The sequence below is a fragment of the Enoplosus armatus genome, chromosome 19 (genome assembly GCF_043641665.1).
Source record: "Enoplosus armatus isolate fEnoArm2 chromosome 19, fEnoArm2.hap1, whole genome shotgun sequence".
NCBI lineage: Eukaryota > Metazoa > Chordata > Actinopteri > Centrarchiformes > Enoplosidae > Enoplosus > Enoplosus armatus.
In genome coordinates, this window is record NC_092198.1 from 15,721,516 (window position 1) to 15,793,604 (window position 72,089).

The following is a 72,089-nucleotide window of genomic DNA, read 5'->3' on the forward strand; positions in this document are numbered from 1 at the left end:
TTCTCACTTGTAGGTTTTGAAAAGCCTAAAATTGACCTCATACGTGCTAAGGGACAGCATCTTCATGGAAAGTGGAGTGCATGTTCTAATTTTAAGCACTGTGAGGCCACAGAGGGGATACTGTACTGTGGTCCCACTTTCAAATCCAAGATGGTCTATGTGGTCTTTAACTCCCCCTGCTGTTTTTCCATGATGCATACATCGTAAACTCCCAGTTTATTTATCTGCAGACATAAAAACAACTTGATGACAAAACAAACAATGTACCACTGAGTATTTTAATTGCAACAACACTGACAGAACTACTGCCAGTATGATGAGACTGCAGACGTAACTATTGCATTTTTCCACATTAGTTATACACTTAAATTCTCCGAGCAGCAGTTTTAGGTTAAGATCTGGTAGGGTCTGAGTCCTGATCGAAGACAGTCATACTAGAGATTTTTGCCTGCATAATAAAATCATTTACTGCATAAAACTAATTAAATTTCAATTGTACACTAATAATATTTAGATGAGTGAAAATAAATGACCATAATGTCCATTTAGTAGCTATTCTGGACCTGTTGATCATGATCTTGGTCAACAGATGCAGTTTGTCATGGAATTGTCTTCAAATTTCAATTTTCTTTTAGCACTGTCAGAAATTAGTGGAAATGTGAACATCTACAATTCCATGACAAGTGGACAAAGGTCGTCTACTGATGAAGATCACGTGATATGATCAAAAGCACCAGAACATCTACTGAATGGACAGCTTTCTTCTGAACTACTGCTTCTAAGGTCAAGAATGAACTTTATACCTCGATCAGCTTAAAAGTAGGGCAGTAGTAGTAGTAGTTACTTATTTTCATATACATTGAACTCACAAACACAATGTAACATTGCTTTTATTAAACTGGCAATGATGACAAGTACAGTTGTTCTACTTGGATAACACCATCATTTATTTCTTTCACTGAGTTTTGCTCTTTTTTTCTATCTAATAAACTTTATTAAACATTGTACATTTTACAAAACTATGTGCACCTTAGCCAGGAGGTACAGGCTGGCACTACAGAAGAGCAAATGGAGCATAACATATACAGGATTTCCACAAAGGTTGTAAATAAAAGCGCAGTTTTCATATCCATTCATTCATTTTTGGAGAATTTCGTTGCATCATACCCTTTTCAAATACAGGGAATAAGCCTGGATTTGATGAATTTACATCTTTGTGTGTTGAATTTGGCCATTAGAAAAATAATAATTCTAAAATATTACTTTGATCGTACTTCTTGTAAACAAATATTTGGTGCCTTCATTGATTTTCACTTGTACCCTCATCCTGCATGGTCTGTTCCGTCATTTCCGACAGGTCATGAATGCAGCGTGTAGTTTGCGCAGCGGTCAGCTGACTGCGCTGTCATGTGGCGTTTACAGGCAGAGCAGAGCGCACGGAGAGAGAGAGAGAATAACAACCTGGGTCTCTTTGAACAGAAAACAACTTGGCTGTCGTCTGTGCCTGGTTTTGTTGGTCCCATTCACACGTCCAAACATGGCTTGGACAAAATACCAGCTGTTCCTTGCGGGACTTATGCTCACAACTGGCTCCATCAACACATTATCGGCAAAGTGAGTAGATTGAATTATGTTTTTCTACTGGTGTCATGTGTTTATAGTTAAAGAGGGTTTCACTGTAGGAGCTAAAACAGAGTTGGACCAATGTTTCAACACAAAATGTGAATGGCCGTTAACTGTAGTGCTTATTACCTGATTATTTAGCTAGCTGGTTAATTGAGCTAGTTGGTTTATTACGTTTTTGTTTCAGAGTAACGTTACTAGCATGTAGTTAATCCACTTGTAGTTGTAGCTACTGTATCTACTAGCAGGTAACGTTAGCTGCTAAATAACAAGCTAATGGCTTGTTAGCTTGTTAGCTTCACAAGCTGCTAATATAAACATCGTTATCAGGCTGTTAGTGTGATGAGATGCTGCAGTTTCCGTCTTTGTCAGGGAGCTGATGTGTGTGTGAGGACAGACATTTCTATGTTATTGACAAACCTGATAAGATTGCTGCCAGGAAGCACCCGCTGATGGGATTCAAACAGGTTTATCTAAAGTCAGATGTTACAGTGGCTAATGGTAGAGTAAAATAAATAAATAAATAAACGGAGTCAATGTCATGGGCTACCTGTGTTTGATGGGACATGACTCAGGTTAAGTGACAGACTGATTGTAGGTCACATGTAAACACAGAAGCTGGCATTAAATGTTAGTCATCTTATATGTTAGGGCTGCATCTAATAATCATTTTCATCATCATTTGGCCTCAAAAACATCCATCCACAATCCATTTATCAACCTTTTAGTCCTGAAATGACTCCTCATATATTTCAGGGCTGCGACAAACAACTATTTTCATTAACAATTATTGTTCTTCTTAATTTGATTAATCCGTTGGTCTTTGAAACATCCAAAAATAGTGGAAAATACCCTTTTACATCTTCCCAGACCTCAAAAAACCTATTCAAATTGCAATTTACAGATATATACAACTGTACAAATCCTCACATTTGAGAAGCTGGAATTTTGTATTTTTTATTGATAAATAACTTAAATGATTTATTTGGGATGTCTTAATTGTTTCAATATATTTGAGTCCTCTTCCATTTTTTGTCTCAATAGGAAGAGTTTTCAGAAATTCAGCTATTTTTACTTCCCCAATAATCTGTGATGTCAGCTCTGCTGTCTGACACGCACTTCTCTGTCCTTTTTGTGGGTCTAGTCAGCTGAGCGAAAATCAAAGGTGCATGCTTTGTGTCGACATAGTGTGTCAGATAAAACAAGCCAATACAGCAACTAACAGGTAAAGTTTCACTGCAGTCACCTGAAACCTCCTCGCTGGTTTAAAGCCCTGCAGCTCAGATCAGTTACAGTATGAAGGTTGATAGTTTTGGTGCAAGTTCCCTCTGTCATTTCATGCAAACATGTACCATATGAAGATATTTAACACAAAACACAGTGACTACTAATAAACAGGACAGATTTGAACCAGTCAACAGGCCCAGTCTAGTTTACGTCTCGTATTGATGAGCTCAGATGTGGTTGCATTTGAGGGAAGTGCTGCATCATCACCTTTCAGGCCCATATTCCCTTGTCTTGCATTTTGAAGCAGACAGGACGCTCACATGCTGATCACGCTGCCTCTGACTCTCTGACTATAAAAGTTATACTCAACTATTCATTAACTTCAACTTTGTCAAATCATATTGTCTCACTGTACAATGTTTTTATGTGCAGGCGCAGCGAAACAAATTCAATGAGAGCAGCAGAAATCCTCTTCACACTGCTGTTTGTCAGTTGGTTGCTCGTCAAACGCAGGAAAAATGTGAATTAATCCAAAAAGAGAAAAGTGAAAACTAGCATATATTATTATTATTATTATTTATTATTTTCATTATCAATGAATCTGCTGATTTTTTTTACTACATCACTTGTTTGGTTATGGGAAAAAGTCTAAATAATTGCCCATTAATTTTCTGCCACTTCACTGCTGTGTGGGAAACCCCTCTCTCATTTTTATGTTTTCTATGTTGTAGTTAAGTTGTAATCAACTTGCCTTCTTGTCTGACAGATGGGCTGACTTGTTCTCAGCAAAGGGTTGCCATGATGACCCTAAACACACCTTCTCCCACCCATTTGTACAGGTAAAGTCATAAACTGCGAGTGACAGGAAAGGGAAGCTTTCTTGGTTCTGACCAAAATGTGTCTGTGCCACAATTATTAAATACTGTCAAAAAACTGGCATCAAACTCCTGGTTTGAGATCAGATAGTTTCTGATTTAAATAAACATTTTGGTTTATTTTAGTTTAGCTTAGTTCTGACACAGCTGCTTGTGTTTAGACAACATTGGACTTTGAGAAGCTTAGCTTCTTTTATTAAATGGAAAACTTGTTTATATATTCCTAATACTTAATATAATTATCAGTAAAACAAATTGTTCTGTTGTAAAATCCAGTCAGTGATCGTCTTGTCAACTGCTGTTTCCAGTCAGAAAAGTAAATTAGAGTGTGTGTCCGTGTCTCTGTGTCCAGGCGGTGGGCATGTTTCTGGGCGAGTTCAGCTGTCTCGCTGTCTTCTACATCTTACTTTGCCATGACAGACGTAGCCCAGAGCCCAAGATGAACCCGGGCCAGACCTTCAACCCCCTCCTCTTCTTCCCACCCGCCATGTGTGACATGACGGCCACCTCCATCATGTATGTTGGTGAGTGACCTTTACCCTTTACCTTCAGCCTTTATCTGCTAAATGTTCACAAAACTGATGCTTGTTTAAAGAGCTCATTTGTTGTTTTAATGATGTTTTTGGTCAAACATGAGCTTTTGAAAGCTTTTGTCTGGATCTATTCTGCCCCTCAAAGGTCAAATGTAATGACAGTGAGACAAGTCTCTGTGGTTCAGCCAAACAGAATAGATTATCTACTTCTGTTTAAAGAATCCTTCCATCAGGAAAGGAGATAATTAAGTCAAAGATGATATTGTTTTTCTTAGTGGTATGCAGCCACTTTGTTGGGCTGCATGGATTGTTTGTTTATGTGTCCTGGAAAAGAAAGCATGTATTCAAAGATGTATAAAATTAAATTGTGTCCGTCCTGTGTTTTTTCCGGTGTCCAGCTCTCAACATGACCAGCGCCTCCAGCTTCCAGATGCTGCGCGGAGCCGTCATCATCTTTACTGGTCTGCTTTCTGTGGCGTTCCTGGGGCGACGCCTGGCACCCAGCCAGTGGTTCGGCATCCTCACCACCATCCTGGGCCTGGTGATCGTGGGCCTCGCCGACTTCTTCAGCGGGCACAGAGACGACACACACAAACTCAGTGACATCATCACAGGTAAGGTGGATTTGACTTATTTTGTGTTTTAGTTTTTGCAGTAATCAACTCTGTATTTGATCCATGGTGTTGCAGGACAACAACATGATGATACAGTAGAGGAGGAAACGTGTCTGCTTATCAAATCTATAAAATTAACCCTAACCTCTGTACAACATGAAACTACAGTACACTGAAAAAGCTGTAAATAAAACATGACTTTCTCGCTTCTGTCCTGCAGGAGACCTTCTGATCATCATAGCTCAGGTCATTGTTTCCGTACAGATGGTCCTGGAGGAAAAGTTTGTCTACAAACATGATGTCCATCCTCTTCGGGCTGTTGGTATTGAAGGTACAGCAGTTGTTCATCTGCAGTTACATGTAATGTGTGTTGGAGGCATTTGGTTTGTGCTCTTGCAAGAAACTTTTGACCTAAACCTTTTGATATTGCAGCCCCTCAACACACAAACACACAAAAAGGACACAGAAGTACACAAGTAGCCAAATTCCTGAACTGCCAATGTTAACAAGTAAATAATGAGGAAGGCAAAGGTCAAACGTCAAAGAATGACGGCAGATAGACTCGTATTATCATCGTTTTCCAGCAGGTAAAGATAGAAATATCTATAATAGATATTATATAGATATTTCTATATATCTAATGTGTAGAGTATTAGATATCCTTTAACATAATTAGATTCACACTATATGCAAAAGAAGAAAGTAGGACCTTCTCACACTTTCTCCACAGTGTACAAAGAGCCATTTGTATCAAGTTATTGCCTTTAATAATAGGTCAATAGTCAGGATCCCAACAAGGAGCCACGAGAGAAATCTGAGGGTTTGCAAGATTAATAACAAGCGAACAAAGCAGCAAGACCAAACCAAAGTTATTCTTACTTTTTCAGACTTTCCTCTCGTCTTTTTCTTGTCCTCTCTGTCTTTTGAATAACTGAACAATAATAATAATAATATTAAACTTTATTCATGTAGCACTTTTCAAAACAAAGTTAGAAATTTGTATAGTAGAATTAGTATAGTATTTTTTTAGTCAAAATAATTTTAGTAAAATTAGTATAGTAGAAAATAGTAACAAAGTTAGTGTTTCTGATTCTGATTCTGAAAGTGCGCCAAAAGACAAAATATAAATGGTCATTTAAACAGTTTGAAAGTTATACAACATTGAGCAAAAGGAGCTACTTACTGAACCACTGTTACAGGTCATATTGAGTTCTGCTCTCTGTGTCCAGGTTTGTTTGGGTTCTTCGTCCTGTCGCTGCTCCTCATCCCGATGTATTTCATCTACGTCGGTGACTTCAGCGACAACCCTCGGCACGTCCTGGAGGATGCTCTGGACGCCTTCTGTCAGATTGGGCACCAGCCTCTCATCCTGCTGGCTCTGCTGGGCAACACGGTCAGCATCGCCTTCTTCAACTTTGCCGGGATCAGCGTCACCAAGGAGATCAGCGCCACCACCCGCATGGTGCTGGACAGCCTGCGCACGCTCGTCATCTGGGCCGTGAGCCTGGCGCTGGGTTGGGAGCAGTTTCAGGGCCTGCAGGTGCTGGGCTTCCTGGTCCTGCTGCTCGGCACGGCGCTCTACAACGGACTGCACCGCCCCCTGCTGGCCAGGATACCGTGCTGCGCTGCACTGGTGAACAGAGAGGAGGTGAACGGCCCAGAAGAAAGAGAGAGACTGCTGGGTGACGGCAGCGTGCAGGCAGGTGACGAGAGCTAAGACTTGTTAACAGTCGACACGCTGAGCTCAGACGGCGTCCCAGCGTACTGGACTGTCTGTCAAAGACACTGCACCTCTCATGTGTGCTGCCAGGGATAGTCTCTTTTTAAATATTTGTTTTGTTCACGCCTCAGATTTTAACTGACCTCACTCAATGTTGTAACATGTGGGAGTGTGCACACTCTCTGAAAGGAATAGTTCCACATTTTGGGAATCAATCGGCTCATGTAACTCTGGGCACGAAAGCGAATGAATGTTAAACTATTACTTCACGGACGGTAGTGAGGGCAGTCTGCAGGAGCTTTTCTGTTAAAATGTGTTTTTTTAAGGGACTGGTTCAGTTTAGAAATGGACAGTTTAGTTGTGTCCTTCTGAAACAAAACAAAAAATGATGTGTAGCCAGTCTCAACATTTGCTCCTGACCCTCTTACGTATTTTTTATTTTTAAAAAAGAACCTTGAACTGACTTAGTGTTAAATCACTGAATCACAGGTTTATGAAAATGACTGTCACACAAGATGAACGCCAACATCTTTTTGAATTTTGAAGCAGATTTTCTTCTTTGTCACATTGTTTCTGAGAAGGACTTTAACATCTGCTCAGTCTTGTATGCACATTTTATGCAGGGCGATCTGTTTTAAGAATGGGTTTTTATTTTGTAAATGTTGCTGACTGTGTAGTATGATTTTGCCAAATGTGGATATTGTGCACTGAATGCCAATTTGCTACCGTGTGAAGGTACAACAGAGTATTACAGTAGCTCAACATTTCCTTTGTAATCAGACTGCAGTCATTTTTTTACATCTCAATTTAGTTGAATAATGTTTGCAGAGAAGCAGTTTTACAAGAAAATATCTGTATATTTGATCTCTAATTTGTGTTGATTTATCTGTACATGGACGTGTGTTAAGATGCAGACCTCCTACACAAAGTGATTTGCACTTGTTATTGTAAATCCTTCTCTGTTAAGTTGTCTAAGGCGTTGGCCGTAACGTACACTAAGAAAAAAGGGAACTGTCATTAAATCACAATTGCTGAATGGTGTAATGGCTCTTCACTCAGGCCTGCAGAAAACTGCAGTCTGTGGATATGATGTAATATAATGACTTAAAAATATATACACTTCTGAAACAACCCAGAAAATCTTGAAACATGTTTGTGCTGCGTGATTAGGTAGGTACAACATCGTGTTTAGAGGTGAAAGAAGTTGTCGACAGAAAGATCAAGTTATCATCACAGTTTATATGGCAAATATTCTCTGTTTCCAGCTTTTCGCCTGTGAAGAATGCTGATTTGTGATCTGTGCTTTATAGCTTTGTAAATCCCAAATATCTTTGGGTTTTGGACTGTTGGTGGCACAAAACAAGATGTTTTAAGACATCATCGTGGCTCTCAGAACTTGTGATGGTCATTTTTTTTACCATTTTATGACATTTCCTATACTAAAAAAATAATCCACAGATCAATTTAAAAGAAAATAACAATTGGTTGCTTTTAGGCCCAGGTGTGTTCTTCTTAATACAGTTTGTATAGTGTTCATTATATCAGTATATATTATTATCATCAGTCCTGTATGAGATCCATCCAAACTGTATTAAGGACAGGACTGATGATAATAATATATACTGATATAATGAACACTATAAAATTATGTGTTTTAAGTGAACATATGTTAAATATACATGACCATTAACATTGGCTCTAATAAGGTGAAACTTCAGACAAAAAAAATACCAGCCCAGTGAAGTGACCGCCCAGTAAAAGGGTCCAGTGTCACCAGTCCCACCAGTCTCAACACCAGCAGCTGACACCTGCCTTCGCTTCCTGAGTCGACCCAACATCCTCCCCGAAGACCGGCCTCACGCTTTACTGGAGGTCAAAGGTTAAACCCGGGAGTCCCCCGAGATCCACACACATGACCCCGGTCCAGCTCCGGGAGCAGGATGAAGGAAGATGTGTTAACTGACCAGATACACGCTGATTTGTATTAATTAACCACATTAACACACTGATGAAGAAGTTATTAATGTCATTGCAGATTAAGTGGAATCAGCAACTTTGGAACAAAACCATAAATTATCGGTTGTTTTTATTTACCTGTGTGAAGAGTTACGGACAGATTTATACAAGGTGAAAGTCATTTTAACGAAGAAAATGATCACCATGATCTTATCTATGTAAAGTATGTCATTAATTCATTAACTAGTGGGCCGTTGGCTGTATGGAAGAGAACCATTGTGGGTCCTTCTTTATTTTTTTTGTTTTATTTTATTGTATTTTTGATTACTTGGTTATTTTGCTTTATGTGTCAGTCCAAAATCAACGTACACACACACACACACACACACACACACACACTGCAGCCCAGTTTGGACTCTGTCACAGTAAAACACAACATGACCGCTAGATGGCGACGTTTTGCTAAAAACTGAAGCGCAGCTCGTCATTGTGTGCGTCTGGTTTTGGTTATGAGCTGCTACCTTGACGATGTACTGAGGAAAAAGGACATTACATTAAGTTGTCTACAGTAACAGTATGGCCATAAAGCACAGGGACTCTGCTGTAAATATATATTTAAATATAAATGTTTGCAAGTAAACTTGAAATATGCTGAGACAATATCTTGCAGGATTAGGTTGCTCACCACAGACCATATAGAAATATTATACAGGCTAAGGAGTGTTTTTCTTTAAGGAACAGTCTGAATTCAAAAGTTGAGCCAATTTTATTTTAAATGTTAAGCTTTTGCTTAAAGCCAGTGTGTTCATAAAGCAGATAAAAAAAAACACAGATGTGAAGCAAATTCCGTTTTATGGAAATGTGTTTATAGCGCAGCTAGAGAGTTGGATCAAGATCTGCAGCCTCCGACATAAAAAACTAAATAAAGTAAGATAAGCCAAAGGAGCGCAGAAGACGCTCCTGGGACAGCGTGGAAAAACATTTCCAGTAGCTGTTTTCTGGACAAATTTGTCCCGATGCGATCTGTCCTCCCCTGAGACAAACTGACCTGCTGTTAAAAACCCAGAGCACCAAATAAGCCTGTGAAGCCCTGAGATAGATAGATAGACAGAAATATTAACTAAAGAGCACTTCAAGGAAATCCCATTCATTTTGGTTCTATTTTACTTTTTTATTTTTCATCTAACACTCCCAGTGCAGAAATAGGCTTTTTAAAAAAAAAAAAAAAAAAAAAAAAACATTTAATACACAATCATAATGTAGTTTTGAATATAATTGTGTAACTGATGTGCGGACACAGTCTTGTGTGCAGGAGGGTGAACCTCTCTGCTCTGCACCTTCAGACCTGCGGCTGTTTGGAGTTTCTCGGCTGACGAATGGCGTTTTTCCGCCGCTGCGCAGCCGCGGATTGACTTCGGGCCGAGCTGTGAACTATTACAGCTGCGGGTTGAGATGCTCTGCTTTGCATCTCCTGAAGTCATTTTAACTCTGCAAGCACACACATGCTCATCTGTAGCTTTTTGCCACATTATTTTGTTGAATAAAGACATTTTGGAACCAGGTGCACAATGCAAAACAATTAGAAACAATTACATTTTATTTTAGGTATTGTCTGCTTTCTTTTCCCCTCGTTAAATGGCTGCACACTCCTCAACTACGCATGCTCACTTCTAGGATCACATTTTGCACTTAATTAAAAAAAGATATTTCAAACATATCTGACTTAAATGTTATGTTTTGATGTTTTTTGCAGTGGTTATGCTCCTCGGGACAGCTCGCCACCTCTCTGCAGCAGCAGGCCTAATGGTTTGTTATTATGACCTTTTGTGTTTCCATTAGTCTCTCCTCCCGCGCTGCTTACAGTACATGTGATTTAACCGTGTGTACATTTGCACACTGGAGCTGCAGAAGGGCCCCGAACCCGCCGCACAAGAGGCGACTTTAATCTGTTTTAATGTAAACAGATGGTTTTGCTCAAAGGCACCGAGTCACCATCATATTTAAAAGCTTCCATTAAAGCAGCTCCTTTAGGTTGTTTACAGCGGAGGGCAGGCTGGGGTGAGTGTGATTAGTCTAGCACTCCAATGTCCAGCTAATGACCACTTAATGTTTTAAACTCTGTGCAGAGCTGAGAGGGAAAACTGCTACCACAAAAGGAAACACAGGGCTGTGATGGGATTTATGCTCTTCCTGTGATCAGTGGAGCCATTCTCAGTGCGTCTACCTGCAATATTGTTAAGTTAATAAAGAGAAGTCCTGTCATTTGGGTTATCAGTAAGTTATTAGTGCAGAAACGCATTCATTTACCACTGAGAGTTTACAAGTCATCACCTGTAAGTCCACACTGAGCCAGTGTGACACTCATTTTAGAGGCTGGAGAAACACTTCTCCAATCAACAGGCAACTCCACATCATTTGTATAAAAATCAACACCTACGGAAAGCTGAAAACAGTAGAATTGATGTGGTTTCTCCTGTGAGAGTTTCAAGGTTGTGTTTGCTGTATGATTATTTCTCTGTCTGCAACTTGCCTTCATACAGAAACAAAAGCAGTGGTGGAATGTGGCCGAGTACTCAAGAAGTATTTCCATTTTATGCCACTTTATGCTTCTACTCATTTACATTTCAGAGGGCAATATTGTACTTATTTGTACTGTATTTGAACTCCACTGCATTTATTTGACCGATATAGTTACTTTTCACAGATTGAGATTCCATTTAAAACACATATACACTCAATCGTACTTTAACTTTTTGCCTTGTGACTTCGTAGTTGTTTGCATTTCCACCAAAGAGACATTTAAACTTCTCAGATGGTTTATTTGAAAGAAAATCAAGCAGTTTGAGGTAAAATCATCCAATATTTCACAAAAAAAACATTGGAGAAAAGTCCAGAAAACAAATACAAATGTATCAGACCCTTAGGTTGAGAACCACTGCACTAAACTACAAGTTAAAATGAGCTCCACCTCGATCAGCTATGACAGTAAAATGCAGCTGTAATGTAATCTATGTATCATTCGTCTGTAGAATGAGTACTTTTACTACTACTGCTCACTCATATTATTAGCAGCTACTTTTTTGTTTAATTGCAGATTTATTTGTAGTTTTTTCCTATCAAAATGAAAACCACATTCAGGGAAATTAAATCAGAGAAGGAGGGAGAACATTTTGTCACTGGGGGGAGCTGCTTGTACATTTAGTGCCTTCACAGGCTCATTAATGTTTCATGTAATATATGTGGGAATAATCACTGTTTAACTACATTGAACATATGGGAAAAAAATATCCATGTAATATGTATCGGCTCGAAATAAGAAATAACAAAAGATTTTAGAGCACATACTTCAGTACTATTATATTGTATAGTACTTTACTCCATTTCGGAGGGAAGTATTGCAGTATTTTACTATCTATAATTTCACAGCTTTAGTTACTTTGTATATTAAATTATACACCACTTATATAGTCCAAGGTATTGTAATGTATATATTGTATGTAGCTTTTTAATGTCACCGCTCTCATTCTTTAATCTTTTATTTATTTATTTATTTCAAATATCTGTTGTCTTACTTTGTTGCTTGTCTCTTTGCTGCTGTAACACGTGGAAACAGATTTATCTGATCTCCCTCATGTTACATACAAAAACTTTATTAAATCAGCTCCACTGCAACAGTAAAATGATATGTACATAATAATGTGACAGTAATATTGATTAAATACTAAAATGTACAATAATATAAAACTCACAGGGGCCATTTCATGCATGCATACTTATGCTTTTGATACTTAAAGTATATTTTGCTGATAATACTAAACTGTATGTACAGTTTTTAATGCAGTACTTTTTACTTGTAATAGAGTATTTTGACATGGTGGTACTGTCCAGAATGACGCTTAAGGTGAGCAAAGATGAGATAATGGAATGAAGACATTTGTATTTTACTGCTAAGAACATGAAGCCAGTCATGTTTCATAAAAAAAATACACAAAGTAGAACAAGACAGAGCCAAGCAGACGTTTAAACTCCTGCATGCAAATTAAAAACCATCTGAGTTCATCTCCACCTCAGAGAGAGTTCAGTGAAATATATTGGATGTGCTCAGGATCACATAAACGGGGACAGTCTTGTTTTGAAGTGACTTTAGACACATCCCTCACCCCCCCCACCCCCCACCCCTCCACCCCTCTCTGTGGAAATGATGGCAGCGTGCCATACAGAAGGCTGTGTACAATGGCCCAGGTCCCATTAAATCTGCGAAGGTTCCTTCCTGAGGCAAACATTGCCAGAAATAGTAATCTTGGCTTGGAGCTGGAGTCTTACAGAGGGGGAGCAATAATTCTCAGCGTAATAATGGAAATCATTTAATTCTGTCCTGCAGCCTCTGATCCAGCAGAGCTACAGTCCGAGGTGCTCATTCAGTTTTCCTGCGCCTGATAAGGCTTCCTGAAAAACACACAGCGAGCAATCAGGCAACAACAATGGGCTCCGTCAGACGCTTTAAACTTCAGGTAGTCGACAGTGCTCAGCAGCACGGCTTTCTTTTCATCCACAGTGAGCATGTGTCTTAGAAATGCTTTGACTTTTCATTTTGATGCTGTTTGTTTAAGCTGTGATTAGCTGCAGAGTCTGTAAACAGCTGCTGCCTCCTCTGAGTTGATTCGGCAACTAATCAGTCTGAACTAGTCATCATTTCTATCATGATTGAACAGGGAGGTGGCTGTTAGTTATCAGGGGAAAATGATAATCACATCTCTGTCACAACAATAATATATATTATATATATATATATATATATAATATTTAGTCTTTAATAAACACAAGATTTTCAGAGATAATAGCAGGAAGAAGATCATTTATTTAAGTCCCACATTCAAAAGTACATAAGTATTATCTGCAAAATATACTTAAAGTACTTATATATTGTAAGTATATGTTGTTGCATGTGACATTATTAGATAGTTAATACTGATTTGTCAATTCCTAAGCAGCATGTTACTGTTCCAGCGTGTTGAGGTGGAGCTACTTTTAACTACTTTACACACAGTTACTGTACGTAGTTCAGTCCCGAGGCCCCTCCAGTAGGTCTCAACATAAATCTGAGGTGTGGCAGAAAAGAAGAAAAGAAAGTACTGCTACATGGTTCGTATAAAATGTTTTGCTTCTCTGCAAAATCTTGGATAATTTTACCCATTTGGGCCTAAAAGTTATCTAAATAAAAACATACTAGAAGTTTAGCAATGCAATTTATATGCTTATGTTTTTGTGTGTAAAGTCATAATCTGAAAAGTAACTAGTTACTAAATCAAATAAATGTTGTGGAGTAAAAAGTACTTTACTTGTTTCGCTCTGACATGAAGTATAAAGAAACATCAAATAGAAAGATTCAAGTACAAATATCTTAGAATGGTACTTAAGTACAGTACATGAGTATATGTACGTAGTTACTCTCCACTACTGAATGCTTATCTATGAAGAGACAATAAAACTGGAAAAACACAGTCATGAAAGTACTAAAACTATGAGGTGACTGACATTTTATCATGTCCAAACTACTTCAGCAGAAGAGAATCAGACTCTTTTGAGGCTGGATATTGACTGTGAGATTTCTATTGTTGAAGACAGACTCGAGTCTCGAGCACTCGCAGTCCTCTAACCAGAGACAGGAGTTGCTGGCACTGGCAGTAATCCCACCTGCCATCATTTATACAGCTCCACAGAGGACCGGCTCGGAAAAGGGAAATAAAGGTGAATAATAGCATCCAGCAGGGCTCTGGCTGAAAAAGTAATATTTCAGTTTTTACGAGTGATTTGTGGATCAAACGTGTTTCTTTTTTTTTTTTTGAATATTAAAGTTTCAGACCTGAATTTTTCTACAGTAAATGGATCTGCATTGATAGGAGGCCAGAAGCAATCAGCAGCTTCAGGTTTATTCATATGTACATTATAAAACTACACTTTGTGCTGCAGGTTTTGATGCAGTGAAATGGCTCTCTCCTCTTAAGAGCACAAAAAAAATCAAAGTGCTGGGTGCATTAAAACACACACACGATATAAAAACAAGGGTCATTTCCATTGAAGGGGAATTTAACAACAATAACGGCATGAAACAATGTAATTAGATGTTTAGCTTCTGGTAAATCCTGATGTTTTCATGAGCACACTTACCTTCTGCATCCTCAGTCTGCAGTCTTCACTGCGATTCTGCCCTGAAAAAGAGATCATCTGACCGAACTGCAGAAACCCTCAGCTCGCTGTGTGTGTGTGTGAATACTCTTGGTGTTAAACTTAAGCCGCTCTGCAATTCATTTTATGTGAATGTGGATAATAAATTAGGAATAGAAGTAGAGAAAATGCACCTTTTAGAGCAGGAAACAAGGATGGAGTCTGTGTTACAGCATGTGGAGTGGCTCACACTTTATCTCACATGATGGTATATTGTTTACATCCTACTTTAAAAGTTGTTTCTTTCCTCCAACTCTTTTGTCTCTTCGGGGGACTTTTAAATCGACACTGAAGTAAATGAAGAGATGTTTTTTTCCACAAAAAGGTGAAGGGAGTGGAAGGAAATGAAGACGTGTGTGCTCCTCTGACATCTTTAAAATCTGAATTAATTTAATGAATGTTTTGTTCTCACTGCCCCATTTCTTTCTTTCCACTGTAAAACACAATTTCCTTATTTCTTTTGCATGATTAGCTGATCAAGGCAGATACACATTTCCAAAACAGCAAAAACATTTATTTTTTTTCAACTTAACCAACAAATGCTCCTCTGCACGAGGGATTGATATCATACTGTAGCTGAAAAAGAACAAACCTGAGGCTAAATTTATCCTCCCTCCCACCTCTCCCTGGTTGCAGCTTGTTATTGCAGTGCCAGCGCCTGTGCGTAAAGGCTGATCTGGGGCCTGTTTTTGAATGCTTCCCACTGAAAAGAAAAGCTCATCAGCACCTGAAATAACTCGAGGCGTGCTGCGTCTGCCACATCCTCTTCCCTGGATTGTTTTGACTGCATGATGGAGGGCAAACGTTAAATCTCATTTCTAATTTTAACCCGGAAAAGTGTCACTCGAAAACAGCATGATAGGAGGCAGTCAGGGTCATCGGCCCTTCCGCCCGCATGAATCAAGACTAAATGAATGCGGGCTTCAGAAGCCATTGTCTCAACACATGCAAGAGAAACATGCGATCGGAGAGTTATTTTTGAGGGGGGGGGGGGGGGGGGGGGACAAACAGTATCAAGGCAGGACAGTGAAAGCGGGAGAGTTCATTTTAATTGACAGTTAAAAAAAAAACTATAGAAAGTATATAAACTCACACCTGAACCCGATTCTAAAAGTTATTATTGCAGATATTAAAAACGTGTTGTTTTAGGTGAATGAAGCCAAACTCACGTTCAAGACGCCGCGGGAGAAATCGCAGAAGCATTTTCACGGTTTCAAAAATAATACTGATTATAAAAATCTCACTGGCCGGGACCCAGCGTGTGAATCTTGAGGGGCCTTGCGGATGAAGTATCGCCTCTGAAGTTAATTGTGTTTTGGTTTTAGAGGGGAATCAGTTTCCTCTGTTTATTATGAGCATGGGGACGGATTTGCGTCACCGTGCAACTTGCAGGTCGAGATAAAGTTGCACAAATATTGAAAAAGGGAAGTTCTAACAGTCATTATAAAAGTCCCCCCCTCTGCTCCGGAAGAAATAAGGATTTCTGCTGTATCCTAAAATACTGAAACAGGTTCTATTTTGGGGCCAAATCTAGCAGGAATATCCGCTCATTTAACACGAATCACAGCCCATCAACAACAGGATGAGCGGGAGCTAATAGAGGCGCTCCTGGGCGGGGGGGGGGGGGGGTGATTGCACCGCACGTCCATCTTGTACAGTTAATTATTGAACAGGTATATATTACTTTTTTTTTAAATTCTTTTACATGACCTTACTTTTTCTTTTTTTTTTTGCGGAGCAATATGGGTATTTTGTGTTGAAGACTGACAGATTAAAGACTTTCTTGAAAATATTTAGGTCCGCTGCACATGTGCTCGCCTCAGGAGAGAGATATCGTTTATATCCAAAAGGAAAAATCGAAATTAGCATGAGAGTCCACGCATGTTTTCGTTTTTAGTGCGGTGATGGGTGGCTGTTCTCTTTAAGTGATCAATCCATCATCTCAGGATCAAAATTGCTCCGAAGTGTGTGTGTGTGTGTGTGTGTGTGCGTGCGTGTGTGCGTTACACATCATCCTCATTTGCAAGGGCGTGATGTGAGCAAATGCAAAACATCCATTGGCTCAGAGAGCAACCAATCAGTGTCAGCGGAGGAACTTCAGAGTGGAGCTTCAGGGTTTGGATTTCAGAGTTGGGAGAGCGATTTTGGCACTGACACAAAGAGGACGGTCATCTATCCCCCTAAAACGCTGCCCCTGCTTTTTTTACATGCCTGTCCGTTCATTCCCTCTTCTGACAAACAATCAGACGCATTAGAGGCGGCGGGATGTACACGGCCGGGCTCAACCCGTTTTACGCGTCAAACTTTAGTCTCTGGTCTGCGTACTGCGCAGGGGGCTTCGCTGTGGATACGATGAAGAAACCCTCGTTTTGCATCGCAGACATTTTGCAGGCTGGAGATGCAGAGAACATCCCGGGGTCGTCGGCCCTCATGGTGCACATGGGACACCACCACCACCACCACCGCGCGCAGCAGCAGCAGCAGCAGCAGGGGCACTCCGGCGGCTCGCCGCTGCGCCCTTCTCCTGTCGCGCCGGAGCCGTCGGTGTACGGCGCGAGGGTGAGTCCGGCGTCTCCTTACCACAGACACGGACTACAGCTCACATCAGTCTCCAGAACTGCGTTTAACTCCCAACAAGCCCCCCCGCCTTCAAGCAAAGACCTCAAATTCGGAATTGATCGGATATTGTCGACAGACTTTGATCCAAAGGGCAAAGACAAGTCGTCATTAAGAGGTGAGGAGAGATTTTATTTCACGCTGAGTTTACAAAAAGATATGTGGCGTTTATAGAGAAGCTTCCTGTCATGTCAGCCAAGGAAAACAATAAATAGGGCTGTGTTTTATGGCCTTTTTAAGATAATATCACTGAGGAAAAACAAGACTAAATCATGTCCAAACTTTAGAAACTGAAAGCAGCAAACTAGCAGCAACTATTAACTTTTCATGTGTGTAAAGTCACCTAGCAGTTTATAACACTGACAGAGTTGTTCACAGAGCAGTAAGAGCGCACATACACTGACTCATAATATGCACTTTAAGGAGTCCTGTGGGGAAGCTCTCTCCTCTTTTGCCCCCCCCTAACCAGAGAGGTCAGAGGTCAGGATCAGCTACAAACAGCAGCCATGCAGCTGGAAGTTTCCTCAAACACACGCTTGAACCCAGGCTATGAATTTGCAGGATGGTTTCTCTAAAAAAACAAGACCATCTTGCCCCCCCAGGTTGCCTGTGTGTCATTGCGATAACCCTTTCCTGACTGAAGCCCCTCATCTCTCGCTCTGTAACAGATCTCACATCCATCGTTAGCTCGAACCGTCAGTCAGGGATCCACATCCCCGTTCAGCCTCCGGCCAGCCAGTACTTCTCCTCCATAGACCACGGGATGAGCGACGCGTCCTCCATGATGAGTTCACTAGGCAGCAGCAGCAGGCAATCAGGCCAGCATCAGTTTCAGGACACCTTCCCAGGTAGCCACCACATGTAGGACTGTGACAGACAGGAAACTGGCCCGTCCAGCTCTCTGTTTGGAGGTGTGAGACACCTGCAGTGAATCTTCCTCCGGTTTCCCCTCCTCCTTTTTGTTTGAACCGCATGTCGCTCTCGTGTCTTTCAGGTCCCTATGCTGTCCTCACAAAAGACACCATGCCACAGACGTACAAGAGGAAACGGTCGTGGTCGAGGGCCGTGTTTTCAAACCTGCAGAGGAAAGGACTGGAGAAGAGATTTGAAGTACAGAAATATGTCACCAAGCCAGACAGGAAGCAGCTGGCTGCGATGCTCGGGCTGACAGACGCTCAGGTAAGAAGCAGCTCCAGAGGAAATTTAACCTGTACGGGTTTTTATATTTGGATTACACCTTGAATGATTCAAGGTTTTACAAGGTTTATTGTCTACAAAACAATGGTTTAAGAAACAGCTGTCCTTTCAGACAGGCCTGCAAAACAAATAAGAAAAGTAAGTGAGCAAATGAACTGAGATTATATTTTCTATTACTATTATTTTGTCAGTCCATCGATTTAACTCCATTTTAATGTGATTTTATTGTTGGATGATGATGTAACTATATTGTTCACTGTATGATAGTGTGAGTGTAAACATGTGTTAATTATATGTATATGGACCCCAGGAGGAGTAGCTGTTGCCAAGGCAACATTTGGTGGGGATCCAAATAAACAATAAAACAATAGGAAACCTCAGGGCCGTAGCCAGGATGTTAGAAATACTGGATTCATGAGCCCCCTTGCCCCCCTTAGAAAAACGATTTGGATTTTGTCATATTTAATAATTTGGTTTTTATGAATTATATTTCCTGTTTATTCTCAATCCCCAACATGGCATGTCAGGTCTATATGCAGGCTTCTTTACTCTTTCAGCTTCTGAAAATACTTGAAACAGCCTATAAAATACCTACAGTGTGACAAGTCAGCCGCAGGTTGCTAAAACCCCAAATTCCCAGAAAACGTTCAGTGGACAACGACCTCAGTGTCCTCAGTGGCAGCTCTCTTTCAAACCAATGAAATGACATGAAATTAAAATGTGTGCTTCCATATTTGAGGGACAGTTGAGGTCACATTATTTAGGTTTATAATGTCGCACATAAACCTGAAGGAACTGTTTTCCTCAGAAAGATTTTTTTTATATATACAAGAAACTCACATTTGCAACCTGCATGATCGTTCAGACAGATTCAACTCAGAACTTTGTATTCAACATGAATGAATAATAATAATAATAATAATTGACAAAAGAGCCTAAGAGCTCCAGATCCAGACCTTTAATTGAAGTTGGCAAAGCAGCATCATGACTGTATGGTGCAACCTGATTGGCTGAGACACGTCCCAGTGAATGCCAAATCTCACCATATCTTGAACAACACCTCACAGTTATTGTTTACATCGCTTCAGTCTGAAACCTGCAAACGTCAGAGCCACCTAAACTCACCCAGCAACACGTCAACATTAATGAAAACTGACACAGATGATCTTATTTCATTAATATTACATGTTTTCCTGTCGTCTGATGGTTTTTAATCAACATTTCTGCACTGGATTTACACTTTTTATGCTGCTGTCTTGATCAGATCTCCTTTTGGAAAAGAGGCCGCACACCTCAAGGAGACTTATCTGGTTAAATTAAATGTTCCTGGACACTGGTTAGCTTTTGAAAAATGCCTATATTTCCTCACAACAAGGGATGGAAAGAGTAAGAAAAAGTCATGATATCCAAAAGATTTAAGAGAGTGTGAATTAGACCTAATGTGCCAAATTATTCATAAGACTCTGCTCAAATTGTACCTTTAAATTGAAAGTAAATACAGGGACTCTGCAAAAAGGCTGCAGCTGTATGTCACTGTATTAGGTACAGGAAAAGTCTAATCTAACAGTGTGTGTGTGTGTGTTTAGGTGAAGGTGTGGTTTCAGAACAGACGCATGAAGTGGAGGCACTCCAAAGAGGCCCAGGCCCAGAAGGACAAGGAGAAGGAGCAGCCGGACAAGAGTGCGCCTGAGGCCGGCAGCAGGGAGTCCAAAGAGCCGGCGGAGTCCGAGTGCGAGAGCGACGGCGGCAGCGAGTGCGAATCCGACGAGGCTCCGGAGGAAAACTCTGACGGACACTTGGACGTTTCTGAGCTCAACAAAACCAGCGTGATCATGAGCGGCAGCGGGCCGGCGAGCAGCGCGGAGGCAGCGGCCACAGACACGGACACGCCGGCCTCACAGATACTAATATGAAGGCAGCGTGTCCATTTAGTTAATGAACTATTAAAGCGTGTTTTTGTTTTCTTTTTTTTTTTTATCTTTTTGACAGAAGAACGACAGTGATGTTAAAACGCACCTGGAGAGCCAGTGTCCTTTAAGTTTCATTCCTGGGAACAAAAGTGGAGCAACAAGACTTTAATATTTGTTCATTATGACACATTTCAGCCCAGACACGAGGAACAAACGTCCCAATTAACTTGTGACTTTTATTAGGTTTTGTCTCCGTTTGTTTGTTTCCCCCCAGTCTCTTCAAGGCTAGAATGATACTTCCAATTTAAAAGCAGGACTTCCGGCCACCTCCAGTGTCTCCTTACTGTCGTTTTCCTCTCAAGAGCTTTCGCGTGCATCATGTTTCCCCTCATCTGAAGGAAATATGCGGTTGTGAATTTTATTTTTAGGTTCTGAACCACTCGTCTCACGTTATAAATGAAATCTCAGAGCATCACGGCAGTGTTCATGTATTTTTTGGTCTGGATATATAGATGTGCTATTTTGTTAATAATAATTTGCACTGAAAATATTGTAAATAAAATGTTTGTTACTATGAAAAATCGGATTACAATGTATTATTATTATTATTGTTATTATTATTATTATTGCAAGTTTCTCGCTTATCAGGAGTCAGTCATTTATTTGGAGAGGAGGATACAATTTTGTTGTGAATTGATTTTAATTTAGGAGTTAAAAATAATACATATTCTTAATTTATTTTATTTTATTATTGTTTTTGCATTTAAAGTAGGAAACAATAAAAGCCTGCAGCTGCAATAAATATAAACAGGAATTCAAGGAGAAGTTGCATTCACGTAAACATGCAACAAAATAAAAATACAAATTTAGTGGAAATGGCAAACTGAGTTTTAATCCACAAAATAAATATCACACGCAATTTGCATATATGTAGAAAAATAATTAACATAATTTTCCTACAGGAGTTTGGTGTGCCACAAACTGGTTTTACATTTTGTCTAATATCATTAAAAACAACAGAATATTGTTTTTATAATTACCTCACCAACAACATCAAAATGCATTAATTCATTCAAATTAAAACGAGGAAAAACTGAGCACAATTTCATTAACTTGGATCAATGGACAAAAAGTCTGTACAGCTGAGCGGACCAAACCTCCATGATAAATGTATACATCTTTAGGCCTCCTCCTATAAGCACATTCATGTAACTCAGTGACGTAAATTTCTCCAGAGGACGCTGCAGCTCTGGCAGCACAGAAAGCGAGAGAAGAATTAGAAGAGAGAGAAGAGAGTAATTTATAGTTTGTATACATTTAGTGGCTCCAGATAGCAGCGACGACCCGGATGAGTATATTTTATGTTTCCAGACACAGATACAATCAACATCTCCTCCATTTATAGTGCTGCTCATAACCTCCCTCTGCAGCCACTATACCAGACTCCACCTCAGATCTGCTCTTTTTTTATTATGACTAAAACAAGAACATCATGCCGCTCACTGACTAACGTAAGAGGACAGTAGAGTGTTGAAATGTCATTTCCCAATCAGCCTCTCCATGATGGTCAATGGTGACTGTTCAGAATTGATCAGATAGAAGAAATCCACATTATTGCTGCATCCAAACCCTCATGTGCACCACAATTAAACTGTATAAGAATGTTTAATGACAGGACGTAATGACACACTCCCTCCCTTTACATGTCTATTAAGTCTACCTGTGCCTGTCAGAGTAATTATATTTTATAAGAGCCCCATAAATCTGGAAAAACCCATGATGGCTTCTCCTCTAGACCACATTTTCATTGTCATTCCTCAAATTAAACCAAACTTTTAAGCTAACTGTCTGCTAACTTTAAGTGTCTTAACAAAGATCAACATGTGCAGTCATCATAACTGTCAGATTTGTTGCCTAATGTTAAATATTTGTGGTGCGAAAACATGATCATTTCCCAGAAAATTCCGACTGAATAAGTGTTTTCCAAACGCAGCTGCATGAAGGTTGTGTAAGATGAGAGGTTTCAGTCAGGCTATTGTTTATTAATGTGTGTATGCATATATGCAAGAGCTCCGATGGCTCAAACTGGATGTTATACATCATTTTTGGGTTAATCTGTAACAATCTGATACATATATATCAAGAGGTTTGTTGATGGAAAGATGAGCCTGATGGAGTTTGGTGCAGCTTTCACTCAAGTTTAATGAGGTTTATATAAAATAAACAGCTTCACAATGCATCCGAAGCACCAGTGGTGGAAGAAGTATGCAGGTTTACTCACGTAAAAGTAGCAATACCACACTGTAAAGATTATTATATCATATATTTTTACTCTAGTAAAATAAAAGCACTGGAGACAGAATTTGCATTAAAAGTAAAAGTACTCATTATGCAGAGCCGTGCGGGATTTTAGAAATACTGAGGTCATGAGTCTCCCAACGCACCCACCCAGATTATTTTAACCAGTTAATGTAATTTAGTTAACTATTAAATTATGTTTTATCTACATTTTTCCCACAACAAGAAGGTTTAAATGCTATACTGCTGTTTCAAAGCCATTGTGTTTTTTATTCCACTACATTTATTGACAACTTAACTTGCAGATTCAAATTATTAATACAAAATATGAATCAACACTAAAGTGTTTGAAATTAGCTCCACCTTTACCAGTTGCAACATTAAATTGTAGCTTACACATATTATATTTTTATGAAATGGACAATTCTGCATTTTTGGTTCTTTAAGTATATTTTGATGCTAATACTCATGTACTTTTACTTAAGTAAGATTGGATGCAGGACTCTAGTACAGGTAAACGTCCTTCATTCTCATTATGTACTCATCATGCAGAATTGGCCCCGTCATTGTTGCATTAACAATCTAAGCAGTACTTAAATGTTGTAACTGGTAAAGGTGGAGCTATTCTTTACTGTTTCATTCTATTTGGTATTTGAACCTATAACAAGTATATATATATATATATATATATATATATGTATGTATGTGTATATATATATATATATATATATATATATATATATATATATATATATATATATATAATAAAAAGGTCACGTATTTTTTATCCAAAGTAACTACTAACTACAGCTGGGAAATAAATGTAATGCAGTAAAAAAAAATATTATAATAATAATAATAATAATAATAATAATATAAACACTGAAGTATTTCAAAATTCTACTTAGGCACAGTACTTGAGTGAATGTACTTAGTTTATCTCCACCACTGCTGAACATTATTACGCTATGAAATCATGTCATTTCTTGCATTAACACGTCTGCTAAACGTAAATATAAAAGCATAATGTGATGTTGAATAAAGCACTATATCTCAGTCAGGAAACTCAAAGCCCTCTGGTATTTGTCGTCATGTTAGCAGTAACATCATAGTGAGTGACCCAAAAACCCAGACCACCGCAAACTCTCTCTACTATGGGGTCCACTTTCCTCTCCTCCGGAAAGAGGACTGACCCCCAGAGAGCTGCAGTTTTTCCGTTTTAGCTTAGCATCTTGAATTTCACTTTTCATTTTCCCCCCTCTCCTGGATGTGCAGTACAGTATACCTGCTGCCTTTTTGTTTCTTTTCCATACAGGAGACATTTTACCCCCAAACTCCAGCACAGCTTCTCATAAACTAACTCGATCTGTGGCGGTCAATGAAGTGGATGGCACTCGTCTTAATCGTCCCCTTTAATTCATGCAGCGTGAAAAGATGTCAGAGTTATGATAGCCAGTTTCCATGGAAGGTAGTAAAAGGCCCGGGCACTTTATCAACCCGATATTAACTGTTAAATGCTCACATATTAAATGTCTGGGTGGGTTGAGTCTCGAATTATGCTCGAAAAGCTATAAATTACATTAGTATTTGCAAATGTACAATAACAATAACAATCCAAACGCTTAACATAATACTGAGAGGCCTTGATTTGTGAACTGTCCTAAGAACTTTTATGAGCAGGATAGGAGAAAGTCCATCTGGCCTGTATTTAATGTCAGCCTTTCCCCCCTCCATTAAAAGCTGTCCTATACGTCCCTCTTGGCAACCCAGGACATGGCAACCCATAAAACAAACCAGCCTTTGCAGATTTCGCCAATATTTAACGCTTTGAAAAAGTAACTGTGTAAAACAAATTACCTCTGTGAGAGCAGAGGAGGGGGGTTCTGTCTGCAGGGGTTGAGGGATTAACGTGACTAAAAGCTGTGACGTCTCCGGTGCTTTGAGGCATTATCTGTGAAGTTGTTTGATAGGCTGATGGAGATTTCTCCTCCGCTGCCGTAATGCATCAGAGGAGGCCTTAGAGTCTGGGGGGGGGGGGTACTTGAGAAACTGCTGCCGACAAAGAGTGTAAAAAAAAGATGGAGGTTTGGTTTAGTAATTCTGCTTCTTCCTCATTCGGGAGATGCTGATGATAATGTCAGTAATTGTCATGATGATAGTGATGATTCATTTTCATGCAGAAGAGGAAGAAGTTGTCAGGTCCTTTACTTAAGAAATACTCCATTACAAGTACACAATCTTAAGTATTATTAGCAAGATGTGCTTTAGTATCAAAAGTAAAACATCATGCATCAGCATGATCCCTTTCAAAGATGTTATTATATAACTTCTTTATACACTGTTGGGTAGTTTAATACATAACAATGCACCATATTTTAAATGCTGATCATGTTTCAAGTCAAGTACAAATACGTCAAAATTGTGCTGAAGTACAGTACTTGAGTAATTGTACTTAGTTACTTTCCACCACTGGCAATACCACACTGTAAAAATACTCCATTACAACACACAAAATTCTACTCGAGTAAAAGTATGCAAGTATTAATGTACTTTAATCATCAAAAAGAAAAGTTGTCATTATGAAGACAGAATGGCGCCTATTGTATGTAGCCGGTGGAGGTAGAGCGAATTTGACCTACATACTAAAAATCGCTGGGTTAATATACTCTCAATGAACTGAAATATGGTTATTTTGACCCAGTGTTAGACACAACAGGTTCAGGTTTTACCTTAAAACGGTCATACATTTATTTTATACAAACGATGTGCATATGACATTCAAAATAACTAAGGATACAGATGTTATCAACAACGTTAAGTAAGTTTCCTCAGGTAGCTACCACGAAGGTTTACCTGTTTGGGTGAAACACACCCTTGTACTAAACAAAGACACTGTCAAACTTAGCAGTAGGGCTATTTACATTGACTATGCTGTATATTTAATAACTGATCCCCACTCAAAAATAAAAGTTGCGGGCCTGTGCGTGGATCGCGTGCGGTGCGGAGTCCTTATCCTCAGCAGAGAAAACACACAGAAAGCCCAACTCACAGATCTGCGTCAGTCCTGCAGATGAAAGATGAAACCAGAAGGCAGACGGGATGAAATGCTCGCCAGGAAGCGCGCAAACAGTCATTTCCGGTCAGCAATGGCGTCCTCTGGACTTGTAGCGCAAAATTCGCTCTGATCAAGTTCGATTAAGCAAGACCTGTGCGTTATGGCTACAGCTACTGTTTTCTTCTGCTTACTAAAACATTCACCGGGTTGTCTGCTGTAGCGTTTCTCAGCATTTGTCCATGTTTCTCGTCTTTCCTCACGTCCTCTCGTTGTTTTTCTTCTTCCCGCCCTCTACCGTCCTCTTCCTTACCTACGACCAATTACCACAGGTGGCACTCTGACTGATGCCTTCAGCAGCCAATCAAACTAAATAGCTGAAACTAAAGGCACAAGTTGTGTTGTTGTTTTTTGTTTACGACTATTTTATCTATCTATTTAAACTAAATGAATTGCCATACTGAATTATTTTCATCCAAGTTTAGTAGGAACTGACTTGTTGTAATCCATTACTTTTACACTGGGGCTACATGCATTTAATAATAGAGCAGCCATATCATAGTTCTGGTAAATAACCCATCAGTAATAACACTGGGTCAAAAGAACCCCTTGTCTTGGGTGGTTTTCTACTTGTGCGTACTGGTTAAAGTTAACTAACTGACTCAAACTGTCTCTATTAGATTTTTGGGTTAAGATAACCTTAGTTTTAGTAAATAACCCAACAGATTTAAAATTACACTAACACTGGGTCAAAACAACCTATTATCTTCAGTGATTCACTTAATTCTTATTGTGTAGTTTATAAACTGTTGGGTAGTTTAACCTAAAACAATCCATCATATCTTACAAACTGATCATATGTTTAGTAAGTAAAATTGGAACAAGCAAAGTAACTACAAAAGTAAGTACAACATTTCCCTGTGAGATGAGGTGGAATATAAAGTAGTGAAGAATGTAAATACTCAAGTAAAATACAAGTGCCTTAAAATTGTACTTAAGTACAGTACTTGAGTAAATTACTAAATACTTAGTCATGTACCACTGCTTTCATGCATTTCTAAACAACACCCTGGCTTTGTTTAACAACAATATTTTAATCTCTTTCCCATAAATTAATGTTTTATGGCACCCACTGCAAGCAGAGGTGTTAACTTTTGGCTAACATGCGTTACAATGTGTTCATCATCAGTGGAGCATTTTATTCAGTCAATATAACTACATGAGTGAGTGTTGATGCTCTGGAGGTGACTCTGTTTCCTTCAGAGGTATGTTTGTTCCATCAAACGCTGATTTATGAGATCGCCTGGATGCTCTTTTCTTAAATGAGCTCTGAATCATCGGCATGAGAGATGACTTCCTCCTGAGACTGGCTAAATATTATTACATGGAGTGAACCTTTAATTTGATAGCAGGCCAAAATGTTTCCAGCCGCCCACATCATTTTAGTCCAATTCACTGGAATAACCAGTATAAAGTCTTTTATTTATGGCTTTTTGTTCCAAACACAGTTGGAATGTTTCTCCCTGAACAGGATTAGGAGAGAGTGTGTGTGAAGTCGGTTTGGAGAAACAGTAAAATGCACATTGCGAGTTTGATGTACTGCATGTGAAACTGAAATATCAGCAAAACAATCTGCAGAATATTACAGTTCTTATCAACCTTCAGTAAATATACCCTCAGTGTGTAAATCAAGTGTTTTTTCTAAACAGTTATACTGAGGACTGTTCTGCAGCTGCACACGTACCAAACATGTTCACCAACGCTGAAAGCTGAGCCCCCCATACAGAAGCTGTCGCCACATTTCCAAAAAGCCACATTATTGAGTGCTTTTTTAACATGGTCGCAGTTTCCAAGCATCTTGGCCTTGCTTTCTAAACCAGGCCCTTGCCAGCAGTTGGGAGTGGAAGAAGAAAAGAAAAAAAAAAGACATCTCAAGTTAAATTTAAAGATGTGTTTCTCTTGGAAGCCAGGCAGCGCTGCCATAAACCAAGGGAGACATTTTCATGCTCCGCATTTTTCATGGTTTCTCTCCGAGTTTCCTCCCTTCCTTTCTCACTCCACCTTGGCTCCAGAGTTACCTACTGCTGCACTGGCTGCGGACCACAGCCAGCGGGGCACTGTGGGGTGGCCAGTTCCTCCCTCTCGGCCTGCACAGAAGCCCCCCACCCCTTTCCACCCACCTCCACCAAAAAAGCTCTCCTGGTTGTCCTTGGATGGCTCTCCCAGTGGAGAATCCCTCAGAGAGTCCGCCACCTGGACAGCACGACTTAAGCTCTCTTTCACCACCCTTCTCAAATAATACACTGCCTACACACTCGGAGCTGATGGCCAACAGCAATCAGTTATAAGCTAAAAGTCCTCTGACCTACCGCCCTGTTTTTTAATGTGGCCATGAAGGAACCGTTTTATTGCAGACTGCAGACTGTTGTCTTGAGCCAGCCCCGTGTGGTATACGCTGTAATTTGTGAAGGGTGCAGAGGTTTGGTATTAATTAGGGCTGTGAAATGGCAGCGGTCCGACCGCCTGCCCGTTTCCATAGAGGCTGAATTCACTGAGTGATGCACACACTGGGAGGGGGATTATGGCCGAGCTCCGGCTGCCCGCTGAGATGCAAACACAAAAGAGAGGATGTAAAAAGCACTTTCATTTCACATGACCTGTCATCAGCAGCAAATTTTCACTCTGCTCTCTGAAACCTGGGTGAACTGCCTGCGGCTTTCAAACTAACCGTATGTTAGGTCCAAGCATCAGATCGAGTTGACGTTATGTGCGTGCAAATGAGAGAGTTGCTCGCATATTCAACCTCAGTGCTGGCTTTCAGGAGCATGAAATTATTATTCCTCTCGGTGATGAGAATATCATATTATGAGGTTAGATTTTAGGGTTTATGTACAAATTTCAAAGTGGGAACACTTCAAATTGGGTTATAGTCAAAGTGCACTGTAAAACAGTTTAAGCTGGTTCAACTTAAGTTCCCCTGCTGCCTGAAGAATATGAGTTAACTGGACTAAAGTTGAACAATTAGTTTGAAGGTCGTTTCATAAATGTAAAACCAACCGACTTATATTCACTGAACTTGAAAAAATGGGTACAGGTACATAAACTTAAGATATTAAGTTCAGTCAACAACTGAAAAACATTACAGTTACATTTCCATAGTTTGGAGAGTCAGTTCTTCATTCGTGACAGCAAGGTTTACAGCTGCGGCTGCTGGATCCACTTTGTACCAGAGTGAGTACACATCATGTGAGGCAGCTGTTCAGATGAAAGAGTACAGTGGTAGGGACTAAATTCAACACCAACTTTCATCTTGGTTCGCATTGTTTTAATCATTATGAGAGAGAACAATCATGTCTTCATTTAACATGTATTAAAGACACGTAGCAACTTTATGTTTTCTTCAAACTACAAAAACAGAGTTTTAACTACTCTCAAACGATGCATGCTGGGAAAACGTAATTTCAGGAGATTAGCAAACTCTCAGCAGCACATTGATTCAACTCATCATTTCAAGTCAGAACAACTCATGTTTATACGTTTTGAATTTGTCTGAAAATGAAAACTATGTTGATTTAACTCCCTGCACACTGTCCACCACTTGTACTCATTTTATTAACTATGTTACGGTCCTCTGGGTTTCATCAGGCAACGTTAACATAGACAAACAGCACCATACACACGTGTATATTTCTATATATAGGCTATAGGCTCTCACTCTGGAAAGAGGACACCAACAACACTTTATGCATACAAATGAAGGTCAATGAGCTCTTCACATATACAAACATGACACTGAGCTCTTCCATTTGTAAACATACATAGTCAGTTAACAAATATTATAGAAAGTAGGTTCACATCAAAATAAAAAGCTCTCAATGTCCCAATAGTTTTTAAAAAGTAGAAAAAGACACAAAAGGCAATCTAAGCGTGAAAAAAAAGTACTCAATATTCCAAAATCATATCAACAAGGAAAATTACAACCAGAACAAAATAAATATGCACCGTATATAACAATACAAGAAATGTATCTTAACATGGACAATGTACGGAGCCCTCATGTTCTTGATGCACCTGTCACTAAGACTTATACGCTTATATTTGCATTAAGTTCATGATGGTGTTTTACATCCCAAACAAACTGCGTTACAGTCAGGCAGAACCCGGCGCATGATGCAATTGAGGTCACCTGCGTGGCCTCTTTAAAGATACATTTTAAGTCTGCTGAGTATAGTCTGAGGTTTCCTCATTTCCCTTTTCTGGGGCTTATCGTGACTCGCACATGCCGTTTTACAGAGAACAGCTAAAATGAAACACCACTCAGTGAATAACAAGATGAACTGCGTGTCTGCTTATCATAATGTCAAATGGCTAACAAGGTTTTTGCCTCTTCATTCAGTAAGTGACAAGTCACCCAAACAATTCAGGTGTTATCATTTAAAGGGAAAACTGACTTACCCTTTTATTTAACCAGGGTCATGCAGACTTTAAACGTGCAACTTTTACAAGAAATGACAATAAAAAGCCACACATTTTACACTGAAGTTCTGCATGAGAATGACAAAAGAAGAAATGTGGCTAAAGAGCGGCCACCCAAGCATGCTGACAGCTATTTCTATCATTAAAATAGTTTCCAAAAAACACATTTAAGTCATGATTGTTTCCTTTGATGAGAGCGAGGCTACAAGCCTGCAGTAGACCACCCCAGGGACCAATCACAATCAAGCATGTCACTTGGCTCATTGCTCATGCCCTTTTATCTGATAGAGCCCCTTATTATCTGACTCTGTGTTGTAGCATTAGACCTGGTCACACTCCATTATATATCTGTGTGTGTGTGTGTGTGTGTGTGTGTGTGTGTGTGTGTGTGTGTGTGTGTGGTGTCAACACTCCAGAGAACACACACTTTAGACTGATACTGATGGATTATCAAGGAATTCTTCTTCACGACTCTGCTTGTTAAGGGGAGGAGAGGGCAAGAGCAGGAAAATAAATAAGACGTCACTTCGGTTTATCTTGTTCTTGTTCCAAAATAAACAGGGCAATGACGGAGAGAACTGCAGGGGCTCTTGTGGGGCTGCTGAGTATTATAAAGTCCCTTTGATCAAAACAATTTGGATCGAGAAGGCGACACACGCTCGTCACCACAGCAACCGGAGAGGAGACACACAAGTGAGAGTGAACAGGTGATTTATAGAAAGTGCTGCCCAGTTTCAGGTCCTTCCCACTTCCCTTTAACTGATTTAGCAGACAGATTTAGATGCGGGTGAGAGATCATAATTACTGTCCCTCTTTGCATCAATGTGGTCACAGCAAAGCCATCTCCAAGACTGTAACCTTAATGCACTTTAACAGAGAATATGATTTACACTGCTTTAACAAGGGTCACATAGACTAAGCTTTCAAGCCAGCAAGCGCACTGTGACTTTCTTGTTCTGGTGTGTGTGTGTGTGTGTGTGTGTGTGTGTGTGTGTGTGCGTAATGTTTGCACATATTTAAGTGTATGGACAAGAGTGTGAGTGCGAGCCCTGTAACCCATATGTGCAAGGGGTGAGAGTTCAGTTCCTGCAGGGTTTGTTTAGGAATATATGACACTGCACAGCTGGCCTAATCATCTGTGCATATCTGACTATAAAACTTTACTGAGCGTCACCAGAGCCAGCTGCCTTTATCAGTGGAGATGGAGTTATTCCCACTCCGGACGGACGGAGGCCTCAACCCCCAGATCTGCTGCTCCTCTCCCAGCGGCCCTCATCAGGAACTGCCCTGCTTGCTCTGTTTGAGGAGCATTTAGAAAGCAGTTTGTAACAATATGTGTACAGATGTGGAAGCAGTCACTTCAGTCAAACCTAGAAAATGATTTTGAATACGTTTTCAATAAGTGAAACGGTGGCTTGAAAAAGACAATGATGTAAATACACTCACACACAATACACACATAGATGCATACACACATGCACACAGGCCATTTGTTTGAAGAGTTGTTTTAACCTGAAGGTTCTTGCAAAACCAAGAAATAAAGTCATCACAATGCTGCTGATGTCCTGCTATCTTCCACACTTTAAAGGATAATTCAGGTCTTACTACAATATGGGTCTTATTTTCATAGTTTTGGCAGAAATCTCTAAACATAAGTCCAATAGGGCAAAAAACACAAGCAGTCACATGATCATACAGGTTTTAAACAAATCCCCTGCTCAGCCAATCATATTTGGAAGTGAAAACACCGATGTCGATCAATAAAATCCATCATTGTTTGCAGACAGAATTCCTGCAACTCCTGACCTTCCGTACTCACTATATTGTGCACACACACAGTTTTCCTACAATGAGGGATTATTACTGACTGCTTGTGTTTCTCGCTCTGTTGGACTTTGCTGTAGCAATGTCTCCGTATTGCATAATCTCAACAATTAAATAAGTGAGCACAATGTTATCATAACTGATAGAAATAATGACAAAAGCTGCAGAAATAAGACCCAAGTTGTAATAAATCTGAAATCTTTTAAATCTGCTGCTGTCCTTGCGGCCTTCATTAGTCTTCTTTATTGGATCTATGCCAGGACAGCAGTTCCATACACATACACTAATAAAAACCATTTCAAGCTTTTTGGCCAAGCAGATGGCCCGGTGGTGACATTTGGTTTTGTGTAACTATGTACTAATACCCTTCTTATTGTGTTGGATAAAGGATTTAAAAATTAAATGCATCAGAGGGAGTTTTTGTTTCCAAAAAAGGCCCACCAGACATCAAGGGTAGAGAGCAGCAAATGGAAACTGCTGATTCCCAATGATGTCATACAAGTCAGCAAATAAAGTTCTGTTAAAAGTTTTTTTTAGAGTACAGTAGACTGAAACATCCTGGCCATGCATAAGTGCCCACCACTCTACTTCCCTCTACCCTCCCTGTTCTTCCCTGCTCTCCTGTGACACACATTTGACCTCAGGCTCTCAACATCCATCAGGTGATCATTACAAGTTGGAGGTCACGACCTGCACACTCCAATCACCACACCTCTGCCTCTTCCTGCAGTAACCCTGTGCTGTATACATACCCCTTCACTTCCCCTCACACTGAAAGAAAAAAAGTCGTCTGCTTCATAATGTTTCCCCCGACACGAGCTCGTGGATTGAGATATAAAGCGATCCTGTCTGACTGCAGGAAACAGTCACAGGAAATAGAGATGCACTGCGTCACTTTGAGGGCCACTTCAGGTTATTTATTTGGACGGGTTTTTCTTTTCTTTCTTTTTTTTTTTTCATGGGAATCCCCTTCCCTCCATCACTCTTGGAATCCCAGAGTCGATGTCTGGGAGCTGGAGGAACAAGCCTGCAGTGTCATGTAGCTTGTTGAGGCTGCAGGGAGGGATCACTTCCCTTCCCTCGCACCCCGCCACATCCCTCCTCCTCCTCCTCCTCTTCCAAACAAAAACTCATGAGGGGAATCCAATTAGTTAATCTCACTCTTGACACACTTCCACTTGTTTGCAGCACAGACACGCCATTCCTTCACAGATCCTCTCATAACAAGCTGTCGAAGAGGAGAGAGAGGGAGAGAAAGTCAGAGCTGCTCTGAGTGAGGCTATTGATTATGAGCCTTAAACAGACACGGAGACATCTGGCTTCCATTACGGCCTGTGATGGGATGCAGGGCTCCTCGGCAGCCGGCAGCACAGGCCACACGATGTACAGGCACATGCTACGCAGCCTGTAATTACTGCCAATGGGATGGTCAGGGGGAATAGGAGTATGTCATCTAAAGCAGAAACAGGTTTATTGTGGATTTTCCATTATTCGAAAGAGCTTGACGGTTCAATTTATCTTGACCTGTCCAACTGGTGAATGACTTGATTTGGTCATTATGAAACATGACTATGTACTGCATAGAAGGACTAAAACTAAAACTTGTTTTCATCACCGGTTAATCTGTTGATTATTTAAATCTATGAATGTTTTATTATTTACATTAATTGTTTGGACTGTAAAATTGTTTGCAAAACCAAATGATCTTCAATTTACTATCATAAGACAACTTGCATAAGACTTGGGTGGTTAGTTCAATATTTCTTAGAGTGGGTGGGGCTGCACTGGAAGACTTTTGGCTCTTGACCTCAGTATTACTAAAATCATGGGTCTGACTCTTGTTTAGGGTATCTCTTGTTTATGGTATGGTAATTATTTTCTGATTTGTAATCACTATCATTGAATTTGTTGTGTGTTCTCCAATACTGTTTTCACAGTTTCACAATTGCAGTTCCAGTTCAAAGTTCAAAGGTCAACTGCTGTCTTCAACCATCATTAGAAGTGTGTTTAGCTCTCTGCATGGCTGAAAAAGAAGAATTATTGCAGTCTCATTTTCACATTTCCAGATTAAAACAGATTTTGAAATACATCACGGCCTGAGTATTCGTGTATATATTAAGTATCTATGGTGTACATGTTTAACCTTTAAGGAAAAGCAGTACTGTATACATGTTTATCTACTCTCATCACATTGCTCTATGGCCAGCAGTGAGGTGTATTTGTAGAGAGGGGAAAGACTTCCCTTTACAGCTTATTAACCACTATTGTGTACTTGACCAAAGTGTCTGCATTCTCTTTAACCAGCAACGCTCATTAAGTTTCTCACGGTCCTGTTGCCCTCATCTTGCAACACAGGCTGTCCATCTTTAGCAGAAATCTCTATAACCACTTGGTAATGCCGACATTGTCATCTGTGACCATGAAATGCAATTTGCCACATTGTTCTTTTACTTCCAAGGGTTTTTCTCCCCCAGGGCCAATTACTCAGAACACATGTTCTAACTGATGTTTTTTCTATAAGAAAACTCAAACTGCCAGAGAGAAATAATGGCAAAGAGTCTCCCTGCAATATCACTTATCACTGTGGCAAGAGGGAGATTATTGACTTAACTGGTCTAAACATCAACAATGAGTGATTTAAGGTCCCCTCTCAGCGTCTGAGATTTGTGTATTTTACTTAACCGGAGGTAGAAAGGGAAGAAAAAAACTTTATTTATTCTTTTAAGGCAAAGATGCCAGGCCCTGAGCTGTACAATCATGTCATGACATCTCTACGGAACGAGACGAAAAGCTGTTGTGACTTTAATGTGCTTGTTTGGGGGTTGCGGGGGCGCGTCGATGAGGTGGGAGCGGGTCATGTCATGGTAGTGAGTAACACTAACAGCACTAAATCACCTTTAAAGTTAAACTAATCAGACAGTGCACCATAATGTATGTCTGTCTGTGTGTGTGCAGAAGATAAGTTTTTGTTTGTGTGGAGGAGTGTGTTGTGTTTGTGCAACGCCAGAGGCCCAGATTTGAGATGATAGTCCTCATACAGTCTGTGTATTTATTCAGAAATTTAACATTATAAGGTTCACAAAGTTAGTATTTATTGCAAGGCTTTTATTCTGGATTGCATTATATTCTACAGGCGTTGCTTTTATGTGTTCTTGACTTTCAGCTCTGCAGGGTTCGACTGCACTGAGCTACTCCCGCATGCAGGAAGACTGCTGGTTTTACAACAATGTCTCATCTCATCTATCAGTTCTCCCATAAATAAATGTCTCAAGTATGTGAGAGCATGCACATACCTGTGTGAGTGTGTGTGTTCACTTCTCGTGCGCTCTGCGACATGACAGACACTAAAGCTAAACCAAAAGGCAATAATTTACTAATGCACTCCTCAGCCGCGCTCCCTGGGCCTGTCTGCAGCTCCTGATGGATGCTGACGGCTCCAGAGATGGACTGCTGCTGATAGGGAGTGACCAGAGAGGAGCCTGATTAAAAGTGGTGGAGCACGGCGGAGGGCGATAACCCCAATCCAGCGGTGATGAATCCACTCTGGACAGGCTGCTGTCTCATTAGGGTCTAACCTCAGCCAGGCACTGCGTGTCCAAATAAACTTTGAAACAATCCTGCTTTTATCAGCAGGATTACGCTTGTTTTCCTTTCCACGGCTTTCCCTGTGTGGGCTCATACAGAGCATCCTCCCCCTCTGTCGGTCTCTATAAACTGAAGGTGTGATTCTCCAGCCCTGACTTCACTATGTTTATACAATTCTTGGTCTATCTTATTGAATTAATGAGCCCAGCAGCACCATTAGACAACTATTTGCCCGACTAATCTGGAGCCAATATGAAATAGTGAGAAAAAATTGAAATAATCTGCCCTTTATTTGTGATAACATAAACAGTGGAGTTGTTTTAAAGGATGATAACATTAAATATTGGGCCTGGGGAGGGGGACAGAAAGAGGTAGTTTACATTCTCACAGGAGTAGTCTTGATAACAGGCCAGAGGGAATATGAGCCCCTTTAAATGTGTGCATTAGTGTAATTTATTGGGCTTCCCTCTCAGCCCTGCTGTTCCTCCAGCTCCTTTTTCCCAAACAAAAGACAGGCCAAGGCTCCAGAATGGATGGGAGTGAAAAATCATTCACAGTTGATAATCACATAAAACAACGCCATATTTGCTGCCTAATAAGCACAAAACGTTCCATCGGCCTCCTCCCTCCGATCAGGATTAGGCGACTCCTCCGAGCAGACCTGTGTGATTTACACGCGGCGATTTGGAAATGCTTTGGTTTTGGAGTGGGTACGAGGAGAGCCAGGGAGGGCGGGGTGAGGCCAGAGATTTCATAATTCTTTGTGTATGTCTGGAAGTCGTCCACGCGTTCCGATTTTTAACCAATTTATGTCCGAACGGAATGACCCTGGGAATTAATGAGGCTCTGGCCGTGAGTTCCAGCACTGCAAGGTCAAGTAAATCATGCTTTAGGGCTCCAGTCCTCCCCACTCTGCTCCCTCACTCTCCCCGACTCCACATCCTGCGATAACGGAAAGACAAGGGGCCTGAGAAATACCACCTCATCGACACTTGTGTCCATCCAGTAGAACATATTTTAGACTACAAGCGCCATCCAGCTGTAAAGCCTGCTTTTAGTGGAGACTAGAAAGTGATGAATGGGAGTAGGGCAAGAGCAATGGGACCAGAGGTCGCTTTCTTCATTTCACATTTCACAGCAGATTGTTGATGTTATGCACATTTCTCTCTCCAGAGGTGACTTTTTTCTATCCGGACTTGTGTTTTATTGGAGCATTATAAAGAGTTTATACTTGATTTAGCTGCGCCACTTCCCTTTGAATGAATATGTGGTGGAGCACATTCACATGAGGGAAAAGTTGACATCATTAGACATAATACCATGAAACCTAATAGAGTAACACCCAAGTAACGAGCACTGCAAATCAATCAATGCTTTTTATGCTGAAAAATAATTTGTCTTTTCATTTCATAGCTGTTAAAATGCTATAATTTTTACACATGTGTTTAGTGTTTCATATTTAAGAGGAAAAAGGGTGACAACATTGTCAAACAAGCGTGAAACTGGAGCACAGTTCACCACTCATGGAACATTGTGGAGAAGGACTGCCAAGTCCTGCTTGGCTGTGTATTTTGTCCTGCTAACCAACAAGGCAGCATTTATCACCTAAATTAAACCCCCCAGAAGTCTGCAAAATGATTCCTAGTTTTCTTTTTTGCCAGCATTTTTTCTCTTATTTTTTGTGAATTAGATCTTTTTCCTTCATTAAACTTCTGTCTTATTTTATCTTTGTGTTGTTGCAATACAGAGGCTGATTATTGACTAGCTGATCAAAACATGACGTTGTAAGTATTAATAAAGATATGAATTAAACCTGCTTTTCTGCATCTACATAAGAAAATTTGTGTCTGCAATCCTTGTGACTCAGTCGGTAAACGCAGTTTTTGGATGTAATCTGATCCTCATGAATCCAGCCATGAAGCAAAATAACCATAAATTTTTTTCCACACTACTGTATATCAGTATGGATGGAACTGGATGGTTGCCAGTTCAAAGCTCTGGACTTGCTCAGAAAATCTGGCAGAGAGAGCGAATGACTAATGCTTTGTCCTGCCTGCAGTGCTACCATCAGCGTGCCCTTGAGCAAGGTACTTAACCTCCGACAGTCCAACAAAGCTGCTCGGTGGCCGGCAGTATACAGCACAGGGAAATCCTACCATGCATGTCCAACAGATCCCAACATCCATCCCATCAATTTGGTTTTGTCATTAGTTTAAAAATATTCTTTCTGAAAATAAGTAACACATTTTTTTAAATTTCTTTTTTCCCTCAAACATTTGTTGAAATAAAGCAGATCTGACCACTAATATAAAAACTAAATTAAGAAAAGTCTCAAGCCCAAATTGAGATAACCCTGATGACTTCACAAGGGTTATTTTTTTTTAACTTTGGAAAACTCCCTCCTGAGTCACAGAAGACATTATAAAACTATTTTCACTCCACACGACAAGCAAAACACGTGTAAAATCAAAGCCCCTTTAAAATGATTCGATGTATCACTGATATGATTTCAGACGGAGCAGGAGAACTCCCTTCTTGGCCATTTCACAACTCAAGTTTATCCACACATTCTTTCCTCTGGCTAATACTTTACCTTGTTTATAAGATTATCCTCCCAGTAACAGTTAACTTAATGTATGAATTAGACCAGGACGACAACTCAGAATAAATCTGACCTGTCTGCGATTATTGCCGTCACATACTTCAAGCTCTGTTAAAACAAACGGAGCAGTGATGTCAGAAGTCCACGTCGGACCAGCTGAGGAGAAGCAGTCTCCACACTCTTGGCTGATGGCTCCAGACAAGCACCTTGATGGCTGTAATTACTGTCATGTTACAAAAGAGATGAGAGATACCAGAGGCCCAAATAAAACCTAAAACGGTTTTGATATGATGGATTTCTCCAACTTTGTTTAAAAATTCCTTGAGCTATCTGTCTGGAGTCTCGAGGAGATGATGGCTTGAGCACCACGGTCGGTCCATTCACCCCCTCAGCGCACCAAAGCTTTATAGTGTTTAAATCAATACGGCTGCTCGGATTCAAGGTTTGCATGCGGCTACGATTACTGCTTTTTTTGCTCCACGTGTGAGTATGCAGACTGGTTTCAGTAAATGTCTGCTGTGGGTGTTTACATTCTACCTAATGCACTCAGATGACACTGAATCTAAACACATTCACACGGAGACTCTCCACTGCTCAGCTTTACAGGCACATTCCAAGCAGGTCCATCTTTATGAGTCCAGCTGTCTTTAAGCTGAAGTTTCTCGCTGCTTAGCATCGAAACATAAGCAGTCGCTCACTAAGTCAACAAAGATTTGAATTATGTTGAGTTTTAAAAGAAGGAATTTTTATTTATATTTTATTGTATTTAGCTGTGGTGGAGCCTTTACTTATAACATAAAAATAAGTCAAGCACTCAGTGTAGAAATGTTCCCTGTGAGTGTTATACTGTTATTATATCACTAGAATAGCAACTTTTTGTGTTGTAGCTGGTCGAAGTGGGCAAAGCTAATTTTAACTATTTTATGTGCTGTCAGGTAGCCATTAATCAAATTTTATAGGCAGTGTTTAGCAAGTTACTTAAAAAAATGATGAATCACTCATTACATATTAACACTAACCACCTCCAGCCTCTAGCTGCACCAAGCTAATGTTAGCACATCTCTGACAAGTTTGTCCACTGAGACCAAACCGATGTCAACCCTCCATCAAACTCCCGGTGAAATAGTAACGTCTTGTTACTGTGATTAGTAGCTGTAATGCAATTACTGAATTTTACATTTTAAATAGTAAAAAAACCCGTTTCTAAAAAACTAACTTCATTAAACGGTGCAGATACTGTGTGTTTGTATTAATCTTGTACATTGTGTTAATTCACATTACACATGGTTTTGATCAGCCTGCGACAATGTTTATAAGCTGATGACATGCTTTGTATGTATGCTAGTATAAAGTGACATGTTGGAAATACTCAAGCACCTCAATTTTGTACTTAAGTACAGCATTTAATTAAGTGTACTTAGCTACATTCCACAGCTGGCATTAAGTGTTGTCTTCAAACTGCTCTCCTTTTTGAATTTTCATTTTTCTGCACAACCCATTACCCCTGCTATGATCCCTATCAGCACTGTACTTATTATACCATACAGTTGTGTTCTGATGGACTCCAGTTAAGTAAATGCGTCACAGCGGGAGCTGCCACATCCTCACAGTGAACATGCCAGAAACTTAAAAATGAATGACTCCGGCAATCACTTGAGGTTTCACAGGCAGTTTCTCCCTCCCTCTGTGCTGCCGGGGCTTAACACACCAGGGAGATAAAAATCTAATTTTTGCAAATGGGATTAAGGCACATACAATAACAAAAAGAGGAATGAATGGGCTTTCTGTATTAAACAAAAGATGTACCTGATAGTCCCTGTGTGGTTTCTGCTCAACATATTTCTATAAATGGTGGACAGCTTGGAGACGCCTTAAACGCAGATCCATTTAGCTCTGAAAGAGGATTAGTCATTTGTGAGGCAAGCTACTGTTTAAAGTTGTCAGAATAAAAGTCTCTATTTTGAGACAGGAGTGCCCACAATGGGTGAAATATTTTGAGGGATACAGTTTGTGCTGGCATACAACATGCAGCTTTGTGCATATATCGATAGCTAAACCACACGACTTTAATTTGCGCATCAAATATCTTTCTCAATCAACTTTATTTTGACATGGACAGGCTCATATATTGTGTGGCTGGCTATAATCCTGAAATGCAAAAGAGTAAAAAATATCTCTCACAGCCTTGAAATTCCTCCAAGCTTCATAAATCAGAAGGAACCAAAGGAATGTATGTTGTGTTTTCTTTTATTTTGCAGTCGTCCTTTTCTCAAAAAAATAAAAGAATCTACCGCATTATTGCCGAGTCTAACCCTTAAAGAAAATGCACAGTAAAGTGAAAGTGCCTCTAACAGCATCCTCGACCTCGCTGTTAAACCTTGTGTGTCTGTGTTATATTGAGTTGAGAGGGGAACACACTCTCTGCCTCCTCTTCTTAAGGTGAAGGGCAACAGGGTGTTATGAGTTGCCAGCTCTCACCACAGTTTCCTCTCTTAAGTAGCTCTGATGCTGCAATAACACATACATGCCAAAAACAAGATGATACTAAAGGAAGGGATAAAGGGCACTTTCAACTTGTCCAGACATTTTTAAACTTGAACCCAAATGTCACACGCCTGAGTCTCAAATAGCATTTCAGGATAATATCATCCGTGTGTGATGTTTTGTAAGTGACAAGCATAATCTCTTGGATAACCTGACGGATAAGCAGACAGACAATGAGCAGACCTCATCATGAATTAGAGAGAAAAGAGAGAAGAGACCCATTGGCCCTTCCTAAACCACAGGTATGATTTACAGAGCTGGGTTGGTCGCCTGCATAAAATTAATAATAGGAAATGCAAGGGTAGTCCGGTGACTTGTCCAAGATATACTTTCCCTGGCTCTCCAGACCCCTGGAAAACCTGGGTGGCCTGCAACCGGGCTTCCTCTGGTTTCTGATGTTAATGTCATTGCTTTTGCTGGTATGACAGGAGCTTCACCACAAGCGTGGTTTGGGTCAGACAAAAGGGACAAGCTGTGATAGCAGGATACAGCTCCATAATTCGGAAAAAAAAAAAAAAAATCACTGTGCGTTTATCGACGTATTTTTTCCCCACGGTGGAGTTTGTTGCCACAGAGAGGGAAGGAACGAAGAGGAGGATGAAATTTTTCAAATCCGATTGTTTTAAAGTACTTCACTTTTCCAGAAATCAGAAACCGCACAGTGTATTATGGTTTGTGGATGTTTTGAATTACTTCAGCTACTTAATGGTTCCTCCTTACCCAGCCCACAGAATTGTTTCATAGTGGTTTTAAAACTTTGCTTAAGTCATTGAGTTGGATGTTGAGTTGGATGTTGAGTAATCTGCGTTCTAAACCTACCCTTCACACCGAAGCACGTAGGTTGTTCACTTTATTTTAAGGCTGCAGTGTGACGTAACATTAAGGGCAAAAATATATGTCCAAAGTGAGAGAGTCTTTTTTTTTAGCTTGATGGAAATGTACTTTATTATAATATTTATACGTTTTTGTGGAGTTTTTAACCATAAAGTGAAGAAGTCACAGAATTTTCTCAGCCTATAGAGGGGCGTTTAATTTCCACTGAAATGAAAATGTGAAACTCAAGGTGTGCACATATTTTACAAGGGTCATAAATAAGTTTAAATTAAGCTCAGAAATGTTTTGCTCTCCTTACAAAAAGTGCAGTGTGTTCTTAAAACCCTGGCTGTCAAAGTAAGTGAGAACAGCCCTGCTGGTATTGGTCTGTGTGTGTTAACCCTGCTCAAGTTGGCACCATATTGAGGATCCCCTGTTTTCTGAAATAACAGAGGATCTAAGGCCCATTACTTTATATACAGAGTATTGTAAAGAGGTAAGTGGAGGCGGGTGGAACATTTTGTAAATCTTGTGTCACCAAAACCGCCGCAAGCAGGATGAATGCGTTTACCTCGCCAACAGGATATCCCTTCAGACTTGCTCACTGCGTCGCTGATGAGGATAACAGAGAGGGCATTATTTTTGCTCAACAGCTCGGGAAGGTGATAAAGGGCTCCTAGATCCTCTCACAGGGGCGCAGCGGTACACACACATCCATTCACGTTGACGCAACATTTCATCTCCCCGACTAAGGGGGTTCTCTGGATTTAACCCGTAAAACAGGGCCATGGCCAATCTGACTGGGGTCAGGAGGAAAAGATTTCTAAACACACAGCTACCCAGACACATCCTACGTCCTTATAAAAAATATCTTCATAATAACATCATCTGGAGTTGAGTTTTGAATACTATATACAATCAAATGTATTTGTATATGTATACGCATTTTCCATTTGCACCTCTGTCCTTGTAACACTGTGGTCATAATAACTATGTTGAGTGTGCACAACAACTTTCATCAACTTTCAGTGCAGCTGTAATGGTTGCATGGTGGGTATGAAGAAATTACATGGCCCTATACATGGTAATGTTGTTTTCTCATATGCTATTTTGTCCTGCATAGTCCAATAATCTTTTATCACAACTGAATTCACTATTAGTTCAACTTCATTTAACGTGAGCGTGGTATATAAATGCTGTGATATGTTGCATTGATTCATGCTATATACTTATCCCCATACAAATAAACATTAAATAAATAAAATGAGCTCATACAATTGAATTGCCAAAGCTTAATTCAAATTCAATGTTCAGCAGAACAGATAAATATGAATCACCAACAAAACACAAAAAAATGATCAGGTTGATAGAACGTTAGCATTTTAGCCATTTAAAATCCATCAAAATGTGACATTTTTGAAGCAATCAGGTGGACAGTTGATAGCCACAGTCCAAGTAATTAAAAGTTACTAAACTACTGATTGGCTGGGGGGCGGCAGAGAGCAGAGGTACAAACAGGTATGTGACAGGCTGCCCATCAAACATACCTGTGTGTCCAGGAAAACAGATGTTGTGGAGGACTGGTCATGATGAGATTAACGTCTAACGCTAAGCTAGCGCCTTTTCAACCGAGTTTTGACGGGGGGAAGGTAAGCTAGCGACAGTGCTAACGCTAAGCTAGCGCGTTCTTGTAGATGTAGCTGAAAACAGAAGACCAACGGGCAGACCTAGATACTGGGTGACACACCGGATGACGGGTTGTACCTCTGGCAACATGGAAGACTCGATGTCTCTCTACCGTTGCTAAGGAGCTGTTTCTTAGCAACCAGTCATTTCCAGCATCGACTTAACTACTGTGAGGTGAGTAACCCACTTTCTGTTGGTCATGAAATGCAACCATTATTGTTAAATATTTTTTGTTTAAGTGTGGGCCCACAGTTATCATCAGTGTATTGCATTGTTGTTAAATTTATTTTGTTGATTCATGTCATGTTTTGATGTGTATTTACCATGAGTTTAAAGGATATCTAAATATTTTCCAACATTTGGTTGTTGTGAAATTTGAAAGCATTATATTAGCAGACGTTACAGAATACTCGGAAAGTACTTCTGCATTCTGCGTTGTAAGGGATTTTCAATGTATTAGTATTGGTAAGCCATGCTACCTTAGTGAATAGAGTGAAAGGTGGATTGTGTATTTTTTTCCCATGATATGTTTTCATGGTCTTTTAATAAGGGATCAACCTGCCAGGAGCAGTATTTCATATTCATTTAGGCATATAATTTCGATTTCATAAAATGCTATTTTTGGAATAAGTGTAGGGTTTGATATTGTTGTTTTGTAATTCAGCCCCATATATCCTACGCAGTGAGAGAGATTTTATTTTTCCAGCCAATAGTTTGTTACTGACTTAGTATTTAGAGTAGTGAAAACAAAAGGTCAAAAGCAATTTAGATATTATTATTGGGTTGATAGTAAACAAACTGAGGGTGTTGTTCAGCCAGTAAAAGCAGGAACTGAGCCTCTCTGTTGTGTCAGTATGGGCTGTGAAAGTCTGAACATTTTCAAACTGTCTCAGCACCAATGACAACAAGACAAACTCTATTGTCTCTTGTACTTGGTGATTAAAATGAATGATTCCTGTTATGACTAGTCGCCCCGTTTTACTTCCCCTCTATCCACTAACAAGTGCGAATACTTTCATTGTGGGGAGGAGTTCTCAGTCTCGATCTGTGTTGGATGCATACAGATTTACGGTACCCAAACTTGTTTCTTAGAATAGGCTTCTGGTGGTGCAGGTTTCAGTTGTTAGCAAAATGCTGGTGGAACGAAGAGGAACATGTTTGTGCTTTTGAGGTGACAACATTGTGGCATAGGTTGATGGATTTTGTGGTCAATTTTCTTTCTAAACACATTTTTTCATAAGTATCGCAGATCTTCACATTCTTGGTCTATTCCATGTTAGCAAGCAACTAAATTTGGGTCTCAACATGCAAGTATACATTATTTATATTTATATTTGCTTGTCCTGTAGTAAAGCTACCCAAACCATTTTGCTCATTTTAAGCTTTGGATTATTTTGAGATGTAATTTAAGAAGACATATTTCTCTTTCTTTTTCTGACTGTGCCAATAGGCTGCATGGATCATCAACCCATGTCATGTGTAGCCCATGCATTGCATTAGCCTGGTGAGCTAATGGTCACTAAAGAATGAATAGAGCAAAAAAAACAAAGACCGCAAGTGCTACTTGGATTCGGTCGGGTCTTAAAGACACAGGTATAGGCCGAGTTCAGGTCTCAGTTTTAGGCCCGCACGGAACCCTTTAGCTGTTGTAAGCACGTATCAGGTTCTACAGAGCATCACTTGCACAGTAAGATCTACGGCTGCATTCAAAAATATATCTGGATTTACTATCCTGAAGCCGTAGAACTCAGGTCGAGGTTCACTCCAAAAACAAGCTAGCTAGCATAGTTTGAAAGGTCTCTATTCAGTTGTCTTTTAAGCATTAGACTAATTACTAATTACTCATTATCTGCATGAGTATTCGACCTATAAGTCCATATGTGTCTATCTTTAAAATCATACTTTGCTTCCACAGTTCAAACAACTGTGTAACTGCACAGGCACAATTAATCACACTGAATCTCTTCAGTGAACATTTAGACCGGTGCACTTTCTACTTTTTCTATTTTCAAATGACTTGACTGTAGAAACTTCAGCACTGATTTACTAAAAGTTCAATAATTAGGACTCTCCATCATTGCCATAACTCACATGACTTGTCCAAGGGAGCTGCTCTTAATTATAGTGAAGGTGGTAGAACATAACGCTTCCTTTATAGCTCTGAAATCATTTCACAGGCTCTGGTAGCGCTGGCATAATTTTTAAAAGCTTGGGTCTGAGGTAGCCCATTAAAAATACTCATAAACATTAATTTTGCCAGTGGGATGTGAGATTGTGTTACCCTCTTGGCAGAAATGTGTATGAAATATGTGGTTATGCATTGGCTAAAATAGTTCCCAGCCCTCGCTTCCTTTGAAAAGTGTATAATCTAAACTGCGACTGTTTGTCAACTCAAGTCTGAAGAAATTGGACGCAACCCAGTCACCACGTGCCTTGTCATGATGGTGATGGTGGTCGTGTCAACATAAAACCCTGCAAATCTGAGGGAGGATACCAAGCCAGAGAAATGTGCTGACTGATTAGTGCAGCACATTTCATATATACTAAAGCCAAAAGATAAATAAAACTCGAGAGATGAGGGGCGGAAAGTTACTGAGACGTCTCCAGTAGAATGACCTGTTTGAATATGGTTCCCAACCATTATTGTTTTAGGTTATGGCTTTTGGGAACTTTCTTACAATAGAAATTCATAATAGAAATATCCTTCCATCCCTCACATTAATCTAATATCTGCAGTTACTTGTAAAACTTGACTTTTACCTTAATCACAATAAAAATGTCTTCAGTCATCCAACAACCAGAGTGAAACTGAAATAACCAAGTAGGGCAAGACTGAACCATCAACTGTTGAAACTTAATCGAAACAGATGTTATAGACCTTCGAGTGAAGCCCGAGTCACCAATTTGTTGAGTTAGTCAAATATTTCTTATATTGTGCTCATTTACAGCTTTTGGCCAGTTGGAGAAACAGTCAACCAATCAGAGCTTTGTAGGCGGAATTAAGAAAGCAAATTATCTTCTTACATAGCTAGCTACATTGATTTAGATCAATGCGGCTGTACAGTTAGTTGTAAGTCAGGTTACAGATATAAAACCTCTTAAATGCACACATGCATTTGATTTTCTGAAAGACATCACTTTAACTGCCATTAGCAACTGCTACAACAACTTCCATGTCAACTGAAAATGACATTGGCGGATTGGATAAGTCACTCGCTACTGATCGGTTAGGGCAAAACAATCCCTGCTCCCATTAATACGTTTGCTAGCTAGTATTGAAGGTGCCTAATGTTGCATTTTAACATCAATAAGTAATTCTTCAATATTAGCATAATTATACCAATAAACAAATCAGACCATTGCGAGGAAGATTGGCAGCACGTGTGTTTTACATCATTTTCTGCAGCTCAGATACAACGGTATACACTGAAACAAATTAAATGCAGATGGACAATATGCTTATTGTTATAGCTAAAGGAAAAGAGACGATTGCATACAGACCAACAGGTAGGGGTCATCGGGGTCAAGTAGCAACGTGTTCTTTGGGTTTATGGGTAATACAGTCTTAATTTTGACAACCAGCAGCACCAGCTACCAGTATGTGTTTACTCTAATAGCCCCAATGTGCCATGGTACATTTGACAAAAACATGTTTAAATGCTGAAATATTATGTTTTCAGCACTGCGATCTTAAAATACTTAATTTCAATATCAGGTGCTGTGACCATGTGGAGAGTGGGTCAGAAATGATGTGAGGAGTCAGATATATGAGCAGTTCTGCGGTAAAAGGGGCTTGGCTTTCTGGCAGACACTAGGTACACCCTATTGATGCTCAGCCAGCAGCCTGACCTACACCGGGTCAAATTTATGGGTAGATATTTAGCTTGTCTCTGCCACTCTGTAGGGCAGAAAGAATAACATGGTGCCTCAGCTGCTGGTTGCGCTTCGAGCCTGGTGATGTTTCCCCTTAGAGGAACCAGCCTGGCTGCACATCACAGACCTGCTGAGAGAAAACTGAAAATGTCAAAAACACTCCGTCACTCTCCTTTTTCAAAGTTAGCGTGTGGTTTATAGCCTCATTTTATCATTAGGTTTGTGAACAGTTTGGTTTTAAGACCTGTGTTTTGAACTCGGTTGCCATGGCGACATCATGTTAATCCCTCTGATCAAACCAGCAAAATGATTTCCATATACTGTCTGTAGAATCAACACAGCCTTTTCATAATTATTATAGTGATTTAAGACCTTTTCTGGGTTATTACCTTGATCTTTCTTTGTCAGTCTTTGGCAGCCTGTAACGCTGATGATAATAAAACAGGAAACAGTGACAATGTGTCATTGTCAGAATGAGGAAGTAAAGATGCTGCGGTATCAATATAGTTTTCTGGAGAAATTATGAGTTACTGGTCAACAGTTAAATGACTTTAAGAATGATCCTGTTTCATCACCAACACAGGAAGGCACAGAGTATTTAGTATTTAAACAAACATTTTAAAGTACTGTGACACATCATTACTAACCTCTCAGCATGTTTATAGATCACACCTCCACCATCCATCTCTGGAGCAGACATTCGTTTTTTTATTTAGTATGAAATTACATATAGTGTTAAAATGGGGAAGTACCATTTTTATTTTCCTGTTACATGAACCTTGGAACATGCTGCCTTCCAGCTGCTCCAGCAGCTCAACCCCAAAAGTAGTTTCACTTCTCTATGGCTCCAGTTTTTCGTTTAAGTTGCAAAATACCAAGTGAGCTCGTTGGTACAATCACTCTCTCCTAAACCACATGCTACTCTGACTGCAGGACTTTAAATCACTGACATGAAGAATCCAGCATACTGACTTGCAAAGAACTTAAGTATTACTGCACTTAAACTGAACTAGTGTTTATTGAGTTCCACCACATAATTACAATTACCTGTAATACCTAAAGTGGAAATCCTCAATTATCTGTCTTTTTTTTTGCTAAGCACTTACCGTTACTGCTGTTGTGTTTTTCCACTGCACTTCCCAGAGTGAACAATTACTGTGGCTGGACCTTTCCTGAGATTTCCTGCTGATGAAGTTTGACTTTATTGAAGTGGTGCATGTTTGTTCATCCATGGTGGATGTTGCTGCTCAAACTAACAACCTAGATTTATGCTGCATTTTCTTTCAGCTAACCTACCCCTATGGCCCCTATGTTTGAATCCAAATGCTTGTCAGATCATCTAATAGCATCTGATACCCCCTCCCACTGCACCTTTCCAACATTGGAATGGGGGGGGGGGGTTACGTCAGACATTGAGGAGAGACATATCCAAATACCTTTGTGTGTTTGTGGCCATTCAGAACAGCTACAAACAACTCAGATGACAATTAATCCGAACTTCAAGCATACCCCCGCCTGACGAAGGGTGCATACACTCAAAAGTAACCAAATATTACTTTTACTCTCTCACAAACACTGCTAAGCTTGGTTTTCAACATGCTTTTAAATCAGTCAGCATATGAAGTCGAGTTTAATTCATGCTTAGTCACTTGACACATGACAGCTGTCTCTCAACAAAAGACATTGTGTTGCACAACGCTCTGCAATTGTACTTTGGCAACAGTAAGTAGATTGACAGATAGATTATTAACCAAGTGCATGTGTGTAGGATGTGTGTGTGTGTGTGTGTTTGTGTGTGGAGGGGGGGGGGTTAAGGTGTCCGTGCTGGGAAGGTGGGCAAGAAACGAGAGCTTGGGAACTGTCGGGCTTCTACAGAGTCCAAGCAGCACATTTGTCAATGTCACAGAGCGTACTAATTTGTAGTACAGCTGTTTCTCTATATGATGTGTTGAAACACTTGATCAGAAAGATTGGGCTGGACCAGCTCGTGTCCCCAGCTCATAATAATGCCCCATTCACAAGGTAACCAGCCTGGGCGCCGGCCTGTATGAAGTAGCTGTAAACCTCAGCTGCTCTAATTTGTAAACTAGGCGAGAGAAAAGGGCTCGGAAAGTGTGTGTGGCACTGGATATGGTGGCGGCAGCGGTGGAGGTGGTGGGCAGGAGAGGGGTAGCCCGGCAAGAAACACCATATGTTCCTGATTGACGATGATTGAATCAAGTGCAGTAGCAGAGAGAAAGTGTTTTCCAGCCAGTGAGAAATTTGTGTGCACTGAGGCATTTGACAGAGGGACAGGGAGATCTCACTGGAGCTTAAACAGGCAGGACAAATCGATTAGTGATGACCCATTACTCCAAAGAGTGTGTGGAAAGGCTCAACTGCACTATTGCTCTCCTGGAAAATGCTCGTGGCACCGAAATACATAAATCTCACCATGCATGACTTTGTCTCAACTTTCTATTCTGATGGAAGAGTCATTTTTATATTGCTGTCATAAAAATATGGCTAAAAAAGCAGCTTTTGGGATGCCTTTGAGCAGGCAGCAAAATGTGATCTGCTCCCCGATGTCAAGGCTACAGAGAGATATGAAAGAGATATGTGGGTGAAAAAAACTCAACCTTGAAGTTCCCCAAAATGCTGTCCTGTGACATGATGGCCTCTAGTGGTACACTGGCGATTGACACAGACAGCTCAATCATTTCCTTATAGGCGTGTGCTGCCAGGTCCAGCTGGCTTTGACATTAACACCAGGCTCTGACTGACAGAGGCCCTGGCCTTGGGCTGGGCTCCCGGGGCCTCCACAGTACATTCAGCTCTCCTTTTAGCCTGTTGATTTACTGTCCCCGGTGGCCACTCGTTGATCCATTTCCCCTCTCAGTTTGCTCACAGGGCACCCCGAAAACCGTCCTCCAGCAATATATTTGCTTTATGATTTCCTGAGGAGCCAATGAAGAAAAACAAGCCCCCGCTCACTGCACCTGTTCCAGTTAATGTGCAGCGGGGCGGTCGGCCTCCTCTGGTCTCGGTGACTGGGGAAAAGCAGAGGGCTGCGGTGTCACAAGCTCCATGTGGATCTTCCATTTCCCCCAACCCGGTCGCCCAGTCGGGACCGAGCAGCGTAGGGAACAGAGGGGATAGATGGCGTATTATATGTGTGTCAGTTTAACGCACGCAGGTCAAATGGGGCCCACGTAGAGTCTTGCTGCGTGTGCATTATTAACATGTGTGTGGGTGTTTATGTAGCTCAGCGCCCAACATGGAGCTGACATTAATAAGGGAAAGTGATGGGAACTTGCTTACATCATTTTGGACGACATGCAGATGTGACTGAATGGAAGGTCTTAGCCATCTTCCATTTGCACAATGATGTGACCAATGTGGTATTTAACATATTCCAAAATAGTAAAAAAAAAAAATAACAATAAAATCGGCAGATTTATTTGCATGCAAGTGCAAGTGAATTTGTATAATAAAAACCACTGCCTTGTGATCCAAGTTAAAATGACAAGTAACTTGGAAATGTGTTTTGGAAACGCAGGAGTAGTGTGGTTCAGGGTAGCGGATGAAGACAGCAGGGTAAGAGGTTATGAAGCCCAAGGCCTGCTGGGTAACATTCAGTGATTTTGGGGCACTGTGTCCATTTTACAGCAGCAGAGCTGGCTCTTATTTGACAAGCAGTTCCTGTTTTTTTCAGCCATGCATATTTCCTCAAGTGTTAATGGATGCTTGAGCTATTTCATGACCCCTCTTTGACCTTTGTCTAAACTCATAGGTACATATACACTGTCAGTAATCCAAAGTAAAATCGTGATATATCTAATACAGCGGGCAGAGTTTTTTACTCATTGTATCAACGTCTTAAGTGGAAGACCAGGCAGAAATCCCCTGGCCTGAAAATGTGATCCATTTATTTCACAGTCTGATATTTCCATTGATAAAAATGGCTGTCATATATTTTCCAAGTCAGAAAAAAGTGAGTGATATTGTCCATAAATTGCCAGAAAATCCAAACTCATAATTCATGCAAATTCCTTTTTTATTGTTAAAGGTCAGTTCTTATTTTGGGTCAGCCCTTATTTTTTTTTCTTCGTCCCCTTCACCGCCATTATTAGCTGACAGCAACAAAATTTGGTTTGACTATTATGAGGCTCACGTCTGGGTAATTGCATTCTGCATAGTGGGAACAGCCCTCACTTCCTCACAGTAAGCCTCTGAACATGGTAGATATCACCAATAGTCCATCTGAAAGCTGTCAACCGCCTCGCTGGCCCAGTTCTTCCTGTTTCCTTGGAAGTGGCCCAGTGGTAAAGTGGCCCAGTGGCTTTTAGGTCAAGAAGAGAGGTGAACAGAATTATGAGAGGAAGCATGCATGTGGCAGTGTCTGCTTTTCTCAGTCATGTGTGTTTAAGTAGTAACCTGACAGAGTAAATGTATTCCAGGCTTTTTTTTCCCCATCTTAAGTCAAGTTGTCTTCCTGATGGCAGATGCATTGGAGCTCACCCTTGCGTGTAGTTGGTGAGTGTGTGTGAGTCCTTGTGCTTTTCCTCATGTTGTTTTTTCCCCCCCTTTTTTTTCCCCAGGCTTAAACAGTGTGTTAACCACCAGATCCCATCGCTATCAATCTTAATGGTGGTGGGTCAATGTAAACGCACACATGTGTAGGCTCTTTCTGCAAGCCGCAGTTTAAGAATAATTCACCCCCCAAAAAAGAAAGAGGGAAAATATTCTGGCCCCATTAACAAAATAGGTGCTCAGAAAACACCCCAGCCGGCCCAGAGTGATAGCTACTTCCTCAGCTTTTCCACTTCATTGATGGTTATGTGAGTTAAAACAACCAGCTTAATGGAGACTCCGGGCCCTCAGGGGACTAATCATAGCCACGTGACTTCCTCCGGGGCTTCCATGAAAATAACTCCATTACAATGGCCTGTGATATTAATATCGGCTTTGGGAAAGTCAGGCACGGGATCCGCAGGGAGGGCTCAGTATGAGCAAACAAAGAGGAATGTGCGGCATTCGAGGGAGCGAGGGAGCGAGGGAGGGAAAGAGAAGAGGAGCAAAAGACAGAGAGAAAGAAAATAGCGAGCCATTTGTGATGAGTTGATAGCATATTGCACAGTCATGATGTTTGCTCTTTCTTTCTGTGAGCTTCTGCACTATATTTTTCTGAGGTGGTGGAGACGAATAGCTAGTTCCTGTCTCATGCGTCGTTTGTGCAAACCGATAATCGATTTAAACACATACTAATGCTATCACCAAATATAGACAGGTGGTTGAATTTAAGTGGTGGAAAGTAACAAAATACATTTACTCAATACTGAAGTTTATTTGTGGAAACTTTATACTTTTACTCTACTACCTTCCAGACAGAAATGTACCTTTTACCAGTAGTTCATTTGTTATTTTGCAAGATTTTACATGCAAAATAAGCTCACAAATATGATGCATTGGTTCATTACCCAGAAGCACGTGAAGTAAAACCCAACCAATACTGGAGATCAATAACAATATCAATATTGGAGAGTTTTTGCTAAGGATCCTTTAAATTGTTTCTTTACAGAACTGTTAGCACGATACAGTATGTACCGAGCATGAGTTGAAAACTTAACTGTACAGACATTTCTTGCTACTTATAGATAAACGTTGACACAGATAACGCTGCATTAAGCTAATAGCGGCTGATATATCTGAATAATCTAATAGTAATCATCCATTTTCTGGATCTGTAATAAATCCTGGTTTGAATGAAAAAAATGAAAATGTTAGTTGTCATACCTGCCATTTCAACAATGACTAAATCACATGTGAAGTATTAGACAGTAAAGGGGACATTTAACAGTCAGGAGGAGACAGGGTGTATGTAAGTCAGAGACGGAAAGTGTTTCAAAGACATGTCAGATAGTCCCTGCAGATGATTTTTTTGGCCAGGCCTCTATTTTACCATCTTCCCCTCCTCCCTGTAAACCTGCCATGCTGTCATTCTCCCGCCTGTTCAGCCAGTAACTCGTCGCCAGCTGCATTCAGAACAATTAAACCTCAATGATTGCAGCGAGGAGAAGTCGCCCACCTCAGAGTTCAGTACCTACTGAAGACTCCCAGGCCTCCTCCGCTTCCTCCCATTCAAACGGACACGTGCGTTAGCTCCTCCAAGCAAGCGCGACATCTTATAGAGCAGCTGAACTCTTGTATAAGTTGTCACTTGTAAAGAAACACTTGAGTTCACTGGATCATAAGCCGCACACTTTTTTCCTCCAGTTCCTCCTGTTGTGGGAGATTTATTGAATGAAATAACACTGGCTTCACTTTTACCCCTGCTTTTATGAATATATATATTGTTTTAATAGCGCTTTTAAATTCCTCCTACACTCCCGTTAGGGTCATGGCTAGGCCTTCTTCTCTTTGAGGATCCAACATGATAAAAGATTCAAACATTATCATAAACTATTTGTCCTGGACAGGCCGCTGCGTTTTCTGCTGAAGTGTGAAAATGATACGGGCAGAGAAATACTGAGGAGCGTGTAAAGTGGACATTTTAAAGTATTTTGCTGATGCTGTGTGGTTTGTGAGTAACAGGACTGATGTCAAATCAGTCTTTTCTTTTCTTGGTTGAGAATTTAGATCTTTCGTGATATACACCTGAAAATGCAACTGAGCTTAAAAGAAGCACTCAACAGAGAAAACTAATTCATTGATGAATTGTTTAGACAATCAACAGAAATCAGCATCTATTTTGATCATTAACCTCCTAAGACCCAAGCTCTATCTTAATTTCTCTTTGCTATTTGGGCTTATTGGGACCTGATAAGTATAAAAACTAAGCATCATCTGTTGACATGATGTGGTTCCACATACGGGGACAATTTTGAATTTCCATATAAGCAGAATTAAGTATCATGGTATAACCCAAAATGTGATGTCCACGCATGTGGATGCCAGGTCTTAGGAGGTTAATTAATGGTTTGTCATTTTGAGTCCTGCTTCTGATGTGTGAGGATCTACTGCTTTTCTCTTAAGCAGCAAATTAATATTAATGTGTGCCTTCATTTTGCCTTCTTATGAAGGACTTTGAATGGCATTGGATTGTAAATGGAATTTGTTTGGGTTTTGGACTGTTGGTCAGAAAAAAAAACAAGACAAAGAAGAAAATGTTTCTGGCATTGAATAGACCAAACCATTAGTTGAGTAATTGAGAAAATTGTCAGATTAATCCACACTGATCGTTAGTTGCAGCCCTGAAATGCAACTATATCAAACCAATGTAAGGGATTTTTGTTGAATGACCGTCAATTAAACTGAGAGTAACGCAAACACTTTTAAATGGTTTCTTCATATTGTGGTAATATATGCAGAGCTACTTCAAACCTCCTGAATTTAAGTGGAAAGAATATTTTATAATTTAGTTTTGAACTTCAGTGGCATACAGAAATCCTGACACCACTGATTCCAAAAAGCAGGATCCCAACAGCTAAATAATAGTAAGTAAATAAAATCAGCATATCCCACTGTAGATTTAGCTCTAGAATTAGATGACCAGGTCTGACAAGTAGTTTTCACTTTATAGAGTTTTTAAACTTAATGGTAATTAATAGAATTACAATGAGTGGGGAATACATTTGCAAGAAGATTTAGGAATTTCCAGCGTACTTACACCACATGTAGTGATATGGCTTTCACATCTTTCAAATGAAATATTAGATGGCAGTAGCCAAGCCAAAGAAAAGGTTCTCCTCCAGGGTCCAAATAATTATAAGAGTGCCATAACAGATCAAACATTATTTCCTTGACCTTGTCTCCAGCTTGAGGAACAGCTCAGACTTTTTGGCTGAAAGCTCAGGCAGCAAAAATCTCTCTGTCTGCAGGAGCTCTCGCTACACGGACCTGACGTTTACACAGGATTAGAGATTCAGTCACCATTAAGTAAATGACCCTCCGCTGGCCAGGAGCAACACTTCTCTGGCTGTTTGGATTCTGTGGTACAGAATTCACACAGGGATTAGTTTGGTGCATAAATCAGCTGCTTTGGCAAAGTTGAAATAGCACGAGCCAGAAGAAGCCTTGCATACGTGCGTTTGTGTCAAACTACCTGAGGGGGAAAAAAAGTTTTTCCACTGACAAGTTCTTTGAAGTGTCAGCTATGTCAACGGACTTGCTTTTCATCCACATTTGGGATGTAGGATATTGCATATTTCAGAAAACAATGTGTTTTTCAGCTGCACAGATGCACTGTGGGCTGCACACGTCTGAGAAAACACTGATTGTTGTCTCACGTCCATTTTGATTGAATCTAAGGAAGTTAAAGCAGGTCGATGAAAGCCAACATCATGACATTAGGTCATATTTTCAGGGCATGACGCAACACTTTGCTTTAAAGGCGTAACAATGTTACTGTCAAATTAAACAAAAATCAAACAGCTGAATGAGAAGTTGAAAAAGATGAAAGAGAGCTGGGAGCACAGCCACAGGTCTTCTGTTTTTCTGTTGAGTCAGTTGCCTCAGGCTTTCCTGCTTTCCATGTAATGACTTAATTTCAGGAAATACAGTCTTTTAAGAACGCAAAACTCCTAATTGTTGATCTTTTCCCTTCTTAGAAAGTTTGCAGTGTGGGAATAGAAAATGAGCCCTATAAGTCACACTGGTGGACCCTACTTACTGACTACTTGCTGATTACAGGCAATCATACCTTCTGCCAATTAACTAAAGGCCATTTTAGACCTCAGAAAGAAGAATAAAACGTAATCTGGTCAACTGCTTACAGCTGATGAATCAATCCAGATTACTGGGATACTTCGATTCCTCAGTGTTTGAACCTTCTTTTCGTAGGAGGATGCTACAACATATAACACCAAACTAATTTGACCAGCAAATGATGGTCTTATACAACCGAACAGCTGGAGGCAATTTTGAAAGCGGTGAGGCAGGACACGCTGTACATTTAGAAAGAGAAGCAGACGCAATAAAGGAATGAGATTTCCATAATTTTTAATGTACATAGCACCACTTTTTTTCTTGTCTTTCCCAAAATATGCACTTGGCTTTTACATAAAACATTTTAATGTACTTTTATATAATTGTACACACTTCTCAATTCACATTTGACACTGTGGAGTTTTCATGTAAACAAACAAAAGTTATTAATACTGTTTCTCAACAAACACTCATTGTGTGTTTATCCTTGAGGTCTAACAAACGTTTTGAATGCATTTCCCTTTGCAAAGCTTTATATTCTTTTTTTTTTAATATTTTAAATCCTGATTACTTGAATTACCTGTAGTCTTTTTCTTCAGTGCTTTTTTGGCGCATTACCGCTTCCAACTGCCAGCAGAATAGCAACAGCAGGAATTATATCGTGCCGCCCACATGCTGACGTGCGTGCCTGATACGAACAAAATGGGGAACCCACTTGTAAAAATATTGCTTCAAAGCACTTTAATAAAAAAACAGAAACAATTGTCTATTTGGAAAGTAGGAAAATGCATTCAGAAAGTGATCTGCAGTACTGTAATGTGTTTTTGAGTTATATATAAATGTACTTGTGATTTGTAGTAAAAGATCTTAGACGTGTAAAATCCCTCTATGATCCTTCACCAATAGTGCTTGACAGTAACAGTAATTATAAAGCTGTTCAGTGCACAGTGTCACGATGTTCTGTTTTGCATATGGCTCCCACAACTCCATCATCACTTCAGCCACCTGTCAGCTGAGCACCATCAGCATCTGAACTTGGCTCACAAATAACCCCTTATTCACTGGGGATATGACAGATGCATGCTTTAATGTTGATGCTGATACATAGTTGTCCCATGCAGACTTGCGCTCATTCAGTGTTCAATATTAACAGCCAAAACCCTGGAGAGAAGTCAGAGAAGCCAGCGGTGTTATGGTGAGTGATTTAGGAAGGAGCTCAGGCTCGCTCTGTTTCTTCCTTTTTTTGAAATGAGAGCTTTTCTTTTGTGCCACCCTTTAGAGTTGGGGTTTAATTGTCAGGAAGGGGATAGATTTATTTCCCCATAAATTACACAAGTTTCTGTGGTAGGAGCATAATGTAATCTACACATGTGCACACATGTGCATTGTGAGGGTGATGTTGCTGCTCTATTTCTCCTCACTCCATTCAGCAGAACTAAGACGTGATTTTTGTCTCTATTTAAGCATTTGCTTTAATTCTATATTAACACAAAATCTTGATAACAGTTCTCTTAACAAAGTGTTAAAACATTTGTAATTTAGTATAAAATGTTAACAGAAAAGCTAATTAAATGTTATATTCTGGACAGCTAAGCATGCACTAAGCACAATAACCACAGCAAACAACGCTTTATCTTTTCTAAATGTGGACAAGGAATTCATCTTATTGAGTGACTCACTCTCTCCTGTTACGAAAGAAGCGTTTATCCCTTAATGTTTTCAATTCTTGATTCAGAATCTGCACAAAATTTATAACATTTCCAAGTAATTACAGAAAAGAGAGCAAGAGGCTTGATTGATGCTCCATATGAGACTGAATTGCAGACGTTTTGCCAGGGTTTTTGGAATATTCTCTCTTTTTTTTCTGCAAATTGGTTGGTTTTCCTCCCTGACCTTATAGAGTCGCCACTCGTCATCATGAGGAAGCTTCTGCAGGGAGCCATAACGGCCGCCAAAGGCCTTTTAAATCCTCGATTTGATGGCTTGAGGATTCGGCAGGAGGATTCGAGAGGGATGAAGAGAAGAAAATTGCACATCCTTAAGAAAACAAAGAGCATTTCCTTCCCTGTGTCAGGATGAAAAAGGGAGAAGAAAAAATAGAAATACATACTAATTCATCATTGGCTTTTACTGCTCCTTGATGGTCCATAACTCACTCTGACCATGATTCCCTTTTCCCCTTCATACTGTCGGATTCATGATCCACTACGCCATATTTTAATGACCATATTATATGCAACTCTACACTGTCCAATAAATGGTTTACACTTTGAACTGTGATCCATACTATGACTAACATATATATATAGAGAGATATATAATATCTCATGAATTATACAGTATGGAATAATGGAGAAAGAAACCTTAAAGTCATCGAAAACGGAGAGAATGAGGAAATCACGCAACCAGAGTGATGAAATGACTCAACCTTGTCCTCAAATCCCAACATGATGACTCTGGCCTTCTCAATTGTTCTGTTCGTCCTCTTATATTAACCCAATGCATGGAGATTTTTATCAAAGTTTAAACAGCAATTTAATGTAGCTGACAGACATGACATATGAGTTCATGCTGTAGCCTGTCTCGAGGCAACTTTTAAGCACCACTGCCATATGGCAACTCAATTTTGGAAGCGCTGCTTCAGTGGATTCCTGAAAGTTGTCTGTTACTGTCATTGCTCATCCTACAGACAGGAGAGTGTATCTTCCCCAACCTCTATTCCTTGTGGACAGTATGGAATTGACTGAATAGACAGGCAGACCAGCAGATAGATACATAGATGGACAGATACATACATGCATGCACACATTATATTCGTACTTTACCTACAGGCTTCCATATTTATATTCTAAAACCTCAGCGAAAGGTTGAATCATAAATCAAAATCTGAAACAATGGTAGCATTTACAACCACTTTCGTGGAGATGAACTTCACTGGCAGTATCCTTTGGAAACTGGAGCCATAAATTGTATTACTATTAAATGTTTCTAAAGGGAGTTGACAAATAGTTGAATGGAGTTGATTTTCCCCTCCTGCTCTTGGCAGGGCTGCTGGGAGGAAAATTCCCTGTCTTGAAAAGAAAAAATGCACTCACATCAGTGCTGCCAATCCATTCATCTTGATGCTGTTTGAGTGTAATTTAAGCCTTTTTAAAACGCCTGCTGAAAATACAATGTGCTTAAGGGCAGTTGCGAGCATTTTATGAGCACAATAAAATTGTCGCTGCATATGGATTAGATGAATGTTGATATACGGGTATGACGTTTTTCATGTGCATGGGTGTTTACAGCTGGGTGTTAATATGTCTGCTGCTGAAGGGGTAACTGTAGGCTGAAGTTACTCAGATTTAGCTCTCATTGGCATTAATCATAACCTCTGAGCTTAAAAAACAGCAATAACCTCAACAAATATTTGAGGTTAAAACATTTCTGTTAAAATCCCTGATGGATTATTGGAGAGGAGAATTGTGAGGATGAAGATTGTACATACTATAATTTTCTGTTCGCTAAATCCCTCCCCCGGTTGTCTAATCCTAGTTTAACAACTGTAACCAAGCATGGCAGGTCTGTCTAGTGATATTTGGTATTTCAACAGTTTGGAGGATGGTGTCTTGTTATTATTGTCATTCCAAAACCAAAAAACACAACAGCAAAAAACGTAAGTAATGGTTTCAACAGTGTGTTTGCCTGCTCTAACATAAGCTGCGAACATTAGCATGCAGCTAACTAGCTATCTACCCACAGTAGTAACCCAACGTTACTTCAAAAGTCAAACAGGATTAGCTACAGTAGCTACATTATTATGTGGCTTTACAGGTTAGATTACAAAAAGCCACATTTAGCTTGAATTTGGAAAGCATAGCAACTATAACTAAGGGGGGGCGGGGCTTAGTGAAGGGTCAGTTGCTTACAGGCTTACAATTTTTCCCGTAGGCAGGTTCACAACAATGTATTTCGAGGCTGAAACTGGTCAACATCAGGACATTTAAACAGGTATATATTTTCATAGCACAGTCCATCTGTCTTGTCAAACTGATTTCAGTTGCTATTTTCACTAAATAACAGTAAAGCTGACTATGGTCCTCTCTGCTGACATTTGGCAGGCCGAGCTGCCGTGGGTGGAAAAGCTATGACAGTTGTAGTTATTGATGCCAAAGTGATGCGCCATATTTAAATTCAGATATGAATGTAAAAATGTATCTCCGTGGACCTTCTGTTATAAATCATTCAATTTGTGAAGGAAAGAAATGAGATGTAACATTTTTTGACCCACGATCCTTGTGTGCACCACTATATTGACAAATATCTAACCCTTTTTTGACAAAAAGTGATATGAAATTACATCCATCAGTCACTCTCCAACTCATAAAGAAATCCAGGTGTGTAACAGGTGAATTCGGGTGGAGGTGTACAGCTGATTTAGCCTCAATTGGCAGGAAAACAGTTGTCACGCCTACTGTACTTTTGTGTAAACTAATAGTTTGCCTGTTTTGAAAAATGCATAATTACTTGCAAGGTCACTGAAAGGACAAGTTCTCATAATTCATGCAGATCAAAACATCAAGAATCTGGGAATAGCCTTAACATCGTCCTGCCGCCAGCCCTGTACTCATCCGACCACAAGATGATTTTGTGGAGAGAGACTTTTCCTACCATCGCTCGCTTTGGGTCAGTGTGATTTACGCACATGTTTACTGATGTCTTTCAGATGGTCCCTCTCGCTGGTTATTGTCTTCCACTATTAGTTCCCAGATGAATCACCAGTGGACAAATTGGGGGATGTCTCTGTGGATTTGATATTTATTGAGGTTACGCATCACTGTGGACCTCTCCATTGGCTTCCCAGTGTAACGAGGGAAAAACAGATGGCTTGCGGTCATGGCATGTTTGGACATTGAAACACTTGGGTTTCATGGTGCCTTTTATGCTTTTCTGCACATTTGTTTTATATCTTGTTCAGAGATTATGGCAGGCCTCCTTTTGTCCTTCAGGATGTTAAATATATATTGTCATAATGTTATTCTGAACTTTTGTAAGATTTTTAGGATCCCTCCTGTTCTGTGAGACCTCTGAATCATGATCTATTGACCACCGCAGAATCGCTGATATATAACATCCTCCTGAAGATATACGATTTCGAAATACATTGCTCTCTGGCCATGTGCTGGAGTTTGCTTGCTGTCAATTGCATTTGGGTGGAAATTCCTCATACCAAAGCAATTCACGATTTCTGAGTTTATACTGCAGTTTTTTTAAATTCCCCATTCTATTAGCCAGCTGGTAATACTCCAGCATGTTTGTTTTAATAGGGTAAAAATAAATGATCCGCAATGATTAAAGCAGATACCTAAATATCGTGTCATGCAATTCAAGGAGCAGGGAGCCCCACTGATTACCTTTAAGTAAAGAATAATGAACTCCGCTCAAAGTTAAGATGACAATGAAACTATTCTATTAATGCACAGGTCTGCTCTGCAGCGATCTCTTTATAACTTACAGACATGCTGTGAGTTTCACTTTTTATTTCTTTGCCTGCAACCGTAGTGACAAAAGTTAACAAGGGCAAATACGGTGCTACAATACACAGATATTTTATACAAAGTCTTCAGCAAATTAGACTGAGCAGCTCCGAAAGTACACAGTTCAGAAGTCATACAAGTGTAAACGACTTGTTGGAAATTGCCTGTTAATCAATAGTGCTGCAGTTGGTTCCCAACCTTGATCGATTAATAATGCCGTCAGTTGGACTCTAAGTAGATGACTCCATAAACCACTCACTGATGTTTTGGATACCATCTACACATTACTACACTAGTATTCATCTTACCATGACAAGCACTTGGAGCAGAGCAGATGGTAGATGTTTTATCCCCTTAGCAGACACACCCTGATAGTGATTACTAACCTACAGCATGGCTGTCTTAGAAACACAATAACATAGAGCCGTGGAAAGAAAACCCTGGAGATCTGTTAAAAAGCATGGCATATCATTTTCAATGAGAACATGAGCATTTGTTTTATTTACAAATCATTTTTAATTCCATGGGGGTTTTTTTTCCAAATGCATGTTTCTCTCCAGCATGCTGAGTTTAAAGTGAAAACAAATGTAGGAGGGGAAAAAAAAGAGAAACACACTCACTTGACCGTCTTTAAATGGCGAAACCGGAGTTTGGTTCAAATCTTGAAAACATATGGAAACTCCTTTGAAGCGCACTGGGAGCAGCTGAGGCGGCTGCAGGACTTCTCATTGTTTACCTTTCAACCCCCCAACCTCCTTCCTCCAAATATAAAGGTAAAATGTTAAACGTTACAGGGGTGCACATCGGCTCAGTTCATTATACCCAGCTAAGTGAAGACTTCCTAATTCACCTACCACCCCACAACCCCCCAGTGTATCTCCTGTGTGGTTTTAAATGTTCCCAGTTACTTTCTCCCAATTAAATGCTGCAAATTGGCCTGAAAACCCAGACACCTCCATCACCGGACAGGCTTATCTAAAAAACAGCCAGCGGTCTGTAACATGTAATGCAAGTTTTTAATCAAAATGGATTATGTTTTCAGAAGTATTATTTCATCGTTATAGCTTCGTCTCTGGCTAAATTTAAACCAAACGCCTGTGTCATTATATTGTGTGGCTGGGAGATGAGCCTCTGGAGGGAAACACTACGGGCGAGGGGCCTGGATGTATTTATCTTCCAGTTTTTCACCTGTCTTCAGACACCGTTTCCTTTTTAAGTCGAGCAGTAGGGATTTACTGGGCTGCTTCCTTCCGGGACCCAGTGGAATACAACATTAAACTGCAGGGAGGAGAGAAAACCTGTAGCGCACTAAAATAAAGTTATGTCAAAACCATTCTGCTCTTCCTGTAGTCTTTCCTCGACCTTGCAAGTATCCTCCACGGGCCTGAGAACATTACAAGCCATTCAGTTTATATGAATGGGCACTAACAGACTTTTTCGCCATTTTGATATGTCTAAATTTTGCAGGCATATCCTGTGGTCCATCAGGCACAGCCTTAGTTTCAATTTAGTGTCTCCCGGTGGACCCCTGTCTTCCTATTTCACGTGGAAATTGTATAGAGTTTTTATCCCTGTGCACTTTCAGCTGCTTCAAAGCTGGGGATCGTTTTTTTCACCAGGGAGATGTACAAGATTGGCAAATCGTTCACAAACAGCAAGGAAAGGAGAGGATGTCCTAACATTGTCTGTCACCTCGGCCAGATCAGTCATAGAATAAATAGATGATATATCACTGTTTAGTTGTAATTGAACAGAAGTCTGCAAAAGTCTTTGAAAGAGGAAGAAAAGCACCTGTATTTTTTTATTAGGGCAGGCTTGCCTTATACTACTCTATAAAGTTTGGACACTGCCACGGGAACCATTTCTGATGATCTTTAGAACAGCAGTGCGCCTTACTTCACTCAAAGTTGGCCCAAAAGGATTTTATCCGGAAGAAATGTTTAAAAATGATGTCAATGAAAAGAATTCATTTGATAGGGCAATTACGGATGGTTATTTTATTTCATAGAAATTCTCTGCAATGGCCCTTTAATGAAAATAAACCTCAAATTACTTTGAAATGTGTTAACCATAACAAATGTTTTAACCGCTTAGCTGTCCCGAGTGGCATATATCAGTGAACATTCACAGATTTCTAAAAGCAGGAAGAGAATAATCCACCAGCAAAAAGAGTTCCACACAGCCATGTCACACTGTGAGTAGCATTTGTATGTATTTTGCGTATAAAATGTCAGAAAATAGTGAGAAAATCCCATTATCATTTCCAAGAGGCCAAGGTCACATCTTCAAGTTCCTTTTTTTATCCGACCAACTGTCCAAAGCCAAAAAAACATTTGATTTCCTGTCAAATATTACAAATAAAATCAGCAAATCATCAAATGTAAGAAGCTGAAACCAGGGAATATTTGGCATTTTTGCTTGAAAAATGACTGAAATGATTATTCGATTATCAAAATAACATGAAAAGAAAACCCTGGATTAACTTTAACCACTATACTGAGTTCTGTGGTTAAACAGTGTCGTAAAAGAGCCTGGAGCCACCGTGATCAGTGTTTTCCACCCATCGTTAGTCAGTCAATATATGCACACTGACTGTCACGTGTAGCTACAATGGAGTATCATGAAGTTCTGTATTAGCTGAGTTGCACTTTTGCGACCCTAAGTAAGAAAACACTGAAAGGTTGGACATTCAAAGGACACTACCCAGAAATCATGTCAGGTAATGTCAGTAAACTACTGCGCTCCTCTGACTGATTATTTTTCTTCTTTGTGGGAATGCAACTGACTCACTGGCTCCTGTTTGAGGAAAAGTTTTATGTTTCACTCTTAAACTTTGATCAGTCACTTCCTGCATGCCGAGCTGGTTCCCCAGCAGTAATACCACAAGAAGTTTTGACAAATAACGCTAATATACAGAGGATGTGAGGCATCAGATATTGATTCAGACCAGTTCTGTGAGATGGATGTATTTTTCTCACAGTATATTTTGTTAGTAATGAAGTTATTTAGACAGTTGTACAGAAAAGCCTTCTTTATGCTTGACATGTTTCATAAACACTTTTTCGTCAGTGAAGAGGCGACCAGATGACCCAACAAGACCTCATTCACTCTGGAAGAGATTCAGATTTATTTCCTTTTTAATGATGTATAAAAGAAATCAAACCAAAAATAAATCGAAAAAATAGCAGTTCCTCGTTATGTGAGCAGGATCAAACACGTGAATCTGGTTTGCATTTCTAATTATTCAACCTTCAACTGTTTGTTTTTCCAACTGAATAAGATAAAGTTTTTTAAATCTGTGAAATTATTTCATCTGAATCAGACTGTAAATGCAGTGACGAAGCTTTGGTTCAGAACTTCTGGCCAGACTCCAGTTTCTGCCCAGTTGTAGTAATCATATCTGCCACAGCTGCCACTTTATCGGAGATCTTGAGGACAAATAGATTCCTGGAAGTAAACAGGCCGCTGTGGCAGCTTTTGCTGAGTGACAAGCCTGTCACCTGTGGCATAAAGGCAAAAGTATGTCCACAAAAACGACAAAAAAGGTAAAGTACTTTACTTTATTAGAATAAGATGTTAAGCATCACTTGTTGTGACTGAAATGTATGTCCTTAGAGTGCCTGTGATGTCTTAATAACAGACCTACAAGCTACCAAAGACCCACAGAATTAGTCAAACAGCTTTTAGAGATGACCTCACATCATCTTATTACATACCTTCCGTGTTCCCCTGCACATCCACGTCAGATCCCTTTCAGCAATTAGCCTTGAACTAGGAAAGACGATCAGCTCCGGTTTCTCATTGCTGCGTCCCTCGTCATCCTGGAGTACTTTGAATCTTTCCCCCCGCGTCCTAATTAAGACCTTAATGCTACCTCCCATGGGGATCTGGATGCCCCGCTCCCACCCACCACATTCCCTCTGTAGCCATCAAAACTGTTATGATAATAGTCAGCTTTGCACAGGTGCAAATTGCTTACATTTAGTCTACATTTGCTCTCAATCGCGAGCGATCGTCAAAGCTCAACTCTCCCCGACTTAAGTGTTTGCTCACAAGTTACAAATTTGCTTGGATGTTATTTGAAAGTTACACTTGTTTAAGGTAGAAAATCATTTCCACACCTCTGGCTATTGAAAACTGCACGGGAACTTTGCTGCTGCTCAAGACCACCATCCTTATCCATTACGATTTTCAAGCAAACCTATATTTCCTTTCAAAATGAAGCTCGGTTGTCATCATGAACCTCAACACTTTCATATGACGATACTTTATTCAGAAGAGGTACAGGAATAAATTCACATACGTATCCCATTAAACCACTCCTTGACCTTCTAACTATTGAGTTGGACTGGTGCCACATAATGTGTATAAACTACACAGGGCAATTACAAAGACCCGGGATTGAAAGAGAGCTGTCATTAGGATGTGCTTTTACATACCAGCCTGCAGAGTTTGGCTGCACGCCAGGCTGGCAAATGGGGCCGGCTCAGCGAGGAGAGTCGGGGGCCAGGCCAGAGGCCGTGGGGGATAATTAGACAGTTTTATCCCAGCTTGTTGATATAAATGTGGCCGACTTAGCCCCCTATGCCTTGCTTCGTGGTAATGATCATGTCTAACAGGTGGCAGGCAAACAGACGGGGGCATGAAATGGATACCCCGCTTCCTGGCCGCGTCTCCTTTTTTGTTTTGTTTTGTTTTCCGGTCCAATCGGAGCCGTGTTCTGCTCCACTGTGGTTGTGTTTGGGATTGTTGATGCGGGGGAGTGTTGGATATTTGTCACCATCTCATCACATTCTAGCTAATCTCAACCTCCCCGGGGACCCTCGTCTTGAGGGCCAGCCTCGCAGAGGGTAAAACAAAACACATCAATGTGTTTAACTGAAGTGGTGGTTTTAGAGTCTGAAGCAAAAGAAAGTTGACACTCCTCTTAGATAGAGACATAGTGTTGTTAAAATGTTTACATTTTTTCTCCCTCATGTAGTCTTTGGAGCAGCCTCGTCTTGTGTTCTACTTTATGACTGACATGTGCATGAGGATACTTTTATCTAATAGAGAAAACATGTCTATGGAGGCATGGAAACAAATTCCTTCTACTCCTCTCCTCCCATTTCGCCTCCATTCAGGATCTGCAAGATGTGTTTTGGAGTTACAAGCCTCTGGATTGAGTCATCTCTGACATCAGGGGCTGAGCACAGCTCTGCACATCCAAATCTCTTGTATCCTGTGCAGGGGGGGGCTGTGCTATTGAGGTATGCATGTGAAGAGGCATTGGAGACCACTCAACTCCAGGCTGCTGATTCACTGTCATATAATGGATCATTTGGGGCAAAAGGAACCAGAAAAAAATGATGCATGTATTGAAATTTACTACCTTCCCAGAAATGTGTGGAATAGATCTGGGCCAGCAGACAATGCTCATTTTCTCCAACAAATGCCTTTTTAGTTTGGACAGCCTGTTGAGCAGAAATTATGCATGTAAATTATGTGATTATCTAGATTTCTGTGTGGTGGATAGCTGATTTGTCGATGGTCTGTCCTGTGACCAAGGAGAGCTTTCAGTAAAACATCCACATGGCTCTTAGTGCCCCGGCTTGTGGTCGGTTGTGTCCGGCTGATTGCGGAGGCAAGGCTCCAGATTTAGGAGCTTGATCCTTTCTGGCTGGGCTGCAACGCTGGATTTTGTTATAATTTTCACCTAGCGAGATGTTTTTAAAGCTTACCCGAACCTTAACCCTAATCTTACTCTCATCGGAGGCTTAAAGCCTAACCCTAGCTTTAAATAGAGTTGAAAAAACAAGTTTTATGATTGCAAATTTTCAAAGATATAGCTTTTTTTTTCTCTTCTTTGTGGTTTGGCACTGCAAAGTGAAAACCGATTTAGGGTGTTTTGTGGGGCAGCTGGGCTTTCACTAGGCTGCCTGACGTGACGTCCTCAGACCTTTGGGTCACTCCGCCTGTTGGTGGTGAGGATTTGGTATTTTTGTAAGAATTACCATGTGCTCAAATCTAAGAATTGAGTGATTATATGGATGTAGGGACGTGGTGCAAAACAGGATGACAGGACGGCACAGTGGAGACATCAACTGGTGGAGACATCAGCTCCTTCTGGCAACACTCACAGTTCATAATCCAACGCTCTATATTTGTTTGATTGCCCGCCACAGCTGACAGGAGATCATCTGCCTCTTCTGAGACAACAAGAGCTTTGAGGGTCTCATTAATAGCCAGCGATTTTTAGTGTCATGCTGTAGACGTTTACGGGACGTTTCTCTCACCTCGTTGCTTCTCCGAAATCATTTTTCCTTCTCGCCCATGCGTTCTCCTTCCTGAAAGGATCTTGGCTCATTTTGTCAGCGGCGGAGCTGGTTCACCAGCTTCAGGTCACGGCGGCTGTAACAGAGCCGCTGTGAAGCTCCATTGCACTGCACATTGAGCGTCCTATCTAACATTTGCGTTTTGAAGCATTGAGCTTAAGTGATGCAAACAGACCCTGGGAGGCTTTTTGTATAAGATGTAATGAAGCAAATAACTAGTTGTTTTATATAATACTTTTTTACAAAGCCTTATACTACATATGGCAAGGTTTATTAGTTTTTTGGGCTACCTGAAACATGTGAGGTTCACTCAGGCCCAGTTTAACATTTGATAGAATCTCTTCGGTTTGTCTGTGGTCACTTTCACTTTTAAGGATTTTTTGATGTACAAACACATTTCAATCTATATGGCACCTACACCATTGGGAGCAAACTAGGGAAGTAAAAAAGTTTGAATGAACAAGAAGTAGCATATCATTTGTTAACCCTGTCAGGTACATTTTCAAATGTCTTGTGTTGTCCCAACTGTCCCAAACTCAAAGATATTCAGCAATAGTGGCCTTAGATCCACTGCAGGGGGGGGCGTGGATGACCAGGGGAAAAATATGGAGTGGAACTAAGATGAATGACCATGATTTATGTATCTCAAATTTGGTCAAGTTTGACCCTCGAATAGCAAGCTGCCGTGGCAGTGCTGACCTTTGAGGGAACGAAAAGCCAGAGAGTCCAAAATGGAGGAAGCGATCATAGTTTGTTAGTAGTGTTGTACCATCTACTTCTATATAACCTACTCTGTCGTCAACAACAACAGCAACTCCACAACAGAGGAGAAAGGAGGAGTCAGTGGTACAAATACATCTCTGAAAGCTTTATTTTTTACCTCTTTAATAAAACCCTGTGTTGAATGAAATGACAGTCCACAGTGTATAAACGTCCCTGTGCAGAGAAAATAGAAAGAAGATCAGTGGGCTGTTGTGACGGATCACTGATCACATCATTACAGATTAATTATATTCTTCATTTCTTCCCAACAATCAAACGTTAGTTCAAATCTGAATGTGTGTATGAGAGAAACACAGACATGGAGACAAAGCGCTGAGGAAAAGGACATGCTTTTATGCTCCGTGTCTTGACTCCAAAGCATAAAGAAATATGATTCAATATTATAATTTTCTCGATACATTTCTCTCGTTCTTTGTTTATAGAGGATTATTTATACAGGACAGTAATTAATATTAGCATTTTATAATCCAAATATAACTACAGACAGACAAATAAAGCTTAAACTAAACCTTTTTACAATTAAATCTACTGAGGGCAATAAAATGTATAAAACCTAAATGTGAAGTGTAAATGTCTTTTCACAAAAATGTTAAACCATTCATACTTCATCAAGTAAATATTAACTTGCAGTACATGCAGCTGTTGATGAAGTGTCAACCTCAGCTTTCTGCATAGAGCTGACTTCCTTAAAGGCGTATTTTCCCACAAGCCCTCTGGTGTCTGAACCTGTCTTGCGTGCATTCTTTTTTTTTTTTGGCGTAAGTGAGACGAGCACTCCATTTCTCCATATGTTTGTTTCTTTTCTCAGTGCTTGTCTGCGTTGACTGAAATATCTCTGACCCAAAGGTGACGAATATCATTCCCACTCAAACCGACTGACCAAAGGTCTAAATGTGTCTCTTTGTCTTTGTGTCTGAATCCTGTCCAAAAGCTCTGACGTCTTCAACCTCTGAAGAATATTGCCCTGTCATTGTCTGAAGCTACTGGCAAGATATTTATTTTTAGCAGACTTCTCCCCCTACGCACACACAAACACATTAGTACCTCTGTCTTTATGGGGACCGTCCAGTCACTACGTTCGGTCATCATTCTTCATGCTTCTTAGATTGTGAGGATTTACTGCGTTTCTCTGTTTTATATCATTGTAAGTTATATATCTTTGTGTTGTGGACTGTTGGTTGGACAAAACAAGCATATTGAAGACGTGACCTTTGGCTCTTTGAACCCGTGATCAACAGTTTTCACTATTATCTGACCTTTTGTTGACTAAACAGTGAATTGATTAATCACAAAACTAATCGTCAGATTAAGTGATAATAAAAACAATTTTTACCTGCAGCCCTAATTTACATTTGGATTTTATTTTTTAATGTAAAGCCTGTATTTCAGTTCATTTTTAATAAATCTGCCCTTCACTCTCCATACTAGACTACTAGTATGGAGTTAATATTGTCCACAAAACACAAAGAAACATGGAACCATCCAACAATAACTGCAACCCAAAACTATTATCATTACAAAATCTGACATAGAGCAGAAATGTGAAGTTTCAGTGTGGCTGTATTGCATGTCATTAGGTTCTAAAACTCAAGACGGGTTCTTCAGTCATTCAACCCTGAATATCGAAGCTGATAAAGCGTCAAGGCCCCATCAGTGCAGCTGTTTGAGTGATATGTCGCCTCATGTGTTAATTTAAATCTGTGTTGTGCAGTTGACTCACATGTGCTTAAAATACAGCACTGCTCCCATTAGCGTGTCTGCGGTGGGAAAGGTCCTTGTGGAGAGGCTCTATTATTACAGCCATTATTATACTTCATCAAAATCCAAAGGCCAAACTGGAGATGTTGTTTCATCCACTCACAGCAAGAGAATCACCGTGCCTTCGTCCTGAAGGAGGTTAACAAAGACAGGAAGATTAAATAATACATTCATCACATTTTGAGAGGCCGGGGGCCAAGTTCATGTCAAATCCATAACAAGCAAAGTATCCTCGGCCCAGCTCATTTCCCCACACGCACGTCACACTCTGCTGGAAATCTACGTAGAGGATGTATTGATCTTACTGGTGCTTCCTTTCTCACAAGCGCACAAACAGAGCCGCCGTATCACAGGCAGTGCCGCAAAACAACCTCCCCCACCTCCCGGCCCCATAAAACAAAATAATAAACTTGCCGCTTGCCAAAATAATCCAAATACCTTTGTGTGTGCAAACGCTTTTGTGTGCGTGCAGCCTCTGCTAATGCGCTGTTATTTGCTTCCTTTCACTTCAGTTGATGAAAATAGCCAGTGTGTGTATGTGCAGTACGTGTGTTAGAGGTGAGATATGTCAGAGAATTAGGTGACATGACATTTCACCTTTATTCACCATGTTCATTTTTCAAATTAAATCTTATTAAAGATCCATAAAGTTCATCATGTCAAGGAATCAACATGGTATACATGTAGTGTTGTTCCTATAGAATTATTCCTTTATTATTATTATGATATTATTTCCAGGGGTAGAGGAAGTAGTCCAATTCTTTCCCTAAGTACCAATACTCTAATGTGAAAATACTCCAAAGTAAAGGTCTATCGTTGCAAAGTGTGCTGTATAACAATGCATTGTAATTTATACATGTGCAATCACATGTGCAAAGCATCTCGTGACTACAAGTATAGGGCTCAAACTAACAGTTATTCAGGTCTGTTAAATGTTAAATGTCGATCAGAATTTCCTAAAACCCAAGTTGGCATCACTTTCACATAAGACAAAGAATAGCAGCCAGTTCTCACCGCTGAGAAGCTGGAAGTAATGACAAGTAAATAACTACTAACTGTTAAAAGAATTGCTGATTAATCTTCTGCCGCTCGTCTAATCAATCAATCAACTTATCATATCAGCTGTAAAAAAAGTACAATATTTCCCTCTGAAATGTGGCACAATACTAGTCTAAAGTGGCATTCAACCTAGATATTCAAGTAAATGTGCTTAAATTCAGTACTTGAGTAAATGTCCTGTTATGCTCCACCACTGAGCGCTTCCTGTATCATCATCTCACTCGTCTTCTGTAAAATCCTTTGAATATTCATCACCATGTCTTTCTGCAGCTGCAGAAGTACACAAATAAGGAAAACTATTAGCTTGTATGAATTATGTATCATGGTACAAACGTCAAGCTGACATTGTTGTTGTGTCATTAACTGACACAGAGGGTGATCTAATGTGAGCAGGAGCACAGCCACCGTTACAGATTAAAAAAAATCAAGGCTATAAGAATACTTGGAAATGCTTGAGCAAATACTGCTTGTGTGTAGTTTTGCTCTGTCATTGCGTATTTTGTTTTCCTTCAAGCATCTGCCTCCTCAAACAGGAAAACAGCATGTTGTTTACTGCTCTTGATTATTACCTTGTTTGCCCAGCCTCTAATTGCAAGCCTGATGTCAAGATAATTGAGTGATAACTGACTGACGTACTGAAGTATCATCAACAATGGGACACAGGAAGTCAGACACCATGTCAGCGTGCATTAAGTCGTGTTATCAACTGTAAATTCATCAAA

At 40.2% G+C, this 72,089-nt stretch overlaps 2 protein-coding genes across 2 annotated transcripts; both read left to right on the forward strand.

Moving 5' to 3' along the window:
- Positions 1–1,537: 1,537 nt before the first annotated feature.
- Positions 1,538–7,685, forward strand: slc35f6 (solute carrier family 35 member F6). Its single transcript, XM_070926119.1, has 6 exons — positions 1,538–1,614; positions 3,617–3,689; positions 4,078–4,249; positions 4,657–4,872; positions 5,093–5,203; positions 6,102–7,685. The coding sequence occupies exons 1-6, from the start codon at positions 1,538–1,540 to the stop codon at positions 6,587–6,589; spliced, it is 1,137 nt and encodes a 378-aa protein (XP_070782220.1). The 3' UTR covers positions 6,590–7,685.
- Positions 7,686–17,038: 9,353 nt separating this feature from the next.
- On the forward strand, positions 17,039–20,499 carry hlx1 (H2.0-like homeo box 1 (Drosophila)). Its single transcript, XM_070926229.1, has 4 exons — positions 17,039–17,507; positions 18,058–18,237; positions 18,384–18,568; positions 20,173–20,499. The coding sequence occupies exons 1-4, from the start codon at positions 17,039–17,041 to the stop codon at positions 20,497–20,499; spliced, it is 1,161 nt and encodes a 386-aa protein (XP_070782330.1).
- The last annotated feature ends 51,590 nt before the right edge of the window (positions 20,500–72,089 follow it).

Bases quoted from the DNA above. Each gene is read 5' to 3' on its own strand.
- hlx1 (XM_070926229.1), top strand. From the start codon at position 17,039: ATGTACACGGCCGGGCTCAACCCGTTTTACGCGTCAAACTTTAGTCTC. The intron at 18,238-18,383 runs GTAGCCACCACA...CGTGTCTTTCAG, and splicing joins GTTTCAGGACACCTTCCCAG to GTCCCTATGCTGTCCTCACA. The intron at 18,569-20,172 runs GTAAGAAGCAGC...GTGTGTGTTTAG, and splicing joins TCGGGCTGACAGACGCTCAG to GTGAAGGTGTGGTTTCAGAA.
- slc35f6 (XM_070926119.1), top strand. From the start codon at position 1,538: ATGGCTTGGACAAAATACCAGCTGTTCCTTGCGGGACTTATGCTCACA. The intron at 3,690-4,077 runs GTAAAGTCATAA...CTCTGTGTCCAG, and splicing joins TCTCCCACCCATTTGTACAG to GCGGTGGGCATGTTTCTGGG. The intron at 4,873-5,092 runs GTAAGGTGGATT...TCTGTCCTGCAG, and splicing joins ACTCAGTGACATCATCACAG to GAGACCTTCTGATCATCATA.